The 62247-nt window shown below is 30.7% G+C and overlaps 1 protein-coding gene and 2 non-coding genes across 3 annotated transcripts; all 3 read right to left on the reverse strand.

Moving 5' to 3' along the window:
- Positions 1-3457: 3457 nt before the first annotated feature.
- On the reverse strand, positions 3458-8525 carry LOC119611048 (probable cytochrome P450 4ac1). The gene is made up of 8 exons (XM_037966505.1): positions 8246-8525; positions 7978-8181; positions 7815-7896; positions 4968-5068; positions 4646-4904; positions 4357-4574; positions 3985-4296; positions 3458-3820 (listed from the first exon to the last, which is right to left on the reverse strand). The coding sequence occupies exons 1-8, from the start codon at positions 8442-8444 to the stop codon at positions 3645-3647; spliced, it is 1551 nt and encodes a 516-aa protein (XP_037822433.1). The 5' UTR covers positions 8445-8525; the 3' UTR covers positions 3458-3644.
- A 29184-nt stretch (positions 8526-37709) lies between these two features.
- On the reverse strand, positions 37710-37780 carry Trnag-gcc. The gene has a single exon. It is a non-coding gene; the product is annotated as a tRNA-Gly (tRNA).
- A 3219-nt stretch (positions 37781-40999) lies between these two features.
- Positions 41000-41070, reverse strand: Trnag-gcc. Its single transcript has one exon. It is a non-coding gene; the product is annotated as a tRNA-Gly (tRNA).
- Positions 41071-62247: the final 21177 nt, after the last annotated feature.

Here is a 62247-nt window from a genome sequence, read left to right on the forward strand (position 1 = left end):
GATAATAAATATGAAATTTGTGTAAAAATCCATGAAATTTAAGTGAAAACTTGAAATAATTTTATAAGGCTTCGCTGTGTGCAGTTTTTAGTTTGTTTTTTTATTTGTACGTCAATCTCTTTAATTGTTGGGTTCAATATATGGTGTACTCTTTTACTCCAATAAGAATTTGAACAGGTGTTGTTGTTGTTTTTAGTGAGTTTAAAACAAACAAACAAAAAATGCAATAACTCAGTGAATGAGAATAGTGTGGTGTTTTTGTTGTTTTCTTTTTATTGGAAATTTTAATTTGTTTATTTGTTTATAAATTATGGTTCGTTGTTGTAAAAAGAATTTGTTATGTTTATAAACAATAACATAAAATAATTATGTATCAATATATAACTATAATAGAAATTGCAGCAAAAGAAAAATGTCTGTTTGTCCTCCGTCTGTGTTTCATTTACCAATCATTGGTATGTGCGTGAATTTATGTTAAAATTATTTTATAATTTTAAATATTTGTTTCTCAAAAAAGAAAATTAAAATATAAACAAATACCCTATAAACCAAAAAGAATATTTTTCTTGGTACGGAATTTATAAAAAGCTCCAAATTTACCATAATGTGTGTGAACTAAAAAAGTAAAAAGAAATAAATTATAGCCTTGGCCGATCTTATAATACCCTGCACCAGCTTTGTAAATTTCATTGCTATGCCAATCGGTTCTTTTCGCCCAGAAACCAATCGGAGTTCAACGAACAATGACCAAGGATTGTGAACTCAGCATCACCGACCTAACATATGACGCTGCTACAACAACAACGTGTAAAACGATTTTAAGTAAGATGTTTAGGGTCGGTCAACTATAGAAATTCTGACGGTGGTTATGGTAAATATATATGCATTATAGAGAGGATTAGACTATAGACTAGACTAGACTACAGACTAGACTACAGACTAGACTATAGACTAGACTACAGACTAGACTACAGACTAGACTGCAGACTAGACTACAGACTAGACTACAGACTAGACTACAGACTAGACTACAGACTAGACTACAGACTAGACTACCGACTAGACTATAGACTCCCTAGTCCTTGGCCTAGACTATCGACTAAACTATTGGCTAGACTATAGACTAGGCTATAGACTAGATAGACCAAAGGCTCGACTATAGACTGGACAAGAACTAGATTATGGATTAGATATAGACCAGACCATATACTAGACTATAGGCTAGACTATAGACTAGACCATAGACTAGACTATTGACTAGACTATAGACTAAACTATAAACTTGACTATAGACTATAGTCTTGACTATAGGCTAGAATATAGACTAGACTATAAACAAGACTATTGACGAAACTATAGGCTATGGACTATAGACAATACTATTGATACTAGATTTTCTAGTACACTATAGACTAGGCTATAGACTAAGCTAAAGACTCGAATATAGACTATAGCCTAGATTATGGACTAAATATAGACTAGACCATATATGAACTAGACTATAGTCTAGGCTAGAGAATAGACTACACCATAGACTAGACTGTTGACTAGACTATAGACTAAACTGTAGACTTAACTATAGAATAACTGTGGCCTAGACTATAGACTAGAATATAGACTAGACTATAGACAAGACTATTGACGAAACTATAGGCTTGACTATATACTAGATTGTGGACTATACTATATACTAGACTATAGACTAGATTAAGACTAGACTATATATAGGGTAGACTAGACTATGGACTAGACTATAAAAAATACTATGTACTAGACTATAGACTAGATTAAGACTATAGAATAGATTAAGTCAAGACTATGATTATAAATATATATAGACAATAGACAGTCTATTGAATAGACTAGACTATAGACTTGACTATAACTAGACTATAGACTAGATTATAGACTAGACTATAGACTAGACTATAGACTAGACTATAGACTAGACTATAGACTAGACTATAGACTAGACTATAGACTAGACTATAGACTAGACGATAGACTAGACCATAGACTAGACTATTGACTAGACCATAGACTAAACTATAGACTTTACTATAGACTAAACTATAGTCTAGGGCTATAGGCTACAATAAAGACTATACTATAGACAAGGCTATTGACGAAACTATAGGCTGGACTATAGACAATACTATTGATACTAGATACTAGATTTTATACTATACTTTAGACTAGGCTAGACGATAGACTAGACTATAGACTAGAATAAAGACTGTACTATAGACTGGACTATAGATTAGATTATGGACTAGATATAGACTAGGCCATATACTAGACTATAGGCTAGACAATAGACTAAACTGTTAACTTAACTTAGACTAGAATATTGACTAGACTATATACAAGACTATTGACGAGACTATAGACTAAACTATTGAATAGACCATAGACTAGACTATAAAATATACTATAGACTAGACTATAGACTAGATTATAGACTATGGACTATAATAGACTATAGACTAGTCTAGACTCTTGACTAGACTAGTTTTATATATTACGAACGTCAGCATGAATGCATAACATCCTTCAAACAATAGTAGGGTTTAAACATAAATTTGATTTATACGTTAGATATGATAAATTGCCGATAGTGTTTAACCGATAATTGTTCACCACTGTTATTTATTTTTCAAAGTCATCGAAAATGTTGCATCCTAAAAATAGGCTGGTAATTTATGATGTTGCGCTACTTAACACTAGGTGGCGTTCTAAATGCTTAAAATCAGTTTATTGTTTAATATTTGAATAAAACGTTATGTTCTAATTTCGAAATTAATGTTTATTTTTATTTTAAAAGCTATAAAATCTAATTATAATTTATAAACCATCATATTATATTTTAATAAATTAAATTAAACAATTTTTATTATATTCTGTCGACTCACATATTGTAACATCTTAATCTCTTGGACATCTTTACAATTAATATTGTATCTTCAAGCAATTTTTTTCTGGCTTTTGAAAACCGTTACCTGGCGTTAAGTTATTTACAGTTATAAATATTATAACTTCTTACAACTTCTTTAATTTATTAGTTCAGTTTTTTTATACAATTATCTTCAATTTTATATTAAAAATTTACATCACGTTTAGTGTTTTTCTTCAATCACTTTAAAACTTACAACACTCCAAGGTATTTTTATTTAAACTTTGTTCTTTTTTTTTGCTGTTCTTCTAACCACCTAAACGTGAAAGAAATTAAAGTTGATTTTTTATTTTTTTGCTTTTAATCAAGACAATCAAAACAAATTTTTAGTTTGTTTATTTGATGCCAGCAAATTGATTTCTTGTTATAAATCACACCAAAATATTTCACATTCTGTGGCAGAGTTAAAGTAACATGGAACATGCCACTAATGGACATGTATGTGATATTTTTGCAATATTTTTTTTTCTTTATTAAAGCAAATGAAATGAAAGAAAAACTAGAAAACCAACCAACGCCAAATGATTAAACATTTATTGAACAGTTTATAAAGTATTAAAAATACTACACGACTAGTATTAAAAATTATATTCCCACAAATGTTTTCTTTTAAATAAAAAAAAAAAATTAATAGTAAATTTATAGAGGATTGTTAGATCCATTTAACGGTATTTGCTATTATGTGTAAAATTTACTGTTGTTTAATTTCTGAAATTTTCTTTAATTTAACATAGACTTTTTGTTGTGTTCTTAATATCAAACCATTTTCAAATATTAAATCTTCCAATTTTGTTATGGGCAATATATCAAAATTCTTTAAAATTGCCACCAAAACCGATTTCATTTCAAGTATGGCGAATTTTTGACCTAAAAGAAAGAGGTGAAAATTAGAAGTTTTGGTAAAAAAAAATTGAAGTGAAATATTTGTTTATAATCTCTATAGTAATGGTAGCACCACTTTTCCCTCGGGAGAAGGTCGTCAAGGTAACATGCACCGGGGAATTTCCTTCATAATTTTACTTTCTACTTACCAATACAATTCCTTGAACCAGCACTAAAGGGTACAAAAGCAAATGGATGACGTTTCGCCGATACATCCGCTAAAAATCTTTCGGGTTTAAAAAGATTTGGTTCGGGAAAATGTTTAGGATCGCGCATTATGTCATAAATATGAACATTTATTTGACAATTTGGAGGTAAAATTAAACCATTTAAACGAGTCTCTGCTGTAGAAATTCTAGCAACAAATGGTACAGAAGGATACAAGCGTAAAGTTTCCTTTAAAACACATTCCAAATATTCCAACTTATTAAAATCAAAAACGGTTAAGTTAGCAAAATCAGCTGAAAGAGAGCAAAACTTCTTAAATCGTTATAATTTCATATTTAATCTTTAAAATTTACCCAAATCTTGTATTTCTTTTCTACATTTCTGCTGCACTTCTGGATGTAAAGCTAAATTCAATATAGTAAATATCAAACAGGTGGAAGTGGTGTCATAACCCTCAAAAGTAAAAGTATTAACTTCATCACAAATACCCTGATGATCTATAAAACCTTTGGCCTCCTCTGCCAATAAAGTATCCAACATGGCATAACGTTTTTTCACACCAAATTCATTTCTTTTAATTAAAAAGAAAAACAAAAGTTTATGTATAATAAAAAATCTATAAACTAATCAAAAAATTCTTACTCCTGGGGATCATCTTGTCGAAGCCTTGTTTGTGCCAAATATTCTTGTCGCTTTTTCTTTATGATTTTACTACTAAAATCATGAGCTATCTTTATGCTATCCATTTGTTTTCTATACTCACCAAATAGATAAAATAATATTTTATAATATAGTAAAGGATTACAGAGTCTATGTACAATTGTTGTTTCAATATCATGTATAGTTTTACGATATTCCTCACTGCCGCTTATATCATCTAATTTAACTCCCAAAGCGGTTTCTGTAATATTTGTTGTACAATTTTATAGCTATAGTTTCTCTCTTCCATGAAATCCAAACTTACCACATATATTATTGAGTGTAAATTCTGTTATAATATCGGCTACATCTATGTCACTATTTTCCAGTTTTTGTAATTTATTTAAAAGTTTTACACTTTCCTCTCTGTGAAATGGAAAAAGTTTTGGAATTAGAATTAGTCACTGAGTGGGGTTTTAACCCGCTTTAATTCTATAGTTAATGATAATTTTTTTGATTCCATCGAAATAATGATAGAGTATAAGCTTCTGTAATGTCATTCAGGTCTTTGAAGTGTCCTCCGCGATATGTCCCTTTAGATCTTTCTTCGTGTGTATGATGATAACATAAAGTTTGACATGTTTAAGACTATCAAATTTGCATCAAAACTAGAACTAATCTATAAAAACTAAGCCCAGAAAGTATCTATATTCATTTGCTATTAAGCGATCATGATCCTCATGTCATTTTAATGATCAATGAATTCTTGATTTACGAATTCAATCGCTCTCTCATGTGAAAGAGTTATAGTTTCAATAAACCACTAAACGGGACCAAGCTTTAATAAAATTTTCTGATTAAAAATAAGGAATCCTTTGGAACGGAGAATTCAGCCAGTCTTCACTGACGGTTCCTAAACTGTTATGGATAATTTCCCCTGAGATCATATAATCGTTCTATAAGGAGTGTAAACAAAATTAATGAGGTAACTGTGTGTGTGTTTTCACTACATGCTAAATGATTTGGTTTTCATGGAGAAACGTCTCTTGATCTCTTGATTATGTAGGACCAAACATTGATAGAGCTGTCTGATTAAAAATAAGAAATACTTTGGGACTACAAGATCTCAGCCTAAAGTGGCTATTATGGCACTAACTGTGGAAGTTTTAAATTTGTAAGATGTATCTCATAGTTATCTCTGTGATCGTAGGATCGTCCATTTAATGAGATGAAGACGGTTAGCAGGAAACTCTGTATGCTTCCAGCGCATGCTAAATGATCCAAGATGTCGGAATGCCTTACGTGAAAACCTGCCGTGTTGGTCTTATTTCAAGGTGGTACTTTTTTAACCACCGGGTAAGGTGCATAGACGAACACCACACTTCGTGTTTCTTAAACACCGGTTTCTTACAGGGTTCTGCCGGTCATTGCTCAAGTACTCGAACTATCTAATCTCTGACAATTGCTAACTTTCGAGATGCAAATACATTACTTCCGTATATCCTAAATCCATCCTGTAACATATACCTTTAACACCAACTCATTTCCCACAGTCACTCCTCCGTGTTGTTGCCTACCCTATCTGTCCCGAGTTATAGACTTTAACGTGCTTCAGTCATTTAACTCGCATTATCTTCCCTAGAATTTGGGATTAAACTACAGCCACCACGTACACCCCGACGGGACCTCTCCAATAAGCAGTACAAGGAAAAGTCCGAAACTACCAGTTCCCGTGTTTCCAGATTATGAGGTTCCATGGCTCGACCCTATATCAAATTATTCCAATGAAATGAAGAGATTACATTTGATTACACCAGTTTATAGTCCCGGCAGACTAGAGAAGCAACTCTTTTATCCGGAATTGCAATAATACCAAGATATGGCCTTGGATCAAGTTAACATGTCCTCGGGGATGGGGCTAAAAGATCCAGTAGAAATTGATTTTCATGGAAAAAAAGTCTCTTGATCTTATTCAGATTGTATAATGCCTGCTCTGTCTTTCAGACTGAAATTTTCGCCATCAATAGAAACATACGAGAACTATTTCTCGAGATATCGTCTATAAACACACATATACTACTTTCTCACTTCGAATGTGAAAGTTTAAAAGTCTTTTTAATAATCTTCCTATTCCAAGTTAGACGACACTTTGTCGTCTTGATATGGGTTCCATAATGCGAAGGAATTTGGAGAAATAAAGTCGCAAAGGCTTAAACTATTTCGTAGAAGGATATTCATATTTCTCTGGCTGCGATATTGAACTAGATCAACAGAAAGATCGGTACTCAGAGGGTTTATTATAACCATTTAACCAGAATAAATAATGCTCTAGTCTACTTTTCACTGAATGGGACATTGTCTTTATTGGTACTTGACTAGTTAAAGATTAATATATACATGTCAAATTGTATGTAGAAGTTGTTTAGAATCGGTATAATATCTTCTATGTGACTCTTTATACTGAATGGTTCTCTCAGTTATCATAGGAATAATTATAGCGCGCATATTATGAAGAAATGCTTAAGCATTAAGCATATAAACCTAAGGAAACATTCCATACACTACTGATGGGTTATTATTCCTCAAAATATGAATGCATCTGATATTGGATAAAATGTTTATAAAGCTATTCGGGGGTACGCCAGCCGCTAGGGTTCCGTAGGCAATATAAAAGTTTCTATTGAGGCATTCAGAATTGGACATTAATAGCTGATAGACAAGGGTGGTCAGCGTTCACTTTGAAATCACCAAATGTTTTACTGTCTATACTATTTAGTAATTTTATATAGAGGCTTACATCATTGAGAATATTGGCAAAAACGAAAATTAGATAAAGAATCCACCGATTTCAACAATTTTCAAAGGAAGAGTGTCTGTAGCTTGTGCACAGGGTTTACATGGACCTACGAACGGACCGACAGAAAGTGATTCTGAGCTGATTGGTATACAGGTGCAGGGGGTTGCAAACATCACTACAAACACATAATACCCTTTCCACTATAGTGATATAGAGTATAATTACAATTCAATATCTCTGGCATTTTATAGCAAAGATCAAAGATCACACAACACGTTCCTGTAATGTCATTTAATCGTCATAAAATAATACTAAAGAAATCTCATTATATATTCTTATCTCACTAAATACAACAACTACAAACAAAAAACTTACTTGAAAATTTCATTAAAACTTTGCAAAACATTAAAATGAAAAGCGGGTGTTAAAATTTTACGTCTAAAATGCCATTTTTGATCTAAAATAAAAATAATTTTGGACAAAAGCAAAAAAACAATTAAAATTCAATTATATTGAATGAATAAATAAAATAACCCACCTGTACTTATTAATAAACCATCACCTAAAAATGGTTTTAATAATTCATAGATAACACTTTTTGTTATAATCGTAGTACTTTGAAATACTTCCTCGGCGTCTTCAGCACTTGTTATGCTATAGACAGTGGAAAATAAAAAATGTAATAAATAGCTTTTACCCCTAGAAAAAGCATTTTTTTCACGACAAAAATTAAATAATTTTTCTAAAAATAAAAATTAAATTTTAATTAATAACCTTATAAAACTTATGTTAAACATTTCCTTTACCTGGTGTCATGCTTAGCAAATCAAAATTATTGCCAAATCTTGTTAAACCCGGTATAATGACAATTTTTTCTTCTAACGGTCTACCATCTATGGTTTTAATACGTTTACATAAACTTAAGATGTAATAATCTTTATTAAGTTTAAACAAATATTTAATTAATATTAATAATATCAAACATAATATTAGTAAAATCCACATATTGTTTATAGAATGTAAATATTTATTTAAGAATAATAGTTGTTGTTGATTTTTTAAATTATAATGTTTTCGGTTTGAATTATCTTTTTGTACTAAATATAAAATATTCTTTTTTAATTATACATGCATGACAGTTTTAGTTCATTTAGTGTATGAGTGTATTATATACATATATAATCTGGAATTGTAATATTTGAAAAATATGGCATTTATTCACTCTCTCTATTGATAATAATTTTTTTAAAGTTTTTTTTGAATCATTGTTATGAAGCTGAGTTTGATTGTGTTTTTTTCTAGTTGAATGACATTTTCTTAAAACAGTTGAGGTCAGTTAAGTAGCATTAATAGATAGTGAGGGATTTTAAGTTTTATAGACAAAACATTAGTTAAATATCTAGATCAATCTTTGTCATTATACAAGTACCCGGCTTAGAAGACTTTCTTTAAGTTCAGGTATCAGGTATCAATTTTCAAGGTCCTAGAAGACCTTGAAAATTGAGCAACTGTGTGCGCGGTATATAAAGCAAGATAATCGTAATCGATCCTAATTTAATTACATGATCTTTGCCATTATACAATGGCTGAACTTAGAGGATTTCCCTCGAGAGCATGTTACCTAGGTGGATGAGAATTGGGTGGCGTATAGACGCTTAAAGTCGGACATGTCCTGGGAGGACTATTCTGAGTTCTTTAATTCCTTATTTTCAAAAGAGTCCTATGCTGAACTTAGAGGATTTCCCTCGAGAGCATGTTACCTAGGTGGATGAGAATGGGGTGGCGTTTAAACGCTTAAAGTCGGACATGTTCTGGGATACCTTTTCTGAGTTCTTTAATTCCTTATTTTCAAAAGAGTCCTATGCTGAACTTAGAGGATTTCCCTCGAGAGCATGTTACCTAGGTGGATGAGAATGGGGTGGCGTATAGACGCTTAAAGTCGGACATGTTCTGGGACACCTTTTCAGAGTTCTTTAATACCATATTTTCAAAAGGATCCTATACCTTTCCACAGGCTGATGTTTTGAACAATTTTATGGATTTGTCTCTCGTGGTACGAAACTGTTATTTGAATACCTTTTATGAACCTTTTTTCCATAGTGATCCTTTTCGGTACAGAAGTATAAAGACTTTTGTCAAAGATTCCGAAACTTTTTTAGGATGTGTGATAGGTATTTCTAATTATTTCACCTTAACTGTGTATTTTTCATTTATCATTAAATTAATCGCTTTCTAATTTCACCGTAAACAAATTTTACGCTTATTCATAAAAAACTAATACTTAAATAATGACATATACACGTACTTAGAACACACATATAGATGCATGCAAGCGTTTTTATTGATCTATAAATTACTTATTTTATAAGTGATAATGAACTATTTACACCATTATCTAATCTCTGAGAAGTGACTCCCTGATTAAACGTTGTTAAGCTTAATACTAGTTTTAAGTAGACTTTACGCTGTTATCGTAAATAACAAACAAATCCGCTTAAACTGATGTGATCACCACGTGAAAATTGTTAAATGTAATTGTTAGCTTCAGAAAGAACAATCGAGCAATTTTGAACATTAATTGGAGTCAAATAAGTTTATTTATTAACTCCTTCGGTCTTTAATTTGACATTGAAAGAAATTCTTGAAATATTTTGAGAAAGACTATAGCCCTAGATATCTCAGAAGGTCATTAAGTTTAGACCCAGATAACTAACCAAATTGGATGTGAAGTAATTGCAGAGATTCCCCTGGCGACTAAAGCAGGTCATTCGGAGAGAAGATGGAAGAAAGTTTCTTCCTTTTCCCAGTCTTTGCAACCTCAATGTTCCCGTTGAGTATCTCTTGATCTTCGCCTAGCAGGGCGCCAGTATATGTTGGGGAATTTTCACGTTGACACTTGGTAGTTGCCAGTCATTCCGTAGATCGTTCTTTTTGCTCTGATAATGGAACTGATGTAATTGGTGAACGATTGGGAAAGACTACTCTGCCCGACAGGAGACTAGTACTGTTTTAGTAGACCTTTTACTTCAGGGAAGTTCTCGGTGCTGTTGCCATCTCAACAGGATTCATATTGTTTCATGCTACGCGACATATGGTTGAGGGCCGTTTTCTCAACTCGTCGGTGCAATTATTGGGTTCGAATTGACTTTGGAAATTTCTGCATCCTTCATCTGAGAGATCCTGATTTATTGGCTGGATATTTCTCAGTAGTGTGGTTGCGCGGGCTTTAAGAGGTTAAGGAAAGCACTTGAATGGGTCATTAGATGGGTCATTAGATGGGTCATTAAATAATGCAATCCGGTATACCGGAAGATTGATTTCTCCTGATGTTGGGGTTTGTCGCCCCTTCTATTGACTTTAGACCAGTGATTGCTTTTTCTGGATGAAAAAAAAAACAACCGTGATATAAGGCCGTCATGACAGGTGTTCACGTTAAGCTCTCGACATTCGTAAGCATTCTCGATGTAGTATTGTATAGTATTAGATCCAGTTTGTAACTGCGAAATATCTCTGGAGGATATTATGTTTACACCCAGATAACTTGTCAAGATTGTATATGAAGTAATTGCCAAGAATTCTGGTTACCTTGGCGACAAGAGCAGGCCGTTCGAAGAGAAGATAGAAGACCGTTTGCCGATGTAGTACTATCAATAAGGAGGTCAATAAGTTTACACAAAGAAAATTCACCATGTTTGGATATCAAGTAATTGCTAAGGAATCTGTTTTTATAGGAGGCTAGAGCAGAAGATACACATAAACCGATAATTCAACCTATTTTAAGGCTTTAGAAAAATTTATGTAAAGATACTCTTGTTGTTAGACTTCAGCGGTATTTGCCACTGAAGTCACACTGGAGATATCCAAAGCAGATTCCTTTTCCACACTAAGGTGATGTCAGGCAGACGACCCAGCCTATATAAATCATTCTTACATTGTCTGACTAATAGGGTTGTGGTGTTATAAGAATTTAATCTTTCAGACACTAGAAACATTCGGTGGACGATGATTCGAATCCCAAATTCATCGCAAAAACACCAGAGCCAACGCTGGATATTACCGTAGCTGTCAAAATGTTTTGAAGCATCTTGCTAAGTGCTTCTTTTAAAGCTTAAATTCTGGAGGGTTTTAGAAGTCAATATCGGAGCATATCAATATCGTCTATAATAATTATTGCAGAAGCATTCGGAATGTATTGTCTTAAGGCATTTTTCTAAGCGGTTCTTTTAAAGCTTTATTTCCGGCAAGTCTTAAGGATACTACAGTGTCGGTCCATATGTATATCGTCTTTAATAATTACTGCAGAACCAGTGGGAATTTAATGTATTAAGGCATCTTGCTAAATGCTTAAGTGAAGAAGAAGAAGTCAGGACAGCTGTCGGAATTTAACGTTAAAGGAGTCTTACTGAGATCTTCTGGATCTAGAGGAACTTAAGGAAAAGTTAGTGTCTGAGCGCTTGGATATAGATGATTACAGGAGCAGTGAGAGAGCTTATCTTGATACTTATAAAGTGAGAGAGCGAGAGAATTCATCAACTTTTAGACATGAATTGTTCCAGATATAGAACGTGTTTCCTGAATCATTAAACCCCACAAATTTATATATAATACTGGAACAGAGAGAGTGTTTTCTTAAATAAAGAACAGAGAGGGAGATAGGGAAAGTCACTTTTCTTTTGAGAGAACTTTAAAAAGGGCAATGGTTCCAGAAATGTAAAGTAGTATAATTTAGTCTCCAAATTCTTTCGGATTAACAGCAACAGACTATACTGGCTTTCGGTTGGAGAAAATGTATGGATAATACTGAAAGATTGAGAGAGCTATCTTACTTCTGCTAATGTAAATCTGTCGATTGAAGAATATATAGTCCAAGGAGAAGTCAATAGAACACAACTTAATAAAGAAATGGAAACATACAACAATTAAAAGGCAATACTGATGACTATATTTAGTATAAATATACCTCAGACTTCCACAAACATTTCTATATGGATTTCAGTAGTATATAACGCCTAACAAACTTCTTTCTCAATACAGCAAACTCAGCTCACAAATGACACATGCTGTCACTCATTTCCTCAACTCTAGCAAAAGTAATAAAAAACAATAAGGCAGAAAACATTTAAAATAATCATCATTCTTCATCATTCGTCATTATTCCATCATAACAATTTAAAAAATTCCCATCCTTAAGAAGATTGTTATTATTATTACTACAAACTATCTTGAATTATGGTCATTTTGACAAATATAGAAACTTAGCAACAAGTGTACAAGCACATTGAAATCCTGTAATATGGCCATAAAATGTTAATAACTTTAATTATAAAGATTGACATAAAATCTCCTTAAATGTCAAAATGCAACTATAAAGAATAGAAAAAACATAAAGAAAATGATAGAATGTATAAATGTATAAAATTTTTAAAGCTAGATAAGATCGAAAGAAAGAGAGAGAGAGATACGAGATGTGAAAAAGATAATCAATAGAAAAGCAACTACTTGATATAATACCTACCAAAAACAACATCAAATTAATAATGTTGCCACAGCATCGATCATCAAATCCTAAAGCGATGAAATAAATTATTAAGTTTTTTCAAAATTCAACCACTTGCTGTTATAGCGTTCAACTTTTATACGTTTATGGCTGGTTGGTAGATCATTTACAGCAACTAGTGGTTAACTTGACTATATTTCAAGTTGTTGGCGGTAAATAAATAAGATAAATCGATCGATCGATCGATCGTTGGATGGATCGTTTGTTCGTTTGATTATTAATTCATTCGCTGGCAATGATGATAATGATGTTGTTGTTTCCAAATCCACAACTCTTATTGATGGATGACTGTTCCTGTCGCTAGCATTGCTATGTTAGTTGTTACAAACATGTACAAATGATTGCAACTCCATAGTTGTTATTTGTAGACACTTGCAACAGACAGACATATATTTCACCAACTGATCAGCTTATTTAATATGTATAACTCCAACTACTACTACGACTACTACTAATAATGATGATGACTATCAATAGAAAAAAAGGAAAAAGATGTCAATCATATATTACTACTAGGAGAGAGAAAGAAAACTAAACCAAAACTACAACTGCTGCTATATGCAGCAAAAGTTTCAACCACAAAAAAAAAAAAAAAAAAAAAAAAAAAACTAATCAATATTAAGTAAAATGAAATAAAAAGAAAAAAAAAAACCAAACTCATACTTATTTACACAACTATTTTCCCATCGATTTTAAAATGACCAAACATGTCATCAAGCTTCAACTTAATGCCAAGATGCTATGACCATCATTGGCAACCATCCATCTATAGTCTATGAAAGAAAAAAACAGTCTTTCGGCTGAATTGTAATCATTCTATAGTTTATTTCCACTCACACAGTAGTACACAGCACTAGACACTAGACTATAGAGTTTTTCCAGGCAATAAATGCGTATTTGGTTTCATAGTTAAAATGCGTTCACGCACTATACGTAGAAATGAAAATAAAAAAAAAAAACGTAAAAAATTTATTTGTACGTTTAAAAATCTATAAAATGATTAAAAAAAATGGCAATAATAAAAAAAGCTCTAGCTGCGCGACAATTAACCCTTAAAAGGGTAGGTCACAAGAAACTAGAATTAAGAATGTCAAGATCAGTTAAGTTTACTTTGCAAAGTTAATTCCACAAACAGGCGGAAAAAAAATTAGAGAGTTTCTCAAAAGAATATTCGAATTATAAACAAAATCCATGTTGCATTAGTTCAAACGGAAATCGAAATAAATGCATGGATTCTTCAGGAGCAGTAAGAGAGTTAACTAGCTCATTTTTAAACTTATAAAGAGAGAGCGAAAGAATTCATCAACTTTTAGACATGAATTGTTCCAGATATAGAACATGGTTCCTGAATCATTAAACCCCGATTGAACACAAATTTCTATATAATACTGGAACAGAGAGAGTGTTTTCTTAAATCAAGGACAGACAGGGAGATGGGGAATGTTACTTTTCTTTTGAGAGAACTTTAAAAAGGGCAATGGTTCCAGAAATGTAAAGTAGTCCCAGAATAATTTAGTCTCCGATTAACACCAGCAGACTATACTGGCATTAGGTTGGAGAAAATGTATGGATAATACTGGAAGATTGAGAGAGCTATCTAACTTCTGTTAATGTAAATCTGTCGATTGAAGAATATGTATGGATGATACAGGAACAGTAAGAGTTATGGTGTATATGTGGATGCCTATAAAGATAGATTTGTCAATGTTTTACTTGAGCGCCTACCATGAGGGTCTAAGCGCCCTCCTACATCAGTCGTATAAAAACGACAGGAAGTGCAAGAGTACCAGATTTGAAGTCATGCTTTCAACATTTCCCCCCCTTGGTTTGAGACGGAGACCTATGAAGACAGTGAAAAATTGGGATCTACCCTGGTTTGGGGCGGAGGCATAAAAAGACAGCGAGGGATAGGGATCTATCTTGTCTTTTGAGAGAAATGGAAGGTTATTCTTGCTTGGTGCAGCCTCGATCCCTGCCGGGTACTAACTATCCTGTCAGTATGAAAACTGGGTTTTCTTAAACTCCACAATCTTTTCCACAGCACTGCCGTTGAGATGAACTCCAATTTGTCGTCGGGCCATTTTTCAATTGGTTATCTTGTTGGGATTGATTCGAGCCGTATAATCGAAACTGCTTGCCTTGTAGTAGGCTTGTTGATGTCTCTTAGATGCCTACTGCATTTGGATCAGCAGGAATTCTTGTAGAGTTGTAATGTTCAGCAGGTGATCCGAGGCATCTGCCCCTCTTGATCTCCACTCGTGGCGATTGGAAGTCGTAGCTATTATCTGAACTCCGAATACGATAGACCCAGGACTCGAGCAGACTAATCTCCCTAACTATCAAGAATTATGTGTTCGATGTCGGCTTGCAGCTTCTCGTACATAATCCCAAAGAAGAGGAGCTTAAATCACACGAACGAACATAGCTTCCTCGCCGAACTTCTTCTTCTATAACTCTTTTGTTGTGTGGAAAGTTAAGTCTTTATCTTTCCATTGATCGCGTTCACCTTTGAGTAAGAATTTGGACTTCAATAATTAGATTGTGGTTTATGATGTATCGAACGTTAGGACCATCTGTTGCAACCATACATCAGCCAAGGTCATAGCGTCGAGCTGGCTTGCAGCTCTTCTGAAGTTATCTCAAAGAAGTTTGAGGTAATCGTATGAATGATTCAGCCATTCGCTAGCACCCTTGCGTGTGTTAACGCCCTCGTCGAACTTGGTTGTATACTGTAGATCACGCTAAGCCCTTCTGTTCGAACCATATTAGCGATTTGTAAAAGTTCTTGCAGCATATGTATATCTCTCCATGAGTAAGATTCTCAGAAAAAATACCGCTAAATTTCAGTGCAAAAGTTCTGCTACACTCTCTACCCCTCTCTACCTGATTACATAAATCCCATTTTCATCCTTATCTTGTTCCAATTCTCATCATTAAACATTTAAAATCAACCATAATCGTTTGTGGTTTAATTTAAAATTTTTAAGAATTAATTTAAACGTGCTACTAATATGGAGTTTTGTGGTCAGCTACCAGTGTTGCATTTTAGTTTTTTTTATCATTCAATAACATTTTGTTGTTGTTGTTGATGACGATAACAAAACTCTTTTAACGACAGTCAACAGTTCTTTCTTCCTGCCATAAAGCTGATAAGACCACTAAAATCGAGAGACAAACTCATAATTACCGTTTTATATCCAACTTTTTCCATTTGCGAAAAGAAAATCATCATTATCACAATCATCATCTTAAGTTAAAAACTTTAAATCTGTAACGTCATCATTATTATCTTTATTTTTATACCCTACACCACTTTAGTGGGGAGGGTATATTAATTTGTGCTGATGTTTGTAACATACAAAAATATTCGTCCTAGACCCACCTTAAAGTATACCAATCGGCTTAGAATCGTTTTCTGAGTCGATTAAGCTATGTCCGTCCGTCCGTCTGGCTGGCTGTCCATGTAAACCTTGTGCGCAAGCTACAGGTCGCAATTTTCAAGATAATTGGATGAAATTTGGCACGCACGTTTTATTTGACCCAAGGACGAAGCCTATTGAAAATGGTTAAAATCGGTCCATTATTTCACCTAGCCCCCATAGAACAGAACCGCCCGAAAAGGGCTTCTGAGCTCATAATTATGTTAAATATACAGATATATCGATAAAATACGGCACAACTAAGTTTTATAGAAGTCTTGATAACCCTGCCAAATTTCATAAAGGTCGGGCCAAATTTGACCCTAGCTCCCATACAAAGTCCCCTTCAGAAAATTATTTGAATGTCCCAAATTAACTTATAAACACAAATATCGCAATGAAATTCAGCACAATAAAATATTATGTAAATATAAATATAAATATATTCACAAAATTTTATCGGGCTTGGTCCATATTTGCCCCTAGCCCCCATATAAAGCCTCTTTCAGAAAATTAGTTTTTCATCCATAAATTGCTTAAATGTATCGGAACAAGGGAATATTGAAGATAAATGCGATATTATGAAAAATAAATCACATTTAATATTCATAACTGGTGTAGGGTATCATATGGTCGGCCACGCCCGACTATACTTTCTTACTTGTTATTAGTAAATATATTTTTTGTTGTTCTCGTCAATGTCGCTGCTATTTAGTCGCTGGTATAGTCAACGTCATTTGCCCGGTTTGTGTGTATCTATGTTAAGTGTATTAAAAGTGCTGGGAAACAAATAAAACACAATGTTTTTTGCACAAAAAATTATAAGGAATTATAAATAAAATCAAATGTTGGAAGAAAAAAACTCAAGTTAAACTCTTAGGCATTTGTTTGTTGTTTTTATTATTAAATGCTTGAAAGTCATTACTAAAGCAGCAGGGAAGGTATGCCAACTTTAGTAGGCCAACATGGTTAGTGTTAAAAAGTTTTCTAAATGGATTTTTACTTAACAAAAACTATTTATGAATATTAGTCAGAGTTTTCTAATCTATTTTTATCTCTTTTTCTTTGCAGGTAAGAATGTCCTTGTGAAATCATTAACTGAAAATATCAAACAATATTTGGCCCCTTTAACTGCCACAATCTAAGAAATGCTATAACCTATAGGTATGTTCAGAAAAAGTCAGGGATACATAGGAAAAGTAATTACTTTTAGGATACTAAGCGTCTGAACACTGATGGATAATTTTGTTCATAGATCTCTATAAGAAGTTGTTAAACCAATATTTTACACTAAAAGGAAGCGTACAATAGGTCCGATGGCTGGATCTCATGTAATAATTATTTAATCTAATTTTACTTTTTCCAAAATTAATAGTTTTTCTAGAAATTAATAACCACTATTGTAACTGGTGCTAACCTTGGAGATATCCAAGTTATCTAAATAATCTATTCCATATTAAAGTTTCAATACTAAAAATTTTAAAAGGGAAATTTAAAATTCTGTTTCGATTTTTTTTCAATTTTTATTAGAATTGAAAAATTTTAATTTCTTTTCCAATTTGAAAATTTCTTTTCCAATTTGAAAATTTCTATTTGAATTTGAAAGTGAAAATTTTGTTTTAAAAATTGAAAATTGAAATTTACATATATCACAATTACAACATTTTTATTTAAAAATTAAAACTATTATTCGAGTTGGAACGTTTCAATTTGAAATTGTAAATTTCTATTCGAAACTAAACATTTCTATTTAATTTTTTTTTGGAAATTGAAATTAAAAATTTCTCTTTGATATATAAATTTTTCTTCAAAATTGAAAATTTCTCTTTGTAATTGAAAATTTTCCTTGAAAGTAAAAATTTCTCTTCGAAATTGAAAAATGTATTCGGAAATTTCTTTTCGAAATTGAAAATTCTTCACGAAAGTAAAAATTTTTCTTCGAAATTGAAAAGTATCTTCGAGAATTTCTCGTCTTGGAGTATTTCTCTTGGAAATTGAAAAGTGTCTTCGAAAATTTCTCTTCGAAAATTTAGAATTTCTTTAGTTAGTTAGTTTTTTTGTATTGAAAATTTTCCTTGAAAGTGAAAATTTCTCTTCGAAATTGAAAATGTATTCGAAAATTTCATTTCGAAATTGGAAAAATTCTTCTCGAAAGTAAAATTATTATTGGAAAGTGTCTTCAAAAATTGAAAAGTGTCTTCGAAATTGAAAAGTGTCTCCGAAGATTTAGTTAGTTAGTTAGTTAGTTAGTTAGTTAGTCGTTAGTTAGTTAGTTAGTTAGTTAGTTGTAGTTAGTTTAGTTAGTTAGTTAGTTAGTTTGATTAGTTAGTTAGGATAGTTAGTTAGTTACGTTAGTTAGTTTAGTTAGGTTAGTTAGTTTAGTTCAGTTGTTAGTTGGAGTTATCTTAGTTAGTTAGTTAGTTAGTTAGTTAAGTTAGTTTAGTAGTTTAGTTAGTTCGTAGTTCGTTAGTTAGTTAGTTAGTTAGTAGTTAGTTAGTTAGTTAGTTTAGTTAGTTCGTAGTTAGTTAGTTAGTTTTTTTAGTTAGTTTAGTTAGTTTTTAGTTAGTTTTAGTTATTTCGTTATTTCGTTAGTTAGTTCGTTATTTAGTTAGTTAGTTGTTAGTTAGTTTAGTTTTCGTCGTTCTTTTTTCTTTAGTTCGTTTTTTTATTTCTTCGTTTCTTCGTTCGTTCGTTCGTTCGTTTAGTTAGTTTCGTTTTTCTTATTTTAGTTTATTCTTTTTTATTTCGTTATTTCGTTTTTTTAGTTAGTTTTTCGTTGTATTTCTTTCGTTCTTCTTCGTTCGTCTTCGTTTCGTTCGTTCGTTCGTTTTCGTTCGTCGTTCGTTCGTTCGTTCGTTCGTTCGTTCGTTCGTTTCGTTTTGTTCGTTCGTTTCGTTCGTTCGTTCGTTCGTTTTCGTTCGTTCGTTCGTTCGTTCGTTCGTTCGTTCGTTGTCGTTCGTTCGTTCGTTTCGTTCGTTTCGTGTCGTTCGTTCTTTCAGTTCGTTCGTTCGTTATTCTTCGTATCGTTCGTTTCTTCGTTCGTTCGTTTTCGTTAGTTCGTTGTTCGTTGCGTTAGTTCGTTTACGTTCGTTTAGTTCGTTCGTTCGTTAGTTAGTTCTTACGTTCGTCTCGTTCGTTCGTTAGTTAGTTTCAGTTTCGTTAGTTCGTTCGTTAGTTAGTTCTTCGTTCGTTCGTTCAGTTTCGTTATTTAGTTAGTTCGTTAGTTCGTTAGTTAGTTAGTTCGTTCGTTTTCGTTAGTTCGTTCTTTTTCGTTCGTTAGAGTTAGTTAACTTAACCACGGAGTTAGGACTCTTCTTCGCCTTCAAGAACAGTAAGCTGTGCACTTGTTATTTTGTTGAGCGAGGGGTTCCTGCAAAGTTTACGGACTCGATTTGGAATTCGAATGGTTACGAGAATTCTGCTAGCGGGCCTTCTGAGCGTTCCTTCACATGGAAAAAAGTCGTATATATCTATTATCTGCAATAACATTGCACTTAGAATTTTTAGGTCTAAAGAAAATGTTTGGGAATTGTAACACAATATCAACCTAGAATCTAAAGATCTCTAAAACCATCTCGCACAACCCTCGCTTAATATTTTCTTAACGCTTAACATGAGCAATTGAATTGCATGTAATGTTAGAAAAACAACTCGTATAAACTGAACAAATACTGCAATTGTGGTTCTCTTGTTGTCCACTATTTTCTTGCTGTACATCGTTTGTGCTGTGATGTATTTTGCCGTGTGCAACATTGGAAAATGCGTTTCTTTTTTTTCTGCTGATCGCATTATTATGACTTGCCACAAATGTTTATTGCATTAAATAGTTTTGCTGCATGTTTATAAATATATTGCATTGGTCACATACAGTGCGATCTAAAATGCTGAGCTGCTGTACTCAGTTTGCTATTGTTGTTGGTCTTGAATGTTGTTGCATTTTAAAAATGCAAAACACGTTATTGACCGTTTTTAGAATTACTAATTGAATCGACGCGTATGCTTGTTTTTTAAACGGTTTTTATGTTGTTATTGTTGTTTTCGTTGTCGTTTTTTGCTGATGTTGTGATCACTTGAAAAAAATATGTTTTTTTTCTCCTTTTTTGCTGTTGTGTTGTAGTTTTCTTAGAGATTTTGTGTTGTTGCCATTGTTGCGCATATTTTAGGAATAAGTGTTTGTATGTGTGCGTGTGAATGTGTTGTGATTTGTTGCATTGTTTTACTGGAAAGGACTAAGATCAGTTGAATTTCTTTTAAAATATTTCAACAAATAATTCCTATAAATCAAATGTTTCTTTCTTAAAAAATCGTTTTTTGGATTGAAAATTGTTTAAATTGAAAAAAAGGACTTAATTTTTGGATTAATCGAACTTTTTGGTTGAAAAACTAAATTCGTTTTTAATTACCCATTGCCCTAAGCACACAAATTTGCTTGAATCCCTTCCTAATTAGTTCTATGGTTGCGCTCATTCGTCCGTCCGTCCGTCCGTCCGTCTGTCCATCTTGTCTGTTGCTGTTTACGCATTGTTATTGTCAATAGTAATTGTAATTGTGTTTTTTGTTATTGTTGTTACAAGCAATATGTTGTCAGTTGCTTGTTGTTGTTTTTTGTTATGTTTATTTATTTGTTCAACAAATAAACATAAAAATCTTTTGATTTTTTTTGTTCACATACAACAAAAAATGCCGGTTAGCAATGTTTTGTTATTGATATTTGAAACTAGACATTGTCTCCTTTAATTCCTGTTTCTCTAAATTTCATACTCATTTCATTTGACGCCCCTTGAGTGTGCCCTTGCATTCGATGGTCACCTCAACAAATGACATTTCTTGCTGTCACTTTAAATATTCCTTTCCTGGTTTATAGTCCATTTCCTTTTGAATTCCAGCAACTTCAAGACGTAACTTAAAATAAACCTCTTTTCGAATGTTAACAATACCCTTTAAAGGGATTTCGTTGTTTTACTTTTTTGGTCAAAATTCTTTGGTTTTTTAAATCTCTAGAGTGTTTCCTTTTTTTTTTTAGTGATTTTAGTTCTTTTTCATTTTTGTTTGCCTTTAATTCAAAATTGTTGCTGAACATGATTTTGCAACACCTTGTTTTATGTGTTGTGTTGCTGTTTGCCACATTTTTTCTTCTTTGGTTTGTTTGTACATCGTGTAATATTTTTTTGTTTTATTTTATTTAATTTAATTTTAAAGTACTTTTTGATGTTTTTGGCACTTGTTAACACTTGTGTGCTGTGGCATTGTTGTTTAACACATAAAAGATTTTAACATATTTTTAAAAATTAAAACATTCGTTCTTCTTTATCGGAGTAGTTTCAGTTTCTGTTTTTTTTTTTTTTTTTGCAATTTCTGTAGAGTTTGTAGTCACCATTTAGAAGATTTTTGACTGCTTTACATGTAAGTTATTCCATGTTTTCTTGTAATTTTATGTCCAAAATAAAAAAAATCGATAAGTTTTTTGTAACTGATTGCAGCCTAGATATAGTCAATATTACTGACTAGAGAATAGTTCACCCTATAAAGTAGTCTATAACTAAAATGTATCCAGACCAAAGATTATACTATAGTTCATATTATATACTATACTATAGCATAGTCCAGACTATAGACAAGGCTATAGTCTAGACTATATTCAAGACTATAGACTAGACTATAGTCCAGACTATAGACTAGACTATAAACCAGACTATTGACTGCATTATAGTCCGTACTATAGACTAGACTATAGTCTAAACAATAAACTAGCCTGTAGTCTAGACCATAGTCCAGACTATAGACTAGACTAGACTATAGACTAGACTATAGACTAGACTATACTAAACTATAGACTAAACTATAGACTAGACTATAGACTAGACTATAGACTGGACTATAGACTAGACTATAGACTAGACTATAGACTAGACTAGACTAGACTATAGACTAGACTATAGACTAGACTATAGACTAGACTATAGACTAGACTATAGACTAGACTATAGACTAGACTATAGACTAGACTATAGACTAGACTATAGACTAGACTATAGACTAGACTATAGACTAGACTATAGACTAGACTATAGACTAGACTATAGACTAGACTATAGACTAGACTAGACTAGACTATAGACTAGACTATAGACTAGACTATAGACTAGACTATAGACTAGACTATAGACTAGACTATAGACTAGACTATAGACTAGACTATAGACTAGACTATAGACTAGACTATAGACTAGACTATAGACTAGACTATAGACTAGACTATAGACTAGACTATAGACTAGACTATAGACTAGACTATAGACTAGACTATAGACTAGACTATAGACTAGACTATAGACTAGACTATAGACTAGACTATAGACTAGACTATAGACTAGACTATAGACTAGACTATAGACTAGACTATAGACTAGACTATAGACTAGACTATAGACTAGACTATAGACTAGACTATAGACTAGACTATAGACTAGACTATAGACTAGACTATAGACTCGACTATAGACTAGACTATAGATTAGACTATAGACTAGACTGTAGACTAGACTATAGACTAGACAATAGAGTAGACTATAGACTAGACTATAGACTAGACTATAGACTAGACTATAGACTAGACTATAGACTAGACTATAGACTAGACTATAGACTAGACTATAGACTAGACTATAGACTAGACTATAGACTAGACTATAGACTAGACTATAGACTAGACTATAGACGAATAAATCACTAAAAAACATATTAAATACTTTTCTTACAACACTAATGTCGGCCATAACTGAAAATTTATTTGAAAAATTATATTTTCTATTTTTAATTTCTTTTTTTTTTTTTCAATTTAAATAATTCCATTAAAGTTCACACCTCATTAAAGTGACACCTGTGTTCAATCATAAAAACCATTTTTATGACATTTTCACACACAAAACTACAAAATAAATTATAGATTCTTATTTATTTACTTTTTTTCGAATAAAATCTTTCAATTACTCTTTCGCTCTCTAGTGTTTTGATGTTTAAAGAAAACATTGACAATTTGAAAATACAATTTATACGATTTTATATTATTAGGTATTTCCTTTTAGATCTGGACATTATATAAAAGAAAGAATATACTATATGTATACAAAGAAAAACGAATCGCCAGGTATAGAGTAGAGAGCTGAAATGAAAAAGAAGAGTAGTAAACATATCATGAATGAATAAAATATGAAGAATGATGGCACTTGAGGCGCCAAAAGTCTGCACAAATCTGTCAAAAAGTCTTCATGTGAAATCGAAAAAAAAACAGCAATAACACACACATACAAAGTTTCACATACTTAAGAGACCCGGCAGTACGGCGAACCCTTTTATAACTAATGGACTGAACTATAGTATGGACTTTGAACTATAATCTGAACTTACGGCAAAGCTATACTTTAGACTATAAGTCTGGTCTATAATCTGAAGTATAGTCTATAGTCTGGACAATAGTATAGTCTATAGTCTCCACTACAGTCCAGTCTGCACTGTAGTCCAGTCTATGGACTATAGTGCAGTCTATAGTCGGGACAATAGTCCAGTCTAGTCTAGACTATAGTTTAGTCTAAAGTCTAGTCTATAGTCTGGACTATAATCTAATCTATAGTCTGGACTATAATCTAATTTATAGTCTGGACTATAGTCTATAGTCTGAACTATAGTCAAATCTATAGTCTGGACTATAGCATATTCTATATTCTAGACTATTGTTTATTCTATAGTCTGGACTATAGTCCAGTCTATAGTCTAGTCTATACTGTCTGGGCTATAGTCTAATCTATAGTCTGGACTATAATCTATAGTCTGAACTATAGTCTATAGTCTGAACTATAGTCAAGTCTATAGTCTGGACTATAGCATAGTCTATTTCCTAGACTATTGTTTATTCCATAGTTTGGACTATTCTCTAGTTTATAGTCTGCACTATATTCTCGTCTATAGTCTGGACTATAGTCTAGTACATAGTCTGGACTATAGTCCAGTCCATAGTCTGGACTACAGTCTAGTTATAGTCTGGATTATTGTATAGTCTAATCTAAACTATAGTACAGTCGGTAGTCTGGAATATAGTCTAGTCCATAGTCTGGACTATAGTGTATGTAGTCTATCGTCTGTGATATAGTCTAGTCTATTATTTTGCTATAGTCTGGACCATAGACTATAGACTAGTCTAGTATATCGTGTCAGATCAAGCGTAAATAATTCTAGACTATATCTGGGCTATAGTCTTTACTTTAGTCTGGTTCATTGTCTAAACTATAGTCTGGACTATAGTTTGGTCTATAGTCTACTTTATAGCCTGAACTAAACTCTAAACTTAATTCTAAGAAATATTACCATTTTAAAAACTGAAGGGCTTTTCCGATTTGTATTTTTAGTTGCTTTTTCTTATTATACCCATTTTTTTTTGATGAATTTACGTCAATAATTTATGATATTTTTCGTTTTTATATGTGAGAAACAGCAGCAGCAAATATTGATGATACATACAACATTTATATATGTTGCCTGGACAGGATGCAGTATTTTTTAAAAGAATACAGTGGAAGCTTTGAATTTTAAATTAAAGAAAATTTTAAATATAATTCAGTTCTAGTCTCACGAGAAAATAATTGACTGTAGTTGGTTTATTTTTAGTTATGCTTGCAGTTACTTTCCGAGTGAGCATCATGTCATAAAATTATTACGTTTCTTTCATTATTTTATACGAGGGTCGAACATAATTGCAGTAATTCTAAAATATATAGGAACCAACATTATTTTGCTAAATTTCTTTACATCCCTCGTATTTGTTCTTTTACATCCTCTTCATCTTTAGCTTCATTTTCATAACTGATTTATGGCTACTGCTTTTAGCATTCATCACATCATACACGTTTATTTCTTGTTCAGTTCATGGACTCGAAATCATGTCCATCTTCACGTTGCTGTACTTATGTGTATTTAAATGCTTAAGGGCATTTTAATAAGATTTTGAATGTTATTTTACACCTTAAAAATCCTGTTCAACAACAATTTGTAAATATTTAATGAGTTGCCTTTTACCATTTTGTGTTTTTGTGCCAAAAAAAGTAATATTCTCCTCATTTTTTGGTTATAATTACGAGAAAATAATTGGACCTATTGAGCCGTAAATGGTATGTAATGTGTTTTGACCATAATCATGAAAAGTCAGGTGAAATTAATGTTTTAAGGGCAGATATTTAGAGTTAATTACAGAAAAATGGATATAGTAAATATATATTTTTGGAAAGGAAAACGATTCGTTCATTCCATCAAGACTGGACAATAGACTAGACAATAGACTAGACTATAGATTAGACTATAGAATAGACAACAGAATATACTAGATTAGATTAGACGATAGACTAGACTTTAGACTGAACTTGAGACTAGACTATAAACTAGACGATATACTAGACTATAGACCAGATGATATACTAGACAATGGACTAGACAACAGACTTGACTATAGACTAGACTATAGACTTGACTATATACTAGACTATAGACTAGATTATAGACAAGATTATAGACTAGACTATATAGACTTGACTATAGACTTGACTATAGACTAGGCTATAGACTAGGCTATAGACTAGACTATATACTATACTATAGATTAGACTATAGTGTACACTATAGAGTAGACTGTAGACTATAGACTAGGCTATAGACTAGGCTATAGACTAGATTATATACTATACTATAGACTAGACTATAGTGTACACTATAGAGTAGACTGTAGACTATAGACTAGGCTATAGACTAGACTATATAATAGACTATAGACTAGACTATATAATAGACTATAGACTAGACTATAGACTAGACTATAGACTAGACTATAGACTAGACTATAGACTAGACTATAAACTAGACTATAGACTAGACTATAGACTACACTATAGACTAGACTATAGACTAGACTATAGACTAGACTATAGACTAGACTATAGACTAGACTATAGACTAGACTATAGACTAGACTATAGACTAGACTATAGACTAGACTATAGACTAGACTATGGACTAGACTATAGACTAGACTATAGACTAGACTATAGACTAGACTATAGACTAGACTATAGACTAGACTATAGACTAGACTATAGACTAGACTATAGACTAGACTATAGACTAGACTATAGACTAGACTATAGACTAGACTATAGACTAGACTATAGACTAGACTATAGACTAGACTATAGACTAGACTATAGACTAGACTATAGACTAGACTATAGACTAGACTATAGACTAGACTATAGACTAGACTATAGACTAGACTATAGACTAGACTATAGACTAGACTATAGACTAGACTATAGACTAGACTATAGACTAGACTATAGACTAGACTATAGACTAGACTATAGACTAGACTATAGACTAGACTATAGACTAGACTATAGACTAGACTATAGACTAGACTATAGACTAGACTATAGACTAGACTATAGACTAGACTATAGACTAGACTATAGACTAGACTATAGACTAGACTAGACTAGACTATAGACTAGACTATAGACTAGACTATAGACTAGACTATAGACTAGACTATAGACTAGACTATAGACTAGACTATAGACTAGACTATAGACTAGACTATAGACTAGACTATAGACTAGACTATAGACTAGACTATAGACTAGACTATAGACTAGACTATAGACTAGACTATAGACTAGACTATAGACTAGACTATAGACTAGACTATAGACTAGACTATAGACTAGACTATAGACTAGACTATAGACTAGACTATAGACTAGACTATAGACTAGACTAGACTAGACTATAGACTAGACTATAGACTAGACTATAGACTAGACTATAGACTAGACTATAGACTAGACTATAGACTAGACTATAGACTAGACTATAGACTAGACTATAGACTAGACTATAGACTAGACTATAGACTATACTATAGACTAGACTATAGACTAGACTATAGACTAGACTATAGACTGGACTATAGACTAGACTATAGACTAGACTATAGACTGGACTTCTAGACTAGACTATAGACTGGACTATAGACTAGACTATAGACTAGACTATAGACTAGACTATAGACTAGACTATAGACTAGACTATAGACTAGACTATAGACTAGACTATAGACTAGACTATAGACTAGACTATAGACTAGACTATAGACTAGACTATAGACTAGACTATAGACTAGACTATAGACTAGACTAAAGACTAGACTATAGACTAGACTATAGACTAGACTATAGACTAGACTATAGACTAGACTATAGACTAGACTATAGACTAGACTATAGACTAGTCTATAGACTAGACTATAGACTAGACTATAGACTAGACTATAGACTAGACTATAGACTAGACTATAGACTAGACTATAGACTAGACTATAGACTAGTCTATAGACTAGACTATATACTAGTCTATAGACTAGACTATAGACTAGACTATAGACTAGACTAGACTATAGATTAGACTATAGACTAGACTATAGACTAGACTATAGACTAGACTATAGACTAGACTATAGACTAGACTATAGACTGGACTATAGACTAGACTATAGACTGGACTATAGACTAGACTATAGACTAGACTATAGACTAGACTATAGACTAGACTATAGACTAGACTATAGACTAGACTATAGACTAGACTATAGACTAGACTATAGACTAGACTATAGACTAGACTATAGACTGGACTATAGACTAGACTATAGACTAGACTATAGATAATAGACTAGACTATAGACTAGACTATAGACTAGACTATAGACTAGACTATAGACTAGACTATAGACTAGACTATAGACTAGACTATAGACTAGACTATAGACTAGACTATAGACTAGACTATAGACTAGACTATAGACTAGACTATAGACTAGACTATAGACAATACTATAGACAATACTATAGACAATACTATAAAGTAGACTATAGACTTTTGTTCTATATTTAACTAATCCTATCAATTAAGTACTACATCAATACTTGCACCAATCACTTGTGTTCCTTGTTTACTAAATGATCACTTTAAGGTTTAACTTTTATGGGCCTCGCTATTTACTGTTACGAATCATACCTTTACTTTTAACAGCTTCAATTTAGTTAGTCGGTCATTTAAACAACAATTTAATTCATTGAATTGGATTTTGAATTATGTTTTAAATACGTTTTATAGTCATTTTCCTGTTCGTATAGTTCTCTTTGTAATGAAGTTTATTTATTTAATGTTATTGTACTCGTTGTCGATATTTTATTGCAGCTCGTTTATCAGTTACAATGTAAGTTTGTAAATTTAGAGAAGTTCGTGGAATATGAAGTAACACTGAAAGAAATTGTTTAATAAAGTTCGTAAATGTTGTGGTGGGTCTTGGGGTGGGGATTTTTAAGAGATTATACTAGAGACTTGTAAAATGTTATTGCTTGAGCTTTACGACACCTATAACGTTATTTATACAGAAAATCGAGCCATTTTTGTTATCAATAAGTTTATTATATTGATTTAAGATATAAAATTGAAAAGGGGATTCTTTAAGTTCGCAGTTTTGTTCTTTCGAAAAATTATTTATTTTTCACCACTTCTACTTATTATACACTTAAGCCTTGCATAGCGTGACAATTTACTATTTGTCTTATTATAATTATTTTTATAACAATTTAAAAATTATAATTTTCATATCATGTGACAACTGATCCTCCCAGTTATTAAGCATTTGATTAGTACACGCGTTGAAACATTTTAATTTAATATTGACCTTTTATATCTAATATATTTTTATATTTTTTATATTATTTATCGCATTTAATTTTAATCTCTAGTTGTAATCTTCATAGTTTTTAAATCGTTTGAATTCAATAAATATGTATCTATATGTACTGCATTTTATTGTACTTGAGCAAAACGACATTTTTATTACTTTTTATAACGTAAACGTTGTAAAATGCTGCGATCATAAATCATCTATAGATAAAGACAATAATAAGCCTTTAAAGGTAAAATATAACATTTTTTATAGATTAGTAAGTATAAAACTCGCGATCAGTTCTCATACTCTCTAACTCTCTCTTTGTGTGCAATATAGACTATAGACTAGACCATAGATTAGACAATCGACTGGACTATAGATGATACTGTAAACTTATCTATAAACTAGACCATAGACTGGAACTATAGAACTATACATTAGATCACTTATAACTATTTTCCTTTTTCATTTCCTTTCAAACTGTGAAACCCCCTAATAATGTTTACCAACATACTCCATACAATAGACAAACTTAAACCATAATTTCTATTTTAACAATACTTGCCATAAAATAATAAATTTCATAAGAACGATTGATCAAATTATCTATTAGATACAAATAACAATTTATTCCCAAAGCAAAAAAATAAAAAACACCTTTTAAGGTGATCGCACAAAGCACAAGTTTGAGTAGATTCAAAATTGGACATTAATAATAAATAGAATGTTCTATACACCGCCATAAGCATAAATATTTATGTGCATTACATTTTGCACACGTTGAACGAATGCAAATTTCAAATAAAACACCAATAACTACTCGTGCAACACAAAAAAAACAAAAACACTGTTGTGTTTTTTCACAAGAAACACGTACGATTTGCCGAACTGATCATGAACATGCAATAATTTGCAACACATACGTGTTTTTGGTCAATTTGATAAAAAAATAATAATTGGGAAAAAAATTCAAACGAAAACCTATACAATGTATCTATTGACACCTTACACAATATATTGATCGGATAATAGAGCTGAAGGTGGTGGGTTTAGAAACATGTACGGCATCAATACATGTGGTCATTGAATATTGCCTAAAGTCTCTTATAGAAAGAAATATATGAACTCTTCTCTATTGCCTCTATTGTAATGTTTAGTCTATGAACTCTTCTCTATTGCCTCTATTGTATAGTTTAGTCTGTAGTTTAGTCTATAGTCTAGTCTATAGTCTAGTCTATAGTCTAGTCTATAGTCTAGTCTATAGTCTAGTCTATAGTCTAGTCTATAGTCTAGTCTATAGTCTAGTCTATAGTCTAGTCTATAGTCTAGTCTATAGTCTAGTCTATAGTCTAGTCTATAGTCTAGTCTATAGTCTAGTCTATAGTCTAGTCTATAGTCTAGTCTATAGTCTAGTCTCTATAGTCTAGTCTATAGTCTAGTCTATAGTCTAGTCTAGTCTAGTCTATAGTCTAGTCTATAGTCTAGTCTATAGTCTAGTCTATAGTCTAGTCTATAGTCTAGTCTATAGTCTAGTCTATAGTCTAGTCTATAGTCTAGTCTATAGTCTAGTCTATAGTCTAGTATAGTCTAGTCTATAGTCTAGTCTATAGTCTAGTCTATAGTCTAGTCTATAGTCTAGTCTATAGTCTAGTCTATAGTCTAGTCTAGTCTAAGTCTAGTCTATAGTCTAGTCTATAGTCTAGTTCTATAGTCTAGTCTATAGTCTAGTCTATAGTCTAGTCTATAGTCTAGTCTATAGTCTGTCTATAGTCTAGTCTATAGTCTAGTCTATAGTCTAGTCTATTAAGTCTAGTCTATAGTCTAGTTTCAGTCTGTTCTATAGTCTAGTCTATAGTCTAGTCTATAGTCTTAGTCTATAGTCTAGATCTATAGTCTGTCTATTAGTCTAGTCTATTAGCTTAGTCTATAGTCTGAGTCTAATTAGTCTAGTCTATAAGTCTAGTCTATTAGTCTAGTCTAGTCTTAGTCTATAGTCTAGTCTATAGTCTAGTCTATAGTCTAGTCTATCGTCTAGTCTATAGTCTTAGGTCTATAGTCTAGTCTATAGTTCTAGTCTACAGTCTAGTCTATAGGTCTCGTCCTATAGTCTAGTTATAGTCTTAGTCTATAGTCTAGTCTATAGTCTAGTCTATAGTCTGGTCTATAGTCTAGTCTATAGTCTAGTCTAGTTAGTCATAGTCAGTATATAGTCATAGTCTATAGTCTGTCTATAGTCTAGTCTAAGTTAGCTCATAGTCTAGTCTATAGGTTCTCAGTCTATAGTCTAGTCATCAGTCCTAGTCTATAGTCTAGTCTATAGTCTAGTCTATAGTCTAGTCTATAGTCTAGTCTATAGTCTAGTCTATAGTCTAGTCTATAGTCTAGTCTATAGTCTAGTCTATAGTCTAGTCTATAGTCTAGTCTATAGTCTAGTCTATAGTCTAGTCTATAGTCTAGTCTATAGTCTAGTCTATAGTCTAGTCTATAGTCTAGTCTATAGTCTAGTCTATAGTCTAGTCTATAGTCTAGTCTATAGTCTAGTCTATAGTCTAGTCTATAGTCTAGTCTATAGTCTAGTCTATAGTCTAGTCTATAGTCTAGTCTATAGTCTAGTCTATAGTCTAGTCTATAGTCTAGTCTATAGTCTAGTCTATAGTCTAGTCTATAGTCTAGTCTATAGTCTAGTCTATAGTCTAGTCTATAGTCTAGTCTATAGTCTAGTCTATAGTCTAGTCTATAGTCTAGTCTATAGTCTAGTCTATAGTCTAGTCTATAGTCTAGTCTATAGTCTAGTCTATAGTCCAGTCTATAGTCTAGTCTATAGTCTAGTCTATAGTCTAGTCTATAGTCTAGTCTATAGTCTAGTTCTATAGTCTAGTCTATAGTCTAGTCTATAGTCTAGTCTATAGTCTAGTCTATAGTCTAGTCTATAGTCTAGTCTATAGTCTAGTCTATATGTCTAGTCTATAGTCTAGTCTATAGTCTAGTCTATAGTCTAGTCTATAGTCTAGTCTATAGTCTAGTCTATAGTCTAGTCTATAGTCTAGTCTATAGTCTAGTCTATAGTCTAGTCTATAGTCTAGTCTATAGTCTAGTCTATAGTCTAGTCTATAGTCCTAGTCTATAGTCTAGTCTATAGTCTAGTCTATAGTCTAGTCTATAGTCTAGTCTATAGTATAGTCTATAGTCTAGTCTATAGTCTAGTCTATAGTCTAGTCTATAGTCTAGTCTATAGTCTAGTCTATAGTCTAGTCTATAGTCTAGTCTATAGTCTAGTCTATAGTCTAGTCTATAGTCTAGTCTATAGTCTAGTCTATAGTCTAGTCTATAGTCTAGTCTATAGTCTAGTCTATAGTCTAGTCTATAGTCTAGTCTATAGTCTAGTCTATAGTCTAGTCTATAGTCTAGTCTATAGTCTAGTCTATAGTCTAGTCTATAGTCTAGTCTATAGTCTAGTCTATAGTCTAGTCTATAGTCTAGTCTATAGTCTAGTCTATAGTCTAGTCTATAGTCTAGTCTATAGTCTAGTCTATAGTCTAGTCTATAGTCTAGTCTATAGTCTAGATAGTCTAGCCTAGTCTATAGTCTAGTCTATAGTCTAGTAAAATATTTTTTTCATATCAATATTTATTCATTTAACATCAAATAAATTTTAATATATTTTTTAAATAAAATTAAATTATAACATGACATAACAATTGCACATTTTCAAATGTATGTAACTTTATCATGTTTACATTTTCTACATAAATATTTCTACATATTTGACATTCTTTTGATCGCAGAGCCAAGAAAAAACAGAGTGTAATTTCAAAATAAACATATCAAATAATTTGCCACTGTTTTACACCTGTATGTGTTTTTGTTGTTGTTCTTGTTATGCGGCTGCCACAGATGTATTGTATATATTTACATTGTATGACCATTTCTTACCCAAAATGTACACTTGTTAAATACATAATATGTTGCGGCAATAAATAAATGTTGTTTGATTTTATTGTTTCTACATGATTGTGATCGTGCAAACGTTGCTGTTGTTGTTGCTGTTGTTGTTATTAGCATCATAAATATTTCAAGAAAAACGTATGAAAAATTCAAATTGACAAAAAACACAAATTAAATTTCATTTATGTACAATTACAATTGCATCTGCATATAGGTGAGTGTGTGTGTGTGCAACATGTTGCATACTACTCTTGGAGATTATATGACATTTCGATGGGCAATTAAACACAACATGATTAAACGCAAATTAGTTGCACATTATCGAGAAACATAACAACAACAATATGACTGTTTTTGTTCAGTTTTGCCAGTTGTAGTTGTTGTTGCTGCTGTGTATTACTTTTTCGTTGCGTTAAACTGAAAAGCACAACAGCACAACATGTTGCCAACACTTTAAGTAAGAAATATACAAATTAAAAACATGACAAAATATTGTTGCCGATAAAGGTCGACCTATTGGAATCATACGGTAGTTTTTTGGTCGATAGATGATCGTTTGATTAGTTCATAGTTTACTCTATGAACTATACTTTAATCAATCTATGGACTTATCTATGGAATATTTTGTGGCCAGTCTATGGACCACACTATTGACCGGTCTATGAACGAATCTATTGACCTGTATATGAACAAGCCTATTTGCTGGTCTAGGGACTTGATCAGTCTATGGACTAGACTATGGTCTATTCTGACCAGTCTATGGCCTAGTTTATTGATCAGTCTATGGACTGTTCTCTTGATCAGTCTATGGACTATTCTTTGATCAGTCCATGGAATTGTATATTGGACAGTCTATGGACTAGACTTTTGACTAGTCTATAAACTAGTGCAGTGCCTAGTCTATGGACTATTCTTTGATCAGACTATGGAATAGTATATTGGGCAGTCTATGCACTAGACTTTTAACTAGTCTATAAACTAGTGCAGTGCCTAGTCTATGGACTATTCTATTGCTTGGTTTATGGACTAGTTTATAGGGCGGAAAAATGCCAAGAATATGCACTCAGAAATCTTGCTATACCTGTTATTTAGTTAGAAGTGGAAAGCATTATCTTACCCGCCTTATGGTCCACACCTTGCCCCGTCTGATTGCTAGTTGTTTCGATCGATTCAGAACGCTCGTTTTAGGATACGCTTTACTTCAGAAAAGAATCACTGTTTAATCCTATGAATACTCTACTCTCTAAGACATCCTATTAGTTTACGCAGAAAAACTATCTTCCTTCATAGGGTACTCTTCCAAACTTAATAACCATTCAACAGCATCAACAACAACTTACTACAAAACTTGTTGTAATACATATGTAAGCAACTTTAACAAACTATGGCCAAACTATCTATAGTCTGCTTATACTTGAGTCTTTAACAAAAATATAATGACTACAGTTGTTGCTGTTAATTTCTTTTTATGGTCCATTCAATGAATACTATAGAGTCATTGAGAAATGTTAACAGATTGCAACCAAGTCTAAACTCCAGTCTCTCTGACGACCAGCTGGCCAGCAGTGTATTTAGTTTAAATATTAAGGTGTTAAGTGACCATAACTAAATTGGTATTAAAACGAATTGTTTAAAGTTATTAGCACAAACACCTTTTCGATTTCATGTATAAAGTCTACTTTTTTTTTTGTATTCTCGTTAATTTAATATGACTTTAGACTGGTTTAGACATGAATACTAGCTTAAAGTTAGTTAATTTTGAAAATTACTTGCTTTTTGACAATAATTCACCTTTTCGACCAGCGAACGTAATTAACCTCTGGAACTTATTTGTAAAAGAGCGAAACTAAATATAGTTTGTAATAAACTGCAAAATATTGTGGGGAATACTAATCGTAAATTAATAGTAATTTGAAGTTTATAAATTCGATTTCAATTAATTTGAACAATTGCCGCATATTGGAAAATTTATAAGTTTAAAAGTTAAGGTGAAATTTTTGTTAAATTGTATAAGAAGTCTATTAAAATTTGAAAAGTTTTTTTTTTTTAGTCTAGTCTATAGTCTAGTCTATAGTCTAGTCTATAGTCTAGTCTATAGTCTAGTCTATAGTCTAGTCTATAGTCTAGTCTAGTCTAGTCTAGTCTATAGTCTAGCTATAGTCTAGCCTATAGTCTAGCCTATAGTCTAGTCTATAGTCTAGTCTATAGTCTAGTCTATAGTCTAGTCTATAGTCTAGTCTATAGTCTAGTCTATAGTCTAGTCTATAGTCTAGTCTATAGTCTAGTCTATAGTCTAGTCCTAGTCTATAGTCTAGTCTATAGTCTAGTCCTAGTCTAGTCTATAGTCTAGTCTATAGTCTAGTCTATAGTCTAGTCTATAGTCTAGTCTATAGTCTAGTCTATAGTCTAGTCTATAGTCTAGTCTATAGTCTAGTCTATAGTCTAGTCTAGTCTAGTCTATAGTCTAGTCTATAGTCTAGTCTATAGTCTAGTCTATAGTCTAGTCTATAGTCTAGTCTATAGTCTAGTCTATAGTCTAGTCTATAGTCTAGTCTATAGTCTAGTCTATAGTCTAGTCTATAGTCTAGTCTATAGTCTAGTCTATAGTCTAGTCTATAGTCTAGTCTATAGTCTAGTCTATAGTCTAGTCTATAGTCTAGTCTATAGTCTAGTCTAGTCTAGTCTATAGTCTAGTCTATAGTGTAGTCTGTAGTCTAGTCTATATTGTAGTCTATAGTGAAGTCTATAGTCTAGTCTATAGTGTAGTCTATAGTCTAGTCTATAGTCTAGTCTATAGTCTAGTCCATAGTCTAGTCCATAGTCTAGTCTATAGTAATATCTAGAGACTATAGAGTATTGTAGTCTGCAGATTTATTCCCACTTTTATTCTTCTGTACCACCGTGTAACCCTACTAGATCCGTTATTACATTTCATCCATCTAGTCTATAGTCTAGTCTATAGTCTATAGTCTAGTCTATAGTCTAGTCTATAGACTAGTCTATAGTCGAGTCTATAGTCTAGTCTATAGTCTAGTCTATAGTCTAGTCTATAGTCTAGTCTATAGTCTAGTCTATAGTCTAGTCTATAGTCTAGTCTATAGTCTAGTCTATAGTCTAGTCTATATATAGTCTATAGTCTAGTCTATAGTCTAGTCTATAGTCTAGTCTATAGTCTAGTCTATAGTCTAGTCTATAGTCTAGTCTATAGTCTAGTCTATAGTCTAGTCTATAGTCTAGTCTAATCTAGTCTAGTCTAGTCTATAGTCTAATCTATAGTCTAGTATAGTCTAGTCTATAGTCTAGTCTATAGTCTAGTCTATAGTCTAGTCTATAGTCTAGTCTATAGTCTAGTCTATAGTCTAGTCTATAGTCTAGTCTATAGTCTAGTCTATAGTCTAGTCTATAGTCTAGTCTATAGTCTAGTCTATAGTCTAGTCTATAGTCTAGTCTATAGTCTAGTCTATAGTCTAGTCATAGTCTAGTCTATAGTCTAGTCTATAGTCTAGTCTATAGTCTAGTCTATAGTCTAGTCTATAGTCTAGTCTATAGTCTAGTCTATAGTCTAGTCTAAAGTCTAGTCTATAGTCTAGTCTATAGTCTGGTCTATAGTCTAGTCTATAGTCTAGTCTATAGTCTAGTCTATAGTCTAGTCTATAGTCTAGTCTATAGTCTAGTCTATAGTCTAGTCTATAGTCTAGTCTATAGTCTAGTCTATAGTCTAGTCTATAGTCTAGTCTTTAGTCTAGTCTATGGTCTAGTCTATAGTCTAGTCTATAGTCTAGTCTATAGTCTAGTCTATAGTCTAGTCTATAGTCTAGTCTATAGTCTAGTCTATAGTAGTCTAGTCTAGTCTAGTCTAGTCTAGTCTAGTAATATCTAAAGACTATAGAGTATTGTAGTCTGCAGATTTATTTCCCACTTTTATTCTTCTGTACCACCGTGTAACCCTACTAGATCCGTTATTACATTTCATCCATCGTATAGTTATATTGCAAAATGTTTTTTTTAGCTTTTAGTCCCACCTAAATAAATTCCTAGACAAATAAATTACAAACTATAACACTGGGTTACGTTGTTTTTCCATAACAAACATTTTTTCTGAAAATTTTCTTCTAAAACTAAAAAGGATATAAACGTGATTTTTTTCATGTAATATATATGTCTACGACACACCATTTACTAAAAACAAATGTTTGCAAACCACTATGCGTGGTGGCTGGAAAACTTATATGAATTTCAACTTTTTTAACTTGTTTTTTATTTAGTCGATTAAAAATTTATTTAAAATATTAAGTTTTTGCTGCTCCTTAACGTTATGGAAAATGATTTATTGACATAATGAAGACTAATTTGTGACCACATTTCATTTTTTTTTTTTTTTTTCAAAAACTATTGCAGCAAACAACATCTAAAGTTCCCCCATATTAATATTTTGCCTTAGTGGGGTCTATGTTGTAATATTTTAATTTATGACTCCATAACCAAACAATCTTGTTTACAGTTCAATTAAAATAGAAATAATAAAAATATTAAAAAGTAATAAAAATAATAAATATAAAAAAGTAGATTGCATCGGCCGGGAATCGAACCCGGGCCGCCCGCGTGGCAGGCGAGCATTCTACCACTGAACCACCGATGCTTGTGTTGGTTTTCCAGTTAAAACTTGATAATTGTTGTTTGCCGGTTGTGTCTAGTTTTTTTTCAGTTATAACAGAATCGTGACTACTGGTTGGCTGTAACAAAGCCTCCAAGTTTATTAGAAGAAAATTTATTTATTAATAAACTTATCTGTCTTAATGTGTGTCAGTTTGTCTGTCTATTTATATATTTAAATTATATTTTTTTCCTCTTACTCTTAGACCCAGAATAGAAACAAAATCCTCTGGTAAAGTGTAAAACGTTTAAAATTTCAATGTGTTTTTATGTCACAAAAACAATATTGGGGCGTTACTAAACGTTTTGTCTTAATAACGAAATTTATAATTAAATGTGGATAGAGGTTTTTCAAAAGGAAATAGATTTTTGTTATTAATTTATGGACTGAAATTTTACAGGAATATTTTACGGTAATATTGACAGTTATTAAATGTTTTTAAAACATACTTTGTAGAATAAATAATGCTTTAAATTTTCTTCATAATTAATGTACATATTTTAGAAACATTAAATTTCATCTTAATTAAACTAATATTTAAAAAAGGGGCGTGGCATCGAAATCGTTAAAAATACGACAAATTCTGTGATCACTCTAAAATTTTTAACTGTAAGAGCTAGAGTCCTTAAATTTTCTAAGGACAATTTTGACATCCATATGAATACATGGGGTTAAAATGGGCAGCCTAGCTATAGTAGGCGTGGCATCTCTCATATAAAGAAAATCTTAAATTAGTATATCTGAGAAAATTTAACAGCTAGAGTCCTAATTTTTTTTTCGGTGACACTTTAGTATCAACAGCAACGTAGCACCTCCCCATCTGGTATATGTGGGAAACTATTAAAGATAGAATCTTAAAATTTTGCATAAAAACAAGGACAAAAATGGGCGGACTTTCTTAAGATGACATCGGAACCTCCCATAAAGATTGAATATAAAAATTAGTATATTTGAGAAACTGTTAGAGTTAAAATTTTAAAATCTTGCACGAACCACTGGGTAGCAAATTGGCGCACTAGATTTTAGGGGCGTGGTACCTCCCATATAAATATAATTCAAAAATTCATTTATCTTGGAAAGTTTTGGAGCTAGAATCTTTTAACATTTGGGAGACAAATGGGCGGAGTTTAATTGAGAGGCCTGACACCACCCATATGAATTAAGTAAAAAAAAGCTAGAATCTTAAATTTTAAACATTCATAAGAATATTTTGGTAATTTTTAGTAGTTAGTTAGTTAGTAGTTAGTTAGTTAGTTAGTTAGTTAGTTAGTTAGTTAGTTAGTTAGTTAGTTAGTTAGTAGTTAGTTAGTTAGTTAGTTAGTTTAGTTAGTTAGTTAGTTAGTTAGTTAGTTAGTTAGTAGTTCGTTAGTTAGTTAGTTAGTTAGTTAGTTAGTTAGTTAGTTAGTTAGTTAGTTAGTTAGTTAGTTAGTTAGTTAGTTAGTTAGTTAGTTAGTAGTTAGTTAGTTAGTAGTTAGTTAGTTAGTTAGTTAGTTAGTTAGTTAGTTAGTTAGTTTAGTTAGTTAGTTAGTTAGTTAGTAGTTAGTTAGTTAGTTAGTTAGTTAGTAGTTAGTAGTTAGTTAGTTAGTAGTTAGTTAGTAGTTAGTAGTTAGTTAGTTAGTTAGTTAGTTAGTTAGTTAGTTAGTTAGTTAGTTAGTTAGTTAGTTAGTTAGTTAGTTAGTTAGTTAGTTAGTTAGTTAGTTAGTTAGTTAGTTAGTAGTTAGTTAGTTAGTTAGTTAGTTAGTAGTTAGTTAGTTAGTTAGTTAGTTAGTTAGTTAGTAGTTAGTTAGTTAGTTAGTTAGTTAGTTAGTTAGTTAGTTAGTAGTTAGTTAGTTAGTTAGTTAGTTAGTTAGTTAGTTAGTTAGTTAGTTAGTTAGTTAGTTAGTTAGTTAGTTAGTTAGTTAGTTAGTTAGTTAGTTAGTTAGTTAGTTAGTTAGTTAGTTAGTTAGTTAGTTAGTTAGTTAGTTAGTTAGTTAGTTAGTTAGTTAGTTAGTTAGTTAGTTAGTTAGTTAGTTAGTTAGTTAGTTAGTAGTTAGTTAGTTAGTTAGTTAGTTAGTTAGTTAGTAGTTAGTTAGTTAGTTAGTTAGTTAGTTAGTAGTTAGTTAGTTAGTTAGTTAGTTAGTTAGTTAGTTAGTTAGTTAGTTAGTTAGTTAGTTAGTTAGTTAGTTAGTTAGTTAGTTAGTTAGTTAGTTAGTTAGTTAGTTAGTAGTTAGTTAGTAGTTAGTTAGTTAGTTAGTTAGTTAGTTAGTTAGTAGTTAGTTAGTTAGTTAGTTAGTTAGTTAGTTAGTTAGTTAGCTAGTTAGTTAGTTAGTTAGTAGTAGTTAGTTAGTTAGTTAGTAGTTAGTTAGTTAGTTAGTTAGTTAGTTAGTTAGTTAGTTAGTTAGTTAGTTAGTTAGTTAGTTAGTTAGTTAGTTAGTTAGTTAGTTAGTTAGTTAGTTAGTTAGTTAGTTAGTTAGTTAGCCTTTTTCGATAATTTTTCTGCGTGAATCTTACATTGAATCAACACATTTTTGAGAATCGCTTTCGAGACTTTAGGTCTGTTGTTCTGTGATTCAAATGCATGCTGAGATCGTACCTACCTCCAATGTTTCTGTTAGAATATACATATAATATATTCAAACCGTATACTGATCTCTTATTAACCCAATTTGCGCTAATTTATTGGTGTAACATTTCGACTTACCTTAATTGGCATTATTTGCCTAAAAATGGAGCATCAAATCATATTAAGCCTTCGAAATCAATGAATATTTTGCTTCATTTGAAAAATATCTTCATTGTTATATTTTTCTTTGCCTGAGACTCATACAAATCTTTATATTTATGATATGTTTGCTTCATCTGCTTATTTATGAGATTTTATTAGTTTTTTGTTTTGATTAAAATAATCTACTTATTGACAGAAATCTGAAATCTACTTAAAGTCATAAACACTCAATTTTATAACAGTTTTACGGAGAAATATTTGAGATAAGTCATAAATTAAGTTAATGTCAAGGCAATAGGTATTGGTTGTGATTTATATTTTAGTTGTTTTTAATATTTCATTAAGAACTTAAACTAGAAAAGGTTACGGGGATGAGGATAGAAGATCAGATGTTGGATTTTAATTGTGGTGTAACTATGTTAGTAAATTATTAAAAATTTAAGAATTTTAAAAAAATTTAAGAATTATTAAAAAATTTCAAAATTATTAAAAAATTGTATTGCATCGGCCGGGAATCGAACCCGGGCCGCCCGCGTGGCAGGCGAGCATTCTACCACTGAACCACCGATGCTTGTGTTAGTTATCCAACTAAAACTTGTTGCTTGCTTTTGTCTATATATTGTTGTAGTGTTGCAAGGTTTACTTTAACTTCACACATGTTGAAACTTTTGAAAAAATTTGTTTGCTATAAACGATTTGTCATACCTAATTGGTTTGCCTTAAACATTCAAGTATAATGAGCAAGAAAAATTTGTATTTTTTTGTCCCAAGATAGATTCCGAATCCTAGATCTTGGATTCGGGATCTAGTATAGCTTAATAGTACTTAGGGATAAGTTTTGAGCTAGAAAAGTTTGATTAAAGTAAGGCTTTCTCCTACTTAACGTATCCTTGCTTGAATCAAGTATTTTGGTGCTTAGTTTAAGTACCAATTTTATCAATTTTGAATTTTGCTACAGGTTATTAACATTTCAACTTTGCCATTTATAAAACTCTTCTTTCATCTCGGATTAAGTTTAAAATTATATTTTTTTCTCAAATTCCTTAACATTCAAAGGTTTGGTAAAAAAAAAACAAATATAAAAGTCCAATCCCAAGCCCAACAACTAGATTTCTTTTTAAGAGGATTAAAAACTTCGTCAAACTCTGAATCATTAAAATATTTATGAAAATAAATTTAAATAAAAAAAAACATCATCTTGTTGATAATAAATGCAATTTTTATATTCATAAGCTGATTAAAAATTATAATTTAAAGTATTATAATAAAAATATATATAATATTTTTCTAATTGGAAGTAAATTTAAAATTCAAATAAAAAAAACAATATTTTAATTTGCTAACGTAGGTGGTGCTAGTTAAGTCAATATGTTTTATACAATTTTACAGTTTTATTATTTATTTTAATTTAAACATAAATTTTAAGAATACGTAATGAAAAGATTTATGCAGGTGTAAATGACGACAACTACTTAAGAAAAAAATTTTAATTATTTTAAAATTTAAAGAACTCGCGCTTCCCCTATGAGACTCCCTCAGTTGAATTTGTAAGTGGTTGCCTTTTTGGAAACTTTTTCTCTTTGAATACCTAGCGAGTTTGTTCTTCTTTTAATATTTATTTGAAGTGTTAATGTTGGAACGTACAAGAAAAATAAATTAAAATCGTAACAAAAGTCTAAAAACGTCCGCAATGTTTTTTTCATTTTTATTTTAGTCATACTCGCACTTCTAGACAAGCAACCAACCAACCAACCTAACCTAACAAACGTTTTGTTCGTCAGTCATTTCATTTATTCCCTATACTAGCATTAAAATCCAAACAACAATAACAAGATCAAACGTTAAGACCGCTTTGCTAGCTGGCTGGCTGCTTGGCAGACTGTCTGTTCACACACAAACTAAACGTTGTCTTCTGTGGCCAACTTTATTGCGGCATTTAAATGCCGAAGAAGACGAAGAGTTTATTGAGGGAGCAGGGGGTGAGAAACTTTATAGAACTAAATGTTGGTCTATAGCGATCGACTGATCGACAGACAGACAGCCACAGAATAAACTGAATCATTTATATGAATCCGAAAATGAAAATATTCTTTCATTTATGTGTCTATGTTTACAGCTCAAACAGACTGATCTGTAACCGATCGAAAGACACACCAATGCAAACTTTAAAGTGAATGTTTTGTGGTCGTTAGAACGTTGGAAATTTAAAGGAGTGAGATCTTTGTGGGAATATGGAATGATATATTGGGTTTGCGAAATACTTGGGAATTGGGATTTCAGTATCGCTTAGAGATCTTGTTGTTTCTTGGAAATACACCTAATAGTCAAATAGTTTAGGAGGTAAATTACTCCTTAGAAAGAGGGAGATTTCAGAGATGCAACTAAAGTTTTATTGCAGCTTGTCTGGGTATTTGTAGGCACGAAATTCCAACCTATTTCTTCCCTAAACCTAATGCAGTTAATCGGTAGAAAGATTCCTGCTGTTTGGAGATAGATATCTTTGAAGTCTAATGCCTAATACATGGGAAAGTTCAAATTGAAATTGCCATACTAAAAGGCAACAGCATCGAACTTATCCACAATTATAGACTTCACGGTGTATCAGTCTGCTAAACAACATTCTCTTCCCGCAAGTCACCACATGCACCCCGAAGGAACCTCTCCAATAACCGGTACAAAACAAAGTCCAAAACTCTGCCCTGTGGGCTACCTGTTCTCCTGCTACCAGATTATGTGATTATCTGGATCAATGCAATGTCCAATCATTCCAAGGAAAGACCGAGGATATACTTGATCATCACCAGTTTTAGTCCCGCTAGACTAGAGGTATCGGTAGCAATTCTTTTCCCGCTATTGTAATAACACTAAGTTGGCGATTTCATTAAGGTTTCTTGCTTCGGTGGTATTTCTGAGAGACTAAGGACCGGTAATGTTCAAAATCCAGTCCCAAAGTAAAAGGTCGATGTGGAACTGCAGGAGAATTTGGATTCTCATTACTTCATAGGAATGACTTAGTTAAAGCTGACGAAAATGAGCAATATGTGAGTCTCTGCAGTTCTCTTGAGTTCGAAGTAATGACTATCAAAGTAGCTGCGGAACAGATTCAGTATCACCGGATATTAAGCGGAAATATCCTTAAACTTATTGATGGTAAAGCGATCCTTGAAAACGTGAGCACCACTTCCATAATTGTGCAAGAACGCTGTATGTCTCTTGATAGAGAGATATTTGTTAGTTACCTTCATATGGGTTCCTCAAAATGGGGAGATATGGCAACCTAATAGCTGATAACTTGGCTAAGGCGACCACCACTTTGAATTCTAGCGAAATTCACCCTGAATTTGTATTATAAAGGAATAACCCCTGATAGCGGAAAAACTCCAATCAAGAACAAATAAAAGATGAGAGAGAGAACCCACCTGCACGGAGACCAAAAAGATTTGGCATATAATGAATAGGAAACGGACATGTATAGCGTGTTAGCAAATACGTCAAAAGTTTAAAACTTCCTTACATCTTTGTCACAGCCCCGCATTCGATGAGTTTAGACGGAAAAAGTCTGGTCATAGAACACTAACGGACAATACCTGTCTGTCCAAAAGCGATTTGGACAAACATCCACGTATTTATCAGAGCAATCAGAGAATTAGATTGAAGGCAACTTTGACCAATTGTTTTAGAAATAAATTGGTGCGAACACAAATGGTATTTATTGCAAGGCGTCCTATAGCTGGACCTAAGTGAGCTATGCTATAGCCGGCTAGAGAACAAGCCTAGTTGCAAGAACAGAGTTGTATGAAATGATTAGAGAAATGATTTAGATTATATAGACTTCGATTGCAGTTTTTGAAGTCAACGACTTTCGTTTACCGAAAGTTTTACAGTATAAAACGTTACGATTTCAAATCATTTGATGTACCTTCAAGGGAGTCAAACTTTCTTAAACCATTAACAAAAGAACATCAATTTGGAAGTTTTTATTCCTAGAATCTTATGTCCTTCAACAGACAATTTGCCGTATAGATGACATTGTATGGCCTTAGCAACTTGGTTTCCGAATAAGTAAAGACCAATGGTGCCGATGTTCCGATGTTAAAAGAAGTATAAATAGAAGGATGTTCGGTGAACAATATAACAATTTGAAGTATGTAAGGTCTATAGATCTCAGCGATGTACTCCAACAATCTAATGCTCCATTAACCCATTTTTAATTCCTCGTCATTAAAAACTGCCTGAGTTTTTGAGAAATATATTCACTTGGATTCTTCTGTATTCCTTCTGGAACTTCTCAGTGTTGGCCTTTGACTTCTTGGTGTTGGGAAATTGTTCACCTAATCGGATAAATGAGTTTAGGAGCTTTAAAGCTGAAAACTGTCTATTCGATTCTTTGAGCTTCAACTTCTTCCTGTCATTATGTGCTTTGGCTCTAAAGGGATTTTCATTATTATTGGGAATTTCATTCAAACGCGAAGTCAACAAACCAAAACATTTTGTATGATGTAAGAAAACAACTGATGTTGGATGCATAATTTCCCAAATTATGTTTTGCAAATTTCCAAGTTTTCGTAAATTCCATTGCCTTAGGTTCTCTCGCATAATTTCATGGATAACAGGATTGATCTTAAACGATCGGATGTTGTTTTGGCTTAAAGAAGTTGCATAAACTGACCTTCTCATACCCAGTTTTAATAATGATTCGATCAACATTATAATCCTTTTCTAAAAGCTCTGAAGGAAAGTCCAAATCATATGTTCAAGTTCTCCATCATAATTTTAAAGACAGTAGCGTGGTTCTCAGTCGAATGCTTACCGATGCTGAAAAACCGATGTTGGAAGTTGTATAGGTACATGTTTAAGTCTCGAAGCAAAAAGTCCGAGTTGTTGTACCATGAAGTCGAATGTGTAGTGCATGTTCAATGCAAAATTTCCCATATTGAGGTCTGTGAAACTTTGAATTAGAAATAATTCCTTTACAAACTGTCTTTGATATAAATTCATAAAATACACTTTTAAACCATAAATTCACCTTTTCAGACTTCTTTGAGGTTTATGCAATTTTTTTCTTTTTCTCTTTTTTTGCAAAAAGTGTGCAAGCTGCCCACATTGCACCTTTTTGTTGTTGTTGTTTACCTTTTTGTGGCAACATACGCGTGTTTTTTTTTTGTTCTCCTTTTCATTTTCGCTGTTCTTGAAAAGCTGCCTACGTTATTGTCGCGCATCATCTCTCTTCAAGTGCTTTTGGTGGTTTTGCGCGCACACACATTAATTGAGTGTGACACAGAAACAGCAAAAAAAAAAAAACTGTTGCAAACATTTTGCGTTCGTTAAATTTTGCGGTTAACAGGTAAAAATCGTAGAAGAAATAAATTCTTAAAAATTATGGTTAAATCATAAATAACTTTTTTGGTGTTGAATGTAAAAAGTAAAAGAAGGGTTTTACTGGAAGAAGGTACCACAAGTAGATGTTTGAAACCTTAGAGTCCATGTGAGGATTCTGGTTGTTTGTTAGAATGAAAAGAGTTTCAGTTTTTTTGTTAAGTGTTTGAAAGTCCTTGAATACTTCTTAACTAATTTCAAAAAAGTCTCAATGCAAAACATTTTCTATAGAATATTTTCAATGCGATAATATTTTCTGTATGAAAGTCTCAATGCAAAGATATTTTCTATAGAAAAGTTTCAATGCAATGACTTTTTCTAGGGAAAAGTCTCAATGCTATGAATTTTTCAGTATAAACGTCTCAATGCAATGATATTTTCTAAAGAAAAGTCACAATGCAATGACTTTTTCTTCAGAAAATAATCAATGCAATAACTTTTTATAGAGAAATATCTCAATGCGATGATATTTTCTAAAGAAAAGTCTCAATGCAATTACTTTTTCTAGAGAAAATTCTCAATGCGATTACATTTTCCAAATAAAGGCCTCAATTTTATAATGTTTTCTAACGAAAATTCTCAATGCAATGAGATTTTTAACAGAAAAGTATCAATGCAAACCTTTTTCCTATATTAAAGTCTCAATGCAATTCCTTTTTCTATAGAAAAGTCTCAATGTAATAACTTTTTCTGTAGAAAAGACTTAATGCAATGATATTTTCTATAAAAAAGATTCCATGCAATGACATATTCTGTGGAAAAGTTTCAGAACAAACACGTTTTATACATAAAAGTGTCAATGCGATGACATTTTCTGATGAAAAGTCTCAATGCAAAGACATTTTCTATATAATATTTACAATGTAATGACTTTTTCTACATTAAATTCTCAATGTGACGATGTTTTATGTATAAAAGTTTCAATGCAATGACTTTAAATATTAAAAATACTCAATGCAATAACTTTTTATAAAGAAAAATTTTATAACGATTGAATTTTATAACGAAAAGTCTCAATGCGATAACATTTTTTAAGGAAAATTCTCAATTAAAAGACATTTTCTGTATAATATTTTCAATGTAATGATTTTTTCTGTATAAAAGTCTCAATGCAATGACTTTATATATTGAAAATACTCAATGCAATAACTTTTTCTAAAGAAAAGTCTCAAGACACAAAAGTCTCAAGACAGAAAAGCCTCAATGCTACGAAATTTTCTAAAGAATATTTGCAATGCAATGACTTTTTTCTATAGAAATGTCTCAATGCGATTCCATTTTCATTAGAATAATTTCAATGCGATGACATTTTCTACAGAATATTTTCAATGCAATAACTTTTTCTATAAAAAAGTCTTAATTTAATGGCATGTCTCAAAGAAAAGTTTCAATACGATGACATTACGTAAAGAAAAGTTCCAATGCAATGATAATTTCTAAAGAAAATTTTCAATGCGAAGACATTTTATAAAGATTAATCTCAATGTCGTTATATTTTCTAAAGAAATGTCTCAATGCAGACCCATTTTCTTTATAATAGTTTCAATGCAATAACTTTTTCTGTATAAAAGTTGCAATTTTATGACATTTTTTTAATGCAAAGATATTTTCTATAGAAAATTCTCAATGCGAAGACATTTGCTGTAGAAATATCTCAATGCGAAGATATTTTCTATAGAAAAGTCTCAATGAGAAGATATTTTCAATAGAAAAGCCTCAATGCAAAGATATTTTCTATAGAAAAGCATCAATGCGAATACATTTTCTATAGAAATATCTCAATGCGAAGATATTTCTATAGATATTTCTCAATGCGAAGACATTTTCTATAGAAATATCTCAATGCGAAGATTATTTCTAAAGAAAATTCTCAATGCGAACATATTTTCTATAGAAAAGTCTCAATGCGAAGATATTTTCTATAGAAAATTCTCAATGCGAAGATATTTTCTATAGAAAAGTCTCAATGTGAATATATTATCTATAGAAAATTCTCAATGCGAAGATATTTTCTATAGAAAATTCTCAATACGAAGATATTTTTTATAGAAAATTCTCAATGCGAACTTATTTTCTATAGAAAAGTATCAATGCAATGATATTTTCTATAGAAAAGTCTCAATGCGAAGATATTTTCTATAGAAATATCTCAATGCGAAGTTATTTTCTATAGAAAATTCTAAATGCAAAGATATTTCCTATAAAAAAGCCTCAATGCGAAGACATTGTCTACAGAAAAGTCTCAATGTAAAGGCATAGAATAGAATATTTTCAATAATTTTCCCTAGAAAAGTCTTAGTGCAATGACATTTTTTATAGTTAATTTCTTTTTATAAGGTTAAAATTTTAAGTTTACATTGAACAAACCCACCAAAAAATAATCCACATTCAAGGAAATCCTATATTTTATGACAAAAAAAAAAAAAAAAACAGTAACAACTTTTTTTCTCTCTGACACAAAAATACACTTACTGTCAATTTAAAGTTAAAATTGTGATAAAAATATTAAATTTATGAAAATCGTGAATATAAAAATCGATTTTATTACATATTTTTATTACAAAGCATTCAAAGATAACAAGATGAAAATGAAACTGAGACCAAATAAAAAAAAGTTTTAACATGATACAATGACGACAGTACAACAAACTAAAACCTAAAAAAATAATGTATTTAAGATTAAAACAACAAACGTAAAAAGGGGGAAAAAGACGAACAGCAAGAAAAAAAAATCAGTGGCAAGTTGTGTGAAATCATACATACAGTCCCCAGATAAGATGTTGATACCAAAAATATCACTTTAGAGTTGTAGGTTTAGTTGGTGTTTGTCTTTCCTTTTTTTCAATTTAGATGATGTCAACTTAGAACACGAGTCAATAATGTAATTGATATTCTTCTACCCTGTTGATTGAGTCCAATTTTTTTCTCCATTTTTTTATTGAGTGAATTGTGTACAAAGTATCAAATGTCCCTGTTTGGGGACAATGAAATCAATGTCAGTTGAAAGTTCAATACACTAAATTTGTTTAAAAATAAAATTTGTTTAGAATGTAATGCAATATTTAGGTCAATAAATACTAAAAGCAACAATTTTACTGATATTATTCATTATTTAAATAAGTCTCAATGCGAACACTTTTTCTTTAAAAAAATATCAATGCAATGACTTTTTCTATAGAAACGTTTCAATGCGGTAACATTTTCAATACAAGAGTCTCAATGCATTGCCAAATATTATTAAAAAGTCTCAATTCGATGACTTTTCCAATAGAACTGTCTCAATGCAATGACCTTTTCTATAGAAAAGCATCAATGCGGTAACAAGAATCTCAATGCATTGCCAAATTTAATTAAAAAAGTCTCAATGCGATGAGATTTTCAATAGAATAGTCTCAATGCAATGACTTTTTCTATAAAAAAGTCTGAATGCGGTAACATTTTCCATACAAGAGTCTCAATGCATTGACAAATTTAATTAAAATGTCTCAATGCGATGACTTTTTCTGTAGAAAAATTTCAATGCAATGACTTTTACTAAAGAAAAGTCTCAATGCGGTAACATTTTTCATACAAGAGTCTTAATGCATTGACAAATTTAATTAAAATGTCTCAATGCGATTACTTTTGTTGTAGAAAAATTCCAATGCAATGACTGTTTCTATAGAAAAGTCTCAATGCGGTAACATTTTCCATACCAGAGTCTCAATGCATTGACAAATTTAATTGAAAAGTCTTAATGCTATGCAATTTTCTATTGAATAGCCTCAATGCTATGTAGTTTCCATAGAAAAGTCTCAATGCGATAAAATTTTTCATACAAGAATCTCAATGTATTGCCTTATTTTATGAAAAATTATCAATGCGATGACATTTTCCATAGAAACCTTACAATAAAGTGATATTTTCGATAGAAACATTTTAATGTTCTAAATGCTACGACTTTTACTATTAAAAAGTCGCCATGAAACGTCGTTTTTGATACAAAAGTTTCAATGCGATGACTTTTTCTGTAGGAAAGTCTCAATGCAATATATTTTTCTTTAGAAAAGTTTCAATGCGAGAATATTTTTCATACAAGACTCTCAATGCAATGCCAAATTTTATTAAAAAGTAGCAATGGGATTACTTTTTCGGTAGAAAAGTTTCAATGCGATAACTTTTTCTGTAGAAAAGTCTCAATGCGATGACTTTTTCTATAGAAAAGTCTCAATGCGAGGACTTTTCCTATAGAAAAGTTTCAATGTGATTACATTTTCTATAAAATATTTTGAAGGCATTGCCATTTTTAAACGAAATGTTCAATGCGACAACCTTTTTTTTATAAAAGTCTCAATGCAATGTCAAATTTATTTAAAATGTGCCAATGCTATTACATTTTCTATAGGAAAGTCTCCATGCTATGATTTTTTCTATAAAAAAACTCAATGCTATGACTTTATGTCGAAAGACCTCAATGCAACGTAATTGTCGATTCAATGCGATGACTCTTAAAAAAGTTTCAATGCCATGACATTTCCTGTAGAAATGTCTCAATGCTATTATTACATTATCTGCAGAAAAATTTAATTATAGTGATATTTTCTATAGAAAAATAATATTTTCTATAAAATATTCTCAATGCTATGAATTTTATTATGGAAAAGTCGCACTGCGATGAGATTTTTTAAAGAAAAGTTTAAATGCAATAATATTTTCTAAAGAAACTCCTCAATACAATGACTTTTGTCAAAAAAATGCTCAATGCAATTAAATCTTCTAAAGAAAAATTTTAATGCTAAGACTTTTTTTAAAGAAAATTCTCAATGTAATAACATTTTCTATGGAAAACCCCCAATGCAATGACTTTTATTATAAAAAATGCTCAATGCAATTAAATATTCTTAGGAAAAGTTTCAATGCTAAGACTTTTTTGAAAGACAAGTCCCAATGCAATAATATTTTCTATATAAAATCCTCAATGCAATGACTTTTGTCATAAAAATGCTTAATGCAATTACATCTTCTTAAGAAAAGTTTCAATGCTAAGACTTTTTTGAAAGGAAAGTCTCAATGCAAAAATATTTTCTATGAAAAATCCTCAATGCAATGACTTTTATTATAAAAAATGCTCAATGCAATTACATCTTCTTAAGAAAAATTTCAATGCTAAGACTTTTTTAAAAGAAAAGTCTCAATGCAATAATATTTTCTATGAAAAATCTTCAATGCAATGACTTTTATTATAAAAAATGCTAAATGCAATTGCATTTTCTTAAGAAAAATTTCAATGCTAAGTCTTTTTTGAAAGAAAAGTCTTAATGCAATAATATTTTCTATGGGAAATTCTCAATGCAATTGCATCTTCTTAAGAAAAATTTCAATGCTAAAACTTTTTTTAAAGAAAAGTCTCAATGCTATAATATTTTCTATGAAAAATCCTCAATGCAATGACTTTTACTCTAAAAAAGTCTCAATGCAGTAATATTATCTTCAGAAAAGTGTTAATGCTTTAATATTTTTGTTAAAAAATCTTTAATGAGATACGAATTTTCATACAAAATCTTTAATGCCATAATTAATTCTATGAAGAACACTCAATAAGACTTTTTATATGTATGTAGAAATGTGGGAAACCCGATTAAAAGTTCCCAGATCAAATTACATCATTGTTTTTTCGTTATTCCTTATAATGACCACATTTTTGTCAACTCTTTTTTTTTAATTTAAGGGAGTTTCAATGCTAAGACTTTTTTTGAAAGACAAGTCTTAATGCAATAATATTTTCTATCTAAAATCCTCAATGCAATGACTTTTATTATAAAAAATGCTCAATGCAATTACATCTTCTTAAGAAAAATTTCAATGCTAAGACTTTTTTAAAAGAAAAGTATCAATGCAATAATATTTTCTATGAAAAATCTTCAATGCAATGACTTTTATTATAAAAAATGCTAAATGCAATTGCATTTTCTTAAGAAAAATTTCAATGCTAAGACTTTTTTGAAAAAAAGTCTTAATGCAATAATATTTTCTATGGAAAATTCTCAATGCAATTGCATCTTCTTAAGAAACATTTCAATGCTAAGACTTTTTTTAAAGAAAAGTTGAGACTTTTAATATTTATTTAAAGTCTCATTCTAATATTTTCTATGAAAAATCCTCAATTCAATGACTTTTACTCTAAAAAAGACTCAATGCAGTAATTTTATCTTCAGAAAAGTTTCAATGCTTTAATATTTTTGTTAAAATCTTTAATGGTATACAAATTTTGATACAAAATCTTTAATGCCATAATAAATTCTATGAAGAACACTCAATAAGACTTTTTATCTGTATGTGGAAATGTGGGAAACCCTATTAGAAGTTCCCAGATCAAATTACAGCATTGTTTTTTCGTTATTCCTTATAATGACCACATTTTTTGTCAACTCTTTTTTTTGCATTTTAAGGGAGTTTCATATTTCATTTACTGACTTACTTAAAGTGATGGCTGAAGGTTATTTGTACTCGTCTCAGAAATCATATTGGTGTTATTTTAGTGGTCAGTTGATTTTAAACACCTATAACTAGTCTTACGTAGAGTATAAATTTTCAATTTACTTGAAATTCTATATTCTTCAAAATCCTGTTTTGGCTCGTTGTTAAAGTTCTATATAGTTTTATTTAACCCAACCTTTTTTAACCTCACATTCACATTTTTATTTTAGTTATTTTTTATTAACCATTTTTTTTGTTGCCTGTAAATGTTGTAAATTTTATTTGTACAAGATTTTATTTATTTTTTTCTTTTCTTATTATTCTGTTCATTAAAAGGAACCACTAATAAATTCTCAATTTTTATGTGCCAAAAGTCACATTTTCTTGTATGAATTGTGTTGGCGGCAAAAGTTCTTTTGTAGTGTGGTTTTTTGTACATACATACTATATATGCTATTTTGGACTTGTTGGTGGCAACATTGTTTGTTTTGTGTTGTTGTTATTGTTTTGTTTGCGGTTTATTTGTTGCAACACGTAGTCATGGGCAAACATCATTTTGAACTTAAGAAAAAATGTTTTTTTTTTAATTTTTTAACACAAAAGTTATATTATTGTATGTAATTAGAATGTTTTTTTCGGGGGGAGTATATTGATTGTGTTGGAATTGTATTATGGATTTTATATGTAAGCAGCTGTTGCTACATTATTTTAAACATACTGTAAGGTTTAGTCAGGAATACATTCCTTATAGAAAATTTAATTGGTTTTTTTATTAAAAATATTCAATGCAAAAACAATTTCTAAAGAAAATTCTCTATGCCACCCGATTTTCAAAATAAATGCCAATGGGAATAGATTTTTTTGAAAAATGCTCAATGCTTTAAAATTTTCTCTAGAAAATGCTCAATGCCGTCAGGTATTCTATAAAAATGTCTTAAAGCGATAGAAAATTATAAATAAATTTCATAATGCAATAAGTTTTCTATAGAAAATCCTCAATGCAATGACATTTTCTATAGAAAATGCTCAATGCGATGACATTTTCTACAGAAAATTCTCAATGCAATAAGGTTTTCTATGAAAACATCTCAATGCGATAAATTGTTCTATATAAAATTGTCAATGCGATGATATTTTCTTTAGAAACTTCTCAATACGATTATATTCTCTTTAAAAATTATAAATAATTCTCAATGCGATGATATTTTCTACAGAAAATTCTCAATGCAATAAGGTTTTCTATGAAAACATCTCAATGCGATAACTTTTTCTATATAAAATTGTCAATGCGATGATATTTTCTTTAGAAACTTCTCAATGCAATGATTTTTTCTATAAAAACTTCTCAATGCAATGATATTTTCCTTAAGAAGTTTTCAATGCAGTGAAGTTTTCTATAAAAACATCTCAATGCGATAACTTTTTCTATATAAAATTGTCAATGCGATGACATTTTCTTTTGAAAATTTTACAAATGATAAGGTTTTCTGTACAATATCCTCAATGCTATTTTCTTTTAAAAATTGTACAAATGATAAGGTTTTCTGTACAATATCCTCAATGCGATGATATTTTCTTTAGAAACTTCTCAATTCGGTGAGGTTTTCTATAAAAACATCTCAATGCGATAACATTTCCTATATAAAATGTTCAATGCAATGATATTTTCTATAGAAAAATCTCAATGCAATGATATTTTCCATGAAAAATTCTAAATGCAATTATATTTCCTTTAAAAAATTTAAAAAGTAATGGCTTTTTTATAAAAAATTCTCATTGCAGTGAAATTTTCTAGAAAAAATCTCAATGCCATGCGATTTTCTATAAAAAATTTTCAATTCGATTATATTTCCATCAAAAAGTATAAATAATTCTAAATGCGATGATATTTTCTGCAGAAAATTTCCAATGCAGTGAAGTTTTCTATAAAAACTTCCCAATACGATGATATTTTTTTGGAAAATTGTATAAATAATTTCTTTAGAAACTTCTCAATGCAATGTGGTTTTCTAAAAAAAAACTTCTCAATTCTATATGAATTTGTAAAAAAAATGTCAAAGCGATTATTTTTCCTTTAAAAAATATAAATAATTCTCAATGCAATGATATTTTTACAGAAAATTCTCAATGCAGTAAACTTCTCAAATCGATAACATGTGTTTTTCTCAATGTGTTAATAATTTCTATGAAGCAATTTCATTGTGATGAAATTTGCTTAAAAAAACTGCTCGATGCAATAAGGTATTTTATAGAAAATGCTCAATGCAAAGACATTTTCTATGTCAAATTTACAGTGCTAAACTATTTCCTTGATAAACTTCTCAATGCTATGAGATTTCTATGAAAAAAAACTCAATGCTATTAGTTAATCCATATAAATGCTCAATGCGATAAGTTTTTCTGGAAACTGTTTTCAATGCAATGATAATTTATATGAAAAAATTTCAATGTGGTGACATTTTCTATAGAATCTTCTCGGTGCAATAAGATTTTCTATAGAAAATGATGAATGCAAAGACATTTTCTAGGTAAAAGTTATTTTCTTGATAAACTTCTCAATGCTATGCGATTTCTATGAAAAACTCCTAATGCTATTAGTTAATATATAAAAAAATTTTCAATGCGATGTTTTTTTCTGGAGAAAGTTCACAATGAGATGACAATATTTATGAAAAGGCATTTTCTATGTAAAATTTACCATGCTAAGTTGTTTTCTTGATAAACTTCTCAATGCTATGAGATTGTTATGATAAAAAACTCAATGCTATTAGTTAATCTGTAAAAAATTCCCAATGCAATGATGTTTTATGGAAAAAGATCTCAATGCAATGATAATTTCTTTGATGAAATTGTAATGTAATGAAATTTTCTTTAAAAACTACTCAATGCAATAAGATTTTCTACAGAAAATGCTCAATGCAAAGACATTTTCTATGTAAAATTTACAATGCTAAGTTATTTTCTTAATAAACTTCTCAATGCTATGAGATTTCTATGAAAAACTATCAATGCTATTAGTTAATCTTTAGAAAAATTTCAATGCGATGGGTTTTCCTGGAGAATGTTCTCAATGCGATGATATATTCTATGGAAGGAAGTAATGCAATAAGTTTTTTTGATAGAAACTTCTCAGTGCATTAAAAGTTCTATGAAAAACTCCCAATGCAATGCAATTTTCTATAAAATATTTGCTAAATGATTTTTTGAAAAAAATTTCAATGCGATAGTAATTTTTGTAAAGAAAACTCAATGCGATCTATGTAAGTTCTCTAATATTCGAACTCAAGCCAAAAAACTTTCTGCTTAATCTTTATTTATTTATTTTTTTTCTAATTAACAAGATTATTTTAATTTTATTACCATTTAATAACCATCATTATTAAGATTTTACTGCGAAAACTCTAATCAAAATTACATAAAAAAAATTTTGCATTTACTGCCACTGGTTATTAAAATTTCTGATTTCCTGTATAAGCCAAACAGTGACTAACAACTAGCATTAAATGCATCACTAGTGACTAACCACAAAAAAAAAAACTAAAAGATTATCATTGCAACAAATAAGATGACCAGAGAAAAAGAGCTCAACATCGAAAATAAAGTGCGTGCAAGTATTGTAAACTCAGCAGGCATTCCAACACTTAAACAACTTTAGCTGTTTCTTTAGTTTTCTTTTGAATATAAACATATTTCTTTCTTAAAGTTTTAAAACATTTCAGTCGGTTCCTTTTATAGTTTTGCTACCATTGTTTGGGTTTTTTAAACTTCTTTTTGTTCATTACCGTAGTATTGTCAGACATGAAAAAAACTTGATTTTTTTCCTGAGGTGTGAAGAAAAGTGTTGAAATAATCAAATGATTTTAATCTTTTTAACAAGAAATCATCTTGAAATATAACAGATTTTTTTTGGAAATATCTTTTTCTTTTCATGTTGGAATTTTTATTCTTATACGAATATAAATGATCTTCAACAACTATAATAAAACTGTCAATCGTTTGTTGTCGCTGTTTCTGTTTGGAATGGTGTGAATTTCAATATTTTTTTTTTTATATTTTGCCTGTTTACCTGACATTGTCGTAAGATGACAATAAACAAGGGTTCTTTTATTTTCATTTCAAAAATAACACATTCTTTTGCATCCTTTTTTCAAAAAGGTTTTTGTGTTGAAAGCTTTAGTAATAAATCTTTTTTTGGATTTTTTGAAATATACTTATACACATAAATAATTATTTTTTTACTGCAAAATATTTTAATTTCTAAAGTAATCAATTTCTAAAGAATATTTCATCACATTTAAGATTTTTTATAGAAAACTTAATCACTTTGAAGTATTTCTAAAGAAAACTTCATCGCATTGAAGTTTTTCTAAAGAAAACTTTATCGCATTGAAGTTTTTGTGCAGAAAACTTCATCACATTGAAGATTTTATATAAATTACTGTGGAAAATCTCATCGCATTGAACACTTTTTAAAGCAGTCCTTTTCGCATTGGTGATTTTCTATAGAAAACTCCATCGCATTGAAGATTTTCTGTGGAAAATCTCTTCGCATTGACAATTTTCTAAAGAAAATACCATCGCATTGAAGTTTCTCTAAAGAAAACTTCATCGCATTGAAGTTTTTCTAAAGAAAACTTCATAGCATTGAAGATTTACTGCAGAAAATTCTCTTGCATTAAAGATTTTCTATAAAAATTTTGTCGCATTGAAGATTTTATATTGAAAACTTAATCGCATTGAAGGCATTCTAAAGAATATTTCATCGCATTGAAGATTTTCTATAAAAAACTTAATCGCAATGAAGTCTTTCTAAAGTAGACTTCATCAGATTAAAGTTTTTCTAAAGAAAACTTCATCACATTGAAGATTTTATGTAGAAAACTTCTTTGCATTGAACTCTTTCTGTAGCAAATCTCATCGCATTAAACACTTTCTAAAGAAGACCTTTTTGCATTGGTGATTTTCTATGGAAATCTTCATCGTATTAAAGATTTTCTATGGAAAATCGATTCGCAATGAAGGTTTTCTAAGGAAAATATCTTCGCATTGAACATTTTCTAAAGAAAATATCATGGCATTGAAGGTTTTCTAGAGAATATCTCTTCGCATTAAGCGTTTTTTATAGATTTTTCGATTTTATTGCCAACAATATAAAAGCAATGTCCAATCCAATGAAGTTTTCTACAGATTGTGTTCAATGCAATGATGATTTATACACTCCAATGCTATAAAATGTTCTAATGAATATTTTCAATGCGAAATAGTTTTCTACAAAAAATCATTAATGCGATGATATATTCATGCAAAAGACTTCAATGCAATAAAGTATTCTTTAGAAAGACTTCACTGCAATGAAGTTTTCTATAGCAAATCATTAATGCGATGAAGTTTTCTATAGAAAATGATCAATACAATGTAGAAAAACTTCAATGTGATGAAGTATTTTTTAGAATGACTTCAATGCATTGATATTTTTTATAGAAAATATTCAATTTAATGAAGTTTTCTATAAAAAAAATCTTCAATGCGATGAAGTACTCTTAAGAAAGACTTCAATGCGATGGAAAATCTTAAAAAAAAATCTTCAATGCGATGAAATTTTCTTTAAAAAAATCTTCAATGCAATAGGGTTTTCTTCAGAAAAACTACAATGCGATGAAGTGTTCTTTAGATAGTCTTCAATGCGATTGAGTTTTCTATAGAAAATCATCAATGCGGTGAAGTTTTCTATTTAAAAACTTCAATACGAACAAGTTTACTTTAAAACAATCACCAATTCTTTAGAATGATTTCTGTGCCATAATGTTTTCTATAGAAAATATTCAATGCAATAAAGTATTCTTTAGAAAGACTTCAATGCGAGGAAGAGTTCTTTAGAAAGACTTCAATGCGATGAAGTGTTCTTTAGAAAGACTTTAATGCAATGAAGTTTTCTATAGAAAATCATCAATGCAGTGAAGTTTTCTATTTAAAATCTTCAATGCGACAATGTTTTCTACAAAAAGGCTTCAATGCGATGGAATTTTCTATAGAAAGACTTCAATGCGATAAAGTATTATTTAGAAATTCTTCAATGCGATTAAGTTTTCTATTTAAAATCTTCAATGCGACAATATTTTCTACAAAAAGATTTTAATGCGATGTAGTTTTCTACAGAAAATCTTCCATGCGAAAAAGTTTTCTATAGAAAACCATCAATGCGATGAAGTTTTCTATAGGAAATCATCAATGCGATGAGGTTTTCTATAAAAAATCTTAAATGCGATTAAATTTTCATTGGAAAATCTTCAATGCGATAAAATTTTCTCTAAAAAATTATCAATGTAATGAACATTTTCATAGCTATTCATAGCTATAGAAAATCACATTAAATAGAAGATTTTCTTTAGAAAATCTCTTTGCATTTCAAATTTTCAATGCGATAAAGTTTTCTTTAAAAAATCTTCAATGCAATGAAATTTTCTTTAAAAAGTGTTCAATGCGATGAAATTTTTATGGAAAATCTTCAATGCGATAAAGTTTTCTATAGATAATCTTCAATGCTATAGGATGATCTTTAGAAATTCTTCAATGCGATTAAGTTTTTTACAGCAAGACTTTAATGCAAGTTTTCTATAGAAAATCATCAATGCAGTGAAGTTTTCTATATAAAATCCTCAATGCTACAATGTTTTCTACAAAAAGGCTTCAATGCGAAGGAATTTTCTATAGAAAGACTTCAATGCGATAAAGTATTCTTTAGAAATTCTTCAATGCGATTAAGTTTTCTATTTAAAATCTTCAATGCGACATTATTTTCTACAAAAAGGTTACAATGCGATGTAGTTTTCTACAGAAAATCTTTAATGCGAATAAGTTTTCTATAGCAAATCATCAATGAGATGAGGTTTTCTATAAAAAATTTTAAATAAGATTAAGTTTTCATTGAAAAATCTTCAATGCGATAAGATTTTCTCTGAAAAATTATCAATGCAATGAACATTTTTTAAAGAATATTTTCATAGCTATAAAAAATCACATTAAATAGAAGATTTTCTTTAGAAAATCTCTTTGCATTTTTTTGTACAATAATTCAGTTTTGTTTCTCCTGTCCAGATGTTTTCTTAAGTATTCTCCTGATAATAATAGCATTTTTATTTCAAAGACATTTTATTCAAGTCACTCTTGCAGCAGTCAACACTTAAAGAAGTTTCACTTGTTGCCACAAAACTGTCAGCACACACAACATTCAAAGTCAGCAAGTGTTTCTGCAACAGAAATCCTTAAGATTTTTTAAAATCCATTTCCAAAGAAGTTTGTTCGTTCGTTCGTTCGTTCATTCGCATAAAATGCAGATTATACATGTGAAATTTTAGTGCTCTTTACTGCTGCACAATTCGTAAGAAGAATTTAATTAAATATAAATGGAAAATATTTTCTTATAAAATCTCACATACAAAAACAGAAGCTAAAGAAACGGAAGACTAACGAAAAAAAATTAAAATAATCCTCAGAAAACAGTTAAGAAAATAATTGTTGCATTGGCAAAATCTCAAATTCTAAATTAAATACTTTTAAAATTAAAGGGAAGAGGAAAGAGGACATATAAACGATGCCTGGCACGACAGAAACCGATAGCATTTTAATTAAAAACACACAATTTTTAACACGGACTGACTTGAATGATGTGAATGAATGTTTAGGATGGCTGGTTAGTTGTCTGTCTGTCTGTCTGTCTGAACCGTTTGACTGACTGTGTGCAAGTGGATTTTAATTAAGAATGTCGGTCGACTGAACGTATGAACAAATTGAAGTTTTTTGTTTTGTCAGCGAGTGAGGAAGATGTAGGTTTAGTTGCCTTAAGTGTTGGCCAGAGAATAAGGCCAAGTTTATGGTTTCTTTTGGTTTAGATTGTGTAAGAAAATCCCCAAAAATTACAAAAAAAAAAACTCAAAAACCAATAAAGAGGAAGCGAAAAACACGATGGCCGTTTATAATAAAAGGACAGACGACAACGATACAACTATTAGGCAGACAGGTTGGGCCGGTCATAAAACGCTCGTTGTGCTTTTAGCGAAAAAGAAACCTGTACGTTTGAAACGCTTATAAAGGGTCTGCTGTTGAAGTAAAGTAAGAGAACACTTTACCGCAAGGCGTCAAAGTGGCGACACACGTCGTCTCTCTGTATACGTATGTGTTTTGACCAATTGCTCAGACATGCATTTTGTTTGGATGTGTTTGTGGTTAATAGTATTACGGCCCTGTTAAGAACTTGTTCTCGGTAGTAAATGTGTTTTGAATTTTTTCAAGAATGAACATTTTTCCCTTTATGCAACACCCATCGGTCTTCAAAATATAAGTACTTGAACATTGAGCGGCAAAAGTCTTCGGATTATATAGAAAATCTTCAATGCAAAGATGTTTTTTATAAAATTTATTCAATGCGTTGAAGTTTTCTTTAATAAACATTCAATTCGAGGAAGTTTTCTAAAGTAAATCTTCCTTGCGTTTATTTTTCTATAGAAAATCCTCAATGCAATGAAGTTTGCTACTGAAAATCATCAATGCGATCTATTTTTCTATAAAAAATGTTCAATGCGTTAATATTTTCTATAAAAATTATTCAATGCGATGAAATTTTCTATTGAAAATCATCAATGCGATCTATTTTTCTATAAAAAATCTTTAAAGCGATAATATTTTCTATAAAAAATATTCAATGCGATGAAGTTCTCTATTGAAAATCATCAATGCGATTTATTTTTCTATAAAAAATCTTCAATGCGATGAAATTTTCTATAGAAAAGATTCAATGCGATAAAGTTTTCTATTGAAAATCATCAATGCGATATATTTTTCTATAAAAAATGTTCAATGCGATGAAATTTTTTATAAAAAATGTTCAATGCGATGAAGTTTTCTATTGAAAATCATCAATGCGATCTATTTTTCTTTCAAAAATCTTCAATACGATGAATTTTTCTATATAAAAGATTCAATGCGATCAAGTTTTTTATTGAAAATCATTAATTAGATCTATTTTTCTATAAAAAATTTTCAATGCGATGAAATTTTCTATAGAAAAGATTCAATGCGATAAAGTTTTCTATTGAAAATCATCAATGCGATTTATTTTTCTATAAAAAATCTTCAATGCGATGATATTTTCTATTAAAAATATTCAATGCGATAAAGTTTTCTATTGAAAATCATCAATACGATCTATTTTTCTATAAAAAATGTTCAATGCGATGAAATTTTTTATAAAAAATTTTCAATGCGATAAAGTTTTCTATAGAAAAGATTCAATGCGATAAAGTTTTCTATTGAAAATCATCAATGCGATCTATTTTTCTTTAAAAAGTCTTCAATGCCATGAACTTTTCTATATAAAAGATTCAATGCGATAAAGTTTTCTATTGAAAATCATTAATTAAATATATTTTTCTATAAAAAATGTTCAATGCGATGAAATTTTCTATAGAAAAGATTTAATGCGATAAAGTTTTCTATTGAAAATCATCAATGCGATTCATTTTTCTATAAAAAATCTTGAATGAAATGAAATTTGATTTAGAAAAGATTCAATGCGATAAAGTTTTCTATTGAAAATCATTAATACGATTTATTTTTTTATAAAAAATGTTCAATGAATTTTACTATAAAAAATCTTCAATGCAGTGAAGTTTTTTATAAAAAATATTCAATGCGATGAAGTTTTCTTTGACAAACATTCAATCCGATGAAGTTTTCTACAAAAAATGTTCAATGCGATTATATATTCTATAAAAAATCTTCAATGCAATAAAGTTTTCTATGGAAAATGTGTAATTCGAATAAGTTTTCTATAAATAATCTTTAATGCGATGAAATTTTATACAGAAAATCCTCAATGCGATGATGTTTTCTACTTTAAATCTTCAATGCGATGTAGTTT

This window comes from Lucilia sericata, unplaced genomic scaffold (assembly GCF_015586225.1).
Source record: "Lucilia sericata isolate MDLA Ls3-8-SP2 unplaced genomic scaffold, ASM1558622v1 Contig001347F_arrow, whole genome shotgun sequence".
NCBI lineage: Eukaryota > Metazoa > Arthropoda > Insecta > Diptera > Calliphoridae > Lucilia > Lucilia sericata.

Coding starts and splice junctions, on each gene's coding strand:
- LOC119611048 (XM_037966505.1), bottom strand. CDS start 8,444: ATGTGGATTTTACTAATATTATGTTTGATATTATTAATATTAATTAAA. Junction 7,897..7,977: donor TGGTTTATTAATAAGTACAG/GTGGGTTATTTT, acceptor TTTTTATTTTAG/ATCAAAAATGGCATTTTAGA. Junction 4,575..4,645: donor CGACAAGATGATCCCCAGGA/GTAAGAATTTTT, acceptor TTTAATTAAAAG/AAATGAATTTGGTGTGAAAA.